This window comes from Phyllobates terribilis, unplaced genomic scaffold, assembly GCF_046119375.1.
Source record: "Phyllobates terribilis strain yellow unplaced genomic scaffold, ASM4611937v1 Scaffold_1__5_contigs__length_1240528914, whole genome shotgun sequence".
Taxonomy (NCBI): domain Eukaryota; kingdom Metazoa; phylum Chordata; class Amphibia; order Anura; family Dendrobatidae; genus Phyllobates; species Phyllobates terribilis.
The window spans coordinates 450,340,786-450,412,874 of NW_027362761.1; the positions used below are offsets into that span (position 1 = coordinate 450,340,786).

Below are 72,089 nucleotides of genomic sequence, written 5' to 3' on the forward strand. Positions count from 1 at the left end.
CTGCCAGGGAGATGCGGAAAAAATCTGCAGCATTTCTGCATCATGGGCACTTAGCCTAAACCCTCTCAGTAACCTAGTGTTACTGTTACAGCTTACATTACCATATCTGCCATCCAGGACCTTATCTCCTGCCTTCCTTCACTGTACATGTAAAAACAAAACAAACCTACCTGTATAAACAGTAAAGGGATTGTATCCCCTTATTTGCATTGATTAAGGGGTAAGATGTTCCTAGACTGAGACTGATCAAATGCTAATGTCCTAACCTTAGACTTGGGCATGAAGAGTCAGGGTTTTATTTACACATTATGACTCTCAATGTGTTGTCCTTACAATAGACAATTAACACCCATCCATAGGACACCCCCACTCCCCAGCAATTAGTATATTATCCCTTCACTGGAATGAAGAAAAATTGAAATGGACCATTGGTCAAGCATACACCCTACTGTTCTATTATATAGTGGCCGGAAACAGATAAGTGCTGTACTCTGCAGTCTCTGCCAGTCTCATAGACTTTAAATGGAGAAGCACGATGCATGCCCATTGACAGTTCCCCTTACAAAGGGGGGCTTGGGACCCCTACTAAAATGATGATTGGGGGTTCCTGTGGTGCCCCTAGTGATCAGACATCTATCTGTGGATGGGTAATAAATGTTCTTTGCAGGGCAGCTGCTTTTAGGAACTAGCTTTAGACACCTAATATCCAGTAATACACAGTGTGAGTGCATCATGTGTTCAAGTCACTTTAAAGAAGTTGTCCACTACTATCTGTAGTGTAGGGCATCAATGTATGATCGGCCAGGGTCCCGCACGCGGCACCCCCACAGATCAGCTGTTATCGGTGCCGGAGGCGGCAGCCGCCGGCCGGAAGTGCTTACCTGTGGTGCTTGGCCATCAACTTGTAGTGGCCGCCACAGGGTACTGCACATCCGCCTCCTATTCAATTGAATGGGAAGCTGATATGCAGTGACAAGTGACGGCCAAGCACCGTAGGTAAGCACTTCTGGCCGGCGGCGGCCGCCGGCGGCCGCCGGCGGTACTGGTAACAGATGATTGGCAAGGGTGCCGCATGCGGGACCCCGGCCGATCATACATTGATGCCCTATCCAATGGATAGGGCATCAATGTCAAAGTAGTGGACAACCCCTTTAATGTACACACAGCGACACTGTATTTCTACCATTTTAAATTATTTGTCGTTTGGACACAACAACATACCAATAAAATGAATGTTAAAATTGAACATCCAAACATTATTCTTCTATATCATCAAATCCCAAAAGTCCTCTAATAGATTAGGATCTGGTATCTGTGCAGATCACAGAGCTAATTTAGTATTGTGTTATTCATGGCATTGTCTTTCTGCTATTAGCCAATAGAAACTGGGTAGATAAATGGCAATAACGTACACAATCAGCAAAAATATTCATTATAGAACCATCATAACTAAAGCTGGTAATACACTTATCTCCCGAAGTATAAAAGGGTAAGGCAATTAAATTCTGCTGATACCCCGCCAGGGTTGCCAGCTTGACTTTTTATTTTTTGTTGACAGCTTATCAAAAAAATCACGGAAAATATTTTTAACGGACACATTGGAAAACCATAATAAATCATTATGATCATAAGTGATCCATATCTACTGTAAAGCACATAATTCTGATATGAAGACATCAGCTGCATTCACTGTGAACTGTAAAATGATGATAATTACAATCAAAATAATCTATAAAATTTTCTACAAAAAAATCACGAATGCCCTACATTTTTTTAGACAGGTCAAAAAAGTGCCCTATTTTTACTGACACAACTCAGAATGAATCAAAATAGTTTACACAAAGCTGTGATTTTTTTGTAAGATATATAGATATGACATTCCGATTATCCTTCATTAGAACAGTGTATTCAAATCACACACAGCAGAAACACTCTGGTCATGTGGTATCACCCCAAATATTTGTGCTCTCAGGAGCATTTAATAGATTAAGACTATGTGCGCACGATCAGGAAAATTTCTGTAGTGTTTCTGCACCTCTTGGCAGCAAAAACGCTGCAGAAAATCCACAGCGTTTTTGATGCATTTTCATGCGTTTTTTGATGCGTTTTTGCCTGCGGATTTGCCATGCATTTTTTCCAATGCATTGTATAGAAGAAACGCAGACAAAAACACACAAAAAATGGACATGCGGCTTCTTTTTCTGCGCATGAAATTCAGTCAGGAAAAATCCTGATCATGTGCACAGAACTTGCAAAATGTCATAGGAAACCATGGGATAAGGTTTGCAATGCGTTTTTAACCCATTTCTGTGCGTGGAAAACGCACAAAAAAAGCACCAAAAACGTACTGTGTGAAAACAGCCTAACAATTCACAGAAGGCACTGCAGTAACGCTCTTTGTGAACAAAGTCCTCTTTTACTCTGTAAAGCATCAAAGGCGTTAGAAATAAATCATGCATTTTTAACAAAAAATTGTTTGTTTTTGGGGTTCATTAAACATTTTGCACTGTTTGCCTTCTTTAACCTCTGTGCTGCACTGTGTCTATAGCTGGATGCAAAATGGGTTAACTGAGAATCCATCAGTGAGCTTAGTCTTTTTTTTAGTTTTTCCCAGCTGATTTATGACCACAGACCACATCAAAGTTGAATGTGCTGGCAAACAGTGCTACATTTTAATAAAACTGAATTGCCAAAGTTTAGACCAAAATAAACGCAAAAAAACCCCCATGGCCAATCCCTTACAAAATCATAGTGGCAATAAATATTTACATTCACCCGCAGTGTGTTGATTCACAGATTGCTTGTATTCATATATTGTTTTTGTGCATATTTAATCATTTTATAGAAATGCATAAAAGAGGTGCATTTTTATGTTGCTATTTAAGTCCTGATTGCGATTTACCACGCATGCTTGATGCATGGGCAGTTACCTCGAAACGTCCAGGTGTGTTTATGCCACATCCAACCTGAGCAGCGTCTCATGAGCTCGTGTATTATGGAGACTATTTGAAATCTTGGACGAATAAGCCCATGGGAATTGACTCTCTGCGGGTGAATGTAAAGATTTATTACCTGTCTGACTTTTTATTATATGTATGGTGTTGATACAAAGTATAAAGAATATTGCAGATTTAAAAGGGTTGTCTGAAACTAATACTGATTAATTTTAAATGTCTGTACATTTAATGTAACAATCTAATTGCTTTTCTAATATTCCTTGATTCAAATTCCCAACCGTTCCCTTTCTGCTCTACTTTTTTTTTTTTTTACCAACTTCCTGTTTGATGACTACGTATCCCAGCATGACTGATCCCAGTGCATGCTGGGATACCCAAACGAGACGTCATCAGGAGGCAGAGAGCCACAGTCTGTCCCCACTCTGAAATGAAGCGTCATCATTGACCTCCATTTCAGGGGCAGAGACAGTCCATGCTCTACTGAGCATGCATCGATTGTCAATTCCAACATATGCTCAGTAGAATCTTTTCAAGGACAGTATACATTTAAAGGGGAAAGGTAAAGTATTAGGGCTTGTGCAGACGACCATGTAACTCGGATGAGTGTTACCCATAGTTTTATGAGATAGCACTCGCCTCCATGTTTTTCAATGAGGCCATGCAGTTGTCCAATTTTTTCCACAGACCGAGTGGTCCGAGGAGACAAATCGCAGCATGCACAATTTGCCTTCAATAATAATCGGATTGCACTTGGCCATAAAAGTCTATAGGTCCGTGTTAAACATCGGACTGCACTCGGATGATATCCGAGTGTTGTCTGATTTTCACAGACTGACAGAATGGAAAGAGTGGAGAAACTTTTTTTTCCCCACCTCCGAGAAAATTGGATCAAACTCTGATCCAATTTTCTTGGAGGTGGAATAAAAAAGGTTTCCCACCTTCTCCATTCAGTCTGTCCGTGAATATCGGACCAGTGTTGGAGTCTAAGTGCAGTCCAATGTTTTCCACGGACCCATAGACTTGAATGGTTGAGTGTAATCCGATCGGAGGCAAATTATGCAAATATGATCAGAGCGTGATTATCATAATCAGACCGAGTTTCTCGCATGAGAGATAAACAGTTGTGTGACCCTAGCCTTACAGATGAGCAAATCGATTTGCAAGACCCTGATCAAACGGCAATGTGAGTATTCTGTGGTCGCTACACAGGAGACCTGCAAACTGCCTCCTATCTGCTGACATCTGCGGATCCTCTTTAGACTAGACAGCCTTGCACGATATCGGCTGTTCATGCCGGTGACGCGCCTCCGGGGCAATGGGGTACTCGGCAGCCGGGCCTATGGATGCTGGGGGGGTATGTCACAGTGGCTGGCCCGGTCCGTACCCCAGGGCGGTCAACCAAAAAGGGGATTGTAACTTGGATAGAAAAATAAAGTAAATAGTTTGTGACGCCACCTGTGGTATGTAGTAAGGTTTACCTGCGCTGCTGCAGACCTCCGGGGGGTGATGGGATGGCAGCTGAGGTGCTTCTGCTCCCCACAGGTGGAGCGGGATCCCCGGGGCAGTGTGGAGTTTGATGGTGGTGATGCTGGGACTTGTAGTGCATGCGGGTGGCGCAGCAGGAGTAACTGACAGAGACAGGGGATTCGCTTCAATACCTTTACTGGTGCGGATGTCAGGTACGGTCCAGGGTACTCAGTAGGATGGGTGCACTTCAGGACTTCTCCCCAGTGAGCGGGTATAAGGCCTCCTGAACCATGTCTGCCTCTCTGTATGCTCCTGGCCAGCCTGCAACTGGGCCTAGCTTATGTGTCGTGCTGTTCCTTCACCTGTCGCTCGGTAGTAGGACCTTCTGCTGGTAACCACTCTCCCTGGACGCTGGGGCCTTGTGGTTCCTGGTCCTGTAATGGGTCTAGCTTCAGGTCGTCCAGGGACTTGTAGTCCTCCTGGAATGCCGGTGATCCCTAATGGGTATAAAGGGACCCTGTAGGCGCGGACCCGGTGTCCGGTTTGTATACTGGGGTGAGTCTATGATGCTCCTCTGCCCCCTCAACTCCTCTCTCCTTTCGCCTCTTGCCTTCGGCCACACTCGGGGCCCTCAGAACTCAGCAGCAGACGCACTGCGTCTTCGCTGCTCTCAGCATCAGGACGCTCTCAGACACTCTCAGTCTGACTAAACTCTAAAACTGACTGACTGCCTGGCTCCACCCTCCATATATATATATCCATATCAGGGCTCCCTCTGGTGGTATGAGGTGGAAGGGTGGAGGTGTTTGTATGTAATGAGGGCCTCTTGTGGAGAAGTCCGTCCATGCACCCTTGGTCCTGTGGTACCTGTGCGCAGCTGGGTGCCACACCAGCATGTAGGAGTGGCCGTGGAATACTGATGTGAATAGTGGACCAGGGTCCTGCAAATTGCTGCACTCATCTCTAAAATGTAACAATAAATCACTATAACACCCATGGCTGCATAGTACAGCTTTATTCCAAAAATAACCCCACAAACACCCACTACTTTTTATAAGAATTAATGACTTTACATTATGCATTGCAAGTGTCCTTTTATGCAGGTAGATGAACAGCCCATAAGGCAATGAGCACTCGGTAAATTTAATTTTACTGCAACAATGATAGTGAAGAGGTTGAACTTACAGCAGATAACAGCTTGTATTTATTCCATTGAAATCACATGCGGCACTTGATTCTTCTCTATTTTATGGCTGCTTGCCATACCATTTCTTTTGTAGGAATGATTGCTGATAGGACATAGACTCATAGTTCAGTATAATAGATGACACTGTTAGTTGCTAGTATACATTTAAACAGGATCAGGACATTCTTTGTCATTGAACTTTTCTTTTGAAAAGAAATCAGAGTCACATTCTATATTTATATCTGAGAGTGTTACATAAATGTTCCCATCTTTCACAATCACTTTGTGAGTCCTTTGTTTCTTTCCTTTAGAGAACCACTTTTTTGATCGTTTCGGGTCTTGAGGGTTAACTCCTTGGTAAAGGCCTTCACCAGTTTCCAGAACGATTTTATATTTGTGCCAAGGACAAACAACACATGCTTGACCATTAATATCCTGCACAAAAAAAGAACATTTATTATTATAAACTCTAATTCAACTGACATTCCACTGCATGGTTAAAAGGATCCTGTCAGGGCCGATAATGCTATTACCTTTCATATTTATCACATTCAGGGTTTGATATGATATATCTGCAGGGTAATAGCATTATAGAACATAGCAGGTTCTCTTTATATGTTTAAATAAATGGGTGACTTTTATAATCTTGCTTAAATATTAGCAGGTTGTTCTCGTATAACAGGGATGGCAAACCTCCAGCTCGCGGGCCATTTAGCAGTTCTCAGGCTGGCGGACTTGTTTAACCGCCGGCCTTTTGATTGCTCCTTACAGTACAAGCATGTGCACGTAGCATTCACTACTGAACGCTTTTGCGCATGTAATGAAGGATTATGTTGCAGGACGTACTTTGTAGGCGGAATTAGGGCTCTCTGTGCTCATGTACCACTGATGAAGACCATAACTGATACTAAAATAAATCACGTCATCGGGCTTTTCAATCTTTTCTCACTTTTTCATCCTTTTCTCCCAGGCGCTGGTCTGAGGGAGCTTATCACAATGTTGCAACTACCAATGCAACACAATACTATGTAATACCAGTTGCGTACCACGATTGGCGGCACCCTCCCAGTATTGTAATTTAAACTGTATCAGCATCCTGGATCTGGTTGCCGATATAGTTGAAAACAATGATGGGAGAGGGAGCCGTCCGTTCATGCTCCCATGATTCCCACTCTGCGTCTGAGCTCTGTGATGTCTCAGCGCAGAGGACGCGATGACATCACTACAGTGCGCCCTCTGTGCTGAGCAGTGTAGAAGGTCAGAAGACGCACTACAGAATCCGGAGCAGCAGGGGGGGAAAGGGAGAGGTGTGTATTTATTTTTAATGTGGGGCCCATATTAATGTATGGAGGACCACACGGGATCTATAATAATGTATGTAGGACTATATAGGACCCATAATAATGCATGGTGGGATGGCTTTTTTTTTTTTGATCAAAAACAGTGTTACTAAGAACTCTATGTTATTTAAATGCACTTTTGCTTTTTATTTTTTTACAGCAGGATTTTTGTTAATTTTTGCTTCTTGTAGTTTTTTTCTGAACTATGGCCAGTTTAAACCTGCATTTACATGTTGCATGTATACCAACTTAAACCAAGCTCAGTTTTTGTGTTTTTCCATAATAATGCATGGGCCCATAATACTATATGGAGGACTATATGGGACCCATAATAATAATGTGTAGGACTATATAGGGCCCATAATAATGCATATAGGACAATATGAGGCTCATAATACTGTATGGAGTACTATATGGGACCCATAATAATATATGAAAGACTATATGGGACCCATAATAATGTATGGAGGACTATATTAGGCCCATAGTAATGTATGGAGGACTATATGGGGTCCATAATACTGTATAGAGGACTACATGGGACCCATAATAATGTATGGAGGACTATATGGGGCCCATAATACTGTATAGAGGACTATATGGGACCCATAATAATGTATGGAGGACTATATGGGGCCCATAATACTGTATGGAGGTGTATATGGGGCCCATAATAATGTATATAGGACTATATGAGGCCCATAATACTGTATGGAGGACTATGCAGGGCCATTATACTGTATGGAGGACTATGCGGGGCCATTATACTGTATGGATGACTGTCCCATTATACTATTTGGAGGGCTATGTGGTTGCCATTCTACTATATGGCTAGCTATGTTGCGGCTATTATATTATTTGGAGGGCTATATGGGGTCATTATACTGTTTGGAGGGCTATATGGGGGCCATTATACTACACTGCTCAAAAAAATAAAGGGAACACTTAAACAACAGAATATAACTCCAAGTAGATTAAACTTCTGTGAAATCAAACTGTCCACTTAGGAAGCAACACTGATTGACAATCAATTTCACATGCTGTTGTGCAAATGGAATAGACAATAGTGCCAATGCTTTCTGGCTGATGTTTTGGTCACTTTTGAATGTTGGTTGTGCTTTCACACTCGTGGTAGCATAAGGCTGTGTGCCCACAATGCGTTTTTTAAGCGTTTCCGCAGCGGCAAAAACGCATGGTAGAAGGCCTGCCATGTCCCCCAATCATAATCCGCACGTGCTGTGCACATGCTGCGGAAATTTCCGCTGTGGATTATCATTGCGGAAAAAAACGCAGCACTACCAATTATTTTGCGGAAGTGCTGCGTTTTCGTCGCCATTGACTTGCATTAGAATGCGCCAATTCCGCAAGACTGCATCTGTACTTGCGTAATTGGCGCGTTCTAATGTGCGGATGGTACCCAGGTGTAGAGAAGAGGAGAGTCTCATCCACACCCAGGTACCATTAAAAAAGCAGTAAAAAAAGAATAAAATAAAAAATAAATGTATACTTACCTTCTGGCGGCCCGCGGTGCGCTCCTCCTTGCTTCCCGGCAATTTGCGATGGAATGAAGGACCTGCGCTGACGTCAGAGTCATGTGACGGGTCACGCGACGCTGACGTTGGCAGGTCCTTGACTCTACCGCTGCCGGCAGCCGGGATGGAGGAAATCAAGACAGCGCGGGCCATCAGAGGGTAAGTATATTTTTATTTTTTTATTTTTTGACATTCTCTCGGGTCACACTATATAAATCTATGCTGTTTGCATGGATTTATATAGTGTGACCAAGTTGACAAGCACTTTCCAAGTGATGCTAAAATCGCTTGGAAAGTGCTTGTCAACCCACATGCGGAAATGCAAGTGAAGAACGCTTCACATCCGCATGTCCCTGGCAGGAAAACGCATGTACAATCCGCATGTACAATCCGCATGTACAATCCGCATGCGTTTTTTTCTGCCAGGAAGATGCAGAAACGCTCAGGAAAAAATCCTGAGCATTTCTGCATCGTGGGCACATAGCCTAAGACGGACTCTACAACCCACAGAAATTGCTCAGGTAGTGCAGCTCATCCAGGATGGCACATCAATGCGAGCTGTGGCAAGAATGTTTGCTGTGTCTGTCAGCGTAGTGTCCAGAGGCTGGAGGAGCTACCAGGAGACAGGCCAGTACACCAGGAGACGTGGAGGGGGCAGTAGGAGGGAAACAACCCAGCAGCAGGACTGCTACCTCCGCCTTTGTGCAAGGAGGAACAGGAGGAGCACTGCCAGAGCCCTGCAAAATGACCTCCAGCAGGCCACAAATGTGCATGTGTCTGCACAAACGGTTAGAAACCGACTCCATGAGGGTGGTATGAGGGCCCGATGTCCACAGATGGGGGTTGTGCTCACAGCCCAACACCGTGCAGGACGCTTTGCATTGCCACAGAACACCAGGATTGGGAAAGTCGCCCATGGCGCCCAGTGCTCTTCACAGATGAAAGCAGGTTCACACTGAGCACATGTGACAGACGTGACAGAGTCTGGAGATGTCGTGGAGAGCGATCTGCTGCATGCAACATCCTTCAGCATGACCGATTTGGCAGTGGGTCAGTAATGGTGTGAGGTGGCATTTCTTTGGAGGGCCGTACAGCCCTCCATGTGCTCGCCAGAGGTAGCCTGACTGCCATTAGGTACCGAGATGAGATACTCAGACCCCTTGTGAGACCATATGCTGGTGCGGTTGGCCCTGGGTTCCTCCTAATGCAGGACAATGCCAGACCTCATGTGGCTGGAGTGTGTCAGCAGTTCCTGCAAGATGAAGGCATTGAAGCTATGGACTGGCCCGCCCGTTCCCCAGACCTGAATCCGATTGAGCACATCTGGGACATCATGTCTCGCTCCATCCACCAACGTCACGTTGCACCACAGACTGTCCAGGAGTTGGCGGATGCTTTAGTCCAGGTCTGGGTGGAGATCCCACAGGAGACCATCCGCAACCTCATCAGGAGCATGCCCAGGCATTGTAGGGAGGTCATACAGGCACATGGAGGCCACAGACCAATACTGAGCCTCATTTTGACTTGTTTTAAGGACATTACAACAAAGTTGGATCAGCCTGTAGTGTGTTTTTCCACTTTAATTTTGGGGGTGACTTCAAATCCAGGCCTCCATTGGTTAATAAATTTGATTTCCATTGATGATTTTTGTGTGATTTTGTTGTCAGCACATTCAGCTTTGTACAGAACAAAGTATTCAATGAGAATATTTCATTCATTCAGATCTAGGATGTGTTATTTGAGTGTTCCCTTTATTTTTTTGAGCAGTGTATTTAGAGGGTTATATGCTTGGCATTATACTATTTGGAGGGCTATGTGGGGACAATTATACTATTTGGAGGGCTATATGGGGTCTATTATACTGTTTGGAGGGCTATTTGTTGACCATTAGACTGTTTGGAGGGCTGGGTGGGGGCCATTGTACTGTTTGGAGGGCTAGTGGGGGCCATTATAAAGTGTGGATGGTTATGTTTGAGCCATCATACTGAGTGGAGGAGTGTGGGGGCCATTATACTGTATGGAGGCTCATTATACGGTATGGAGGCTGTGTGGTGATAACAGTTGGGACATCATACTGTGTTGTGGTCACCATACTTTGCCGGGGAGGGGAGTAGAGTAGAGTCATCATACCGTGTGTGTGGAGGGAACTGAAAGAATTCACTGTGGGGGTATCATACTGTTTGTCGGTGGGAAAATACTATTGTTGACATCATACTTTATGAGGGCAATGAAAGGGCAATCTAGGGGCTTCAATAGGAAGAAAATTACTTTCTAAGGCTGCGTGCCCACGATGAGATTTTCAAGCATTTTCGCCGTGGAATTTCCGCAGCGAAAAACTTAAAAAATGCTTGGTAATACGTGTCCCATGGTCCCCAATGATAATCCACATGTGCCGTGCACATGCCGTGGAAATTTCCACTGCGGATTATCATTGCGGAAAAATCCGCAGCATGTCCATTAATTTTGCGGAAACGCGGCATAATTGCCGCCATTGACTTGCATTGAATCGCATAATATCCGCATGACTACATGTACACATGCGGATATTAAGCGATTCAATGTGTGGATGATACCTGGGTCTGGAGAAGAGGAGACTCTCCTCCAGACTCGGGTACCATAGTACCTGTAGTTAAAAAAGAATGAAAATTTAAAAAAAAAACATTATACTCACCTTCTGATGGCCCCCAGTCTCCTGTACGGTGTGTCCGGTATCTCTGTGGCTCGCAGTGGTATAAAAGGACCTTCCATGACGTCATTTAGTCATGTGACAGGTCATGCGACCGCTGACGTCGGCGGTCGCGTGACCTGTCACATGACTAAATGACGTCATGGAAGGTCCTTTTACACCACTATGAGCCGCCGAAGACACCAGATAAGGAACCGGGGGCCATCGGAAGGTGAGTATAATTTTTTTTTTATTTTACACCATTTTATTCTTTTTTTTACTATTGATGCTGCATTTGCAGCATCGTAACTTGGTCACACTATATAAATCCATGTCGGTTGCATGGATTTATATAGTGTGACCAAGTTGTCAAGCACTTTTCCAAGTGATGCTAAAATCGCTTGGAAAAGCGCTTGATAACCCGCATGTAGAAATGCATGCGAAAACGCTTCACAAACGCTTCTACTTGGTGGGAAAAACGCATGTAAAATCTGCGTGCGTTTTTCCTTGTAGGGAGAAGCGGAAAAAATCCAGAGCATTTCTCCATCATGGGCACTTAGCCTAAGGGCTGCATAGCTGTGAGATATGCTCTTCTGTGACCCCACCCAATATTCTTATTTTTTTTTTGGGGGGGGGGGAGGGTGGGTCTCAATTAGAACTTCTGCTATGCGGCCTCATGATTTCTAGATACGCCCCTTTGTAATACCATACATTGAATTAATACATTTGGGTTTAATTTAGGGTAATTTACAATGCAATGAAAGTAATGTCGAAAAGCAGTAAATCTTATAGTAGCTTACAAAACAAAGAAAAAAGTTATCAACTGGGCTATAAGCGCCACTAGTGCACTAATGGATTCCCAACAGGCTTTTCAATTTTATCGATATGCATTCAAGGGATGAAAAAAAACTCAAACAGTGTAATTGGGTTAAAAAAGAAATGTGACTTAAAGCAACACTCTAGCGTTTTTTTTAATTTCAGCACTGGAGTGGTGGCACTAATGTAAGTTCCCTGCCGCTAGTGATATACTTACCAGTCACTGGTCACAAGCTCTCAATGTAAGTCTATGAGAGCCTTCTAGCCTTGTTCTGGTTCTCATACACATATTGCGTAGTGACCTCTGGCTTGCCCAACAAACAATGGAGGCCACAAACTACAGAAGACAATCGGAGTGGCGCCTATAACAGAAGAAGACAGCGGCTTGTAGGTATATTACTAGGAACAGGTAACTTACCTTAGTGCTTTAAACGCAGTATCTTGCGCTATGTATGATTCCAGTCCTATCCTATTAGTATTTTATAATATGTTTAGACTGCACACACTATTATACAAGTCCATAGAGATTTGATGTCTGGATCATCAGTTCCTATAGTTGTTTAAAACATTTAAAAATAATGAAAGATTCCTACCATGACCCCACAACATGTTTTACCACACACTGCAGCATCATCAGGTGTATGGGGCTGTGAGCAATGAAACATGTTAGGGGGCATAGAAATAAAACTTTGATTGTTTTTAACGTCTAAACATTTTATGTAGACTAAATATAGGAATTGATGAACCAGACATCAAATCCCTATGGACTTTTATAATAGCCTATGCAATATAAACACATTATAAAATACTAATAGAATAGGGCTGGAATCATTCAAAGAGTGTGGCACTGTTTTTAATTCACATTTATTTTTTGAGATAATTATATTTTTTTCCTCCTTTTAATGCAAATCAATAAGAGATGAGTGAATATATTTAATTAAATTGAAATCTATTTGAATATTAAAAAAATCCTCATTTGCAAAAATGCAGATTTTTTTGTAATTCACTTCTGTGCGGAAATTTGTGACCACTATGAGCCTATTTTCTGAACCATAAGGGGCCATACATAGTCAAAAAATAAAAAAATACTTATGCTCACCTTACTGCTCATTTCACCTGCCCCTTCACTCCTCACCATCACTCATGTGGTCTTTGTTGCATCTCCTGAACAAGCGCTGAATTTCCAAGGATGGTACTATGCATGTACGTGTAAGGTCACGGTGCACATCGTGATATCATGATGTTGTGACTAGAGGTGAGCAGATTGCTTTGCGCAAAACTTGTCCACATTTTTGGCACTTTCACTTTAGTTTTATTAATGGTGGCATGGTGGAGAGTGATGCCATAGCTCATCTAATTCATAACAAGCTGGGGCATTCCCCACGTCAGTAATCTTACGCTAGTCACTGACTGGAGTAGGATTTGTGGTTAGGCGCACTTAACTTGTCAGACGCTCCTGAATCATTAAGAGGCATGTACCTCTTAATGAATCCGGAGCATCTGACTTCAACGTACCCCTTCATCGAGACTGACATGAACATCACCAGTCTTGATGAATCCGGGCCTAAATTTATGGAGAATAATTTCTCTGCAAATTGAATTTCCGGGGAAAATCCACTAAATAAGTGAATTTGATTGGGGCTTTTAGCCCTTTTGCTAACTTTACTTTCTACAGTATTTGCTGCTGTTCTCAGTCATTGTTTCTCTCCTAGGAGACATAATTAAGATTATTCGTTTTTTTAAAAAGTAAGTCTGCATAAACAAGTACATTTTTGTAGAGGGTCTCGGCAGGGCCAGCGTCAGCACCCAGCGCACCCGGGGAAGTGCCGGGGCCCTGAGCAGGCGGGGGGGCCCACTCGCCGTCGGGCACCCCGCTGAGCTACGGGACCAGTGAGCGGAGGAGAGCGGTGCCAGCGCCCGATCCCCCCTGCTTGCTCAGGGCCCCGGCACCCGGCGCAATACTTACCTCTCCCTGTGCCTCCGCAGCAGGTCCTGTCTCTTCCGCGGCTGCTGCACAGTGACGTCTCAGGTCAGAGGGCGCGGTGACGTCTTACACCGCGCTCTCTCCTGAGCCATCACAGCGCAGAGCGGGAAGACACCGGCGCTCGTGAGAAGTCCAGAGCAGTGGCAGCAGGTGAGAAGTGAGGTGAGTATTTTATTTTTATTTTTTTTTACTGTATGGAGGGGCATTATATGGTGGGGTGGGGGGTGTGACATCCTGCATGGGTCATTATATGGTGGGGTGGGAGGGTGTGACATCCTGCATGGGGCATTATTAGCGAGGGGGGTGTGGGACATCCTGCATGGGGCATTATAAGGGAGGGGGGGTATATGTGACATCCTGCATGGAGCATTATAAGGGAGGGGGGGCGTGTGTGACATCCTGCATGGAGCATTATAAGCGAGGGCAGGGTGTGACATCCTGCAAGGGGCATTATAAGGGAGGGGGGGTATGACATCCTGCATGAGGCATTATAAGGGAGGGGGGTGTGACATCCTGCATGGGGCATTATAAGCGAGGGGGGGTGACATCCTGCATGGGGCATTATAAGGAAGGGGGGGGTGACATCCTACATGGGGCATTATATGGGAGGGAACACCTGCGTGGGGCATTATGTGGGGGGGAACAGCCTGCGTGGGGCATTATGTGGGGGGAACAGCCTGCGTGGGGCATTATGTGGGGGGAACAGCCTGCATGAGGCATTATGTGGGGGGACCAACCTGCATGAGGCATTATGTGGGGGGGAACAGCCTGCATGGAGCATTATGTGGGGGCACAGCCTGCATGGAGCGTTATATGGGGGCCAGTATTCTGTATGGAGCATTATATGGGGGCCAGTATCCTGTATGGAGCGTTATATGGGGACCAGTATCCTGTATGGAGCCATTTACCAGTTTCTGAGCTATTGTAGAATTTACAATAGATATCGCTCATGTAATGTAAGAAGTGAAATCTTTGGCCTTGGACTATATATATATTTCTCTGCGGTATCTGTGCATCATGAATCGTGGTATGTGTTAAAGGGGCCCACTGAGACTCTTTCGCCCAGGGCCCACAAAGACCTGGAGCCGGCCCTGGGTCTCGGAACTGAGAATAAGTAGTGATACATAGCCTGTACTCAACAGTCACCCGCCCTGGTCCAAAATAAAATGGCTGGCAACAGTAGTTTATACAACAAGCATTGGAACTTAAAGGGTTACTGTACTTTCAAGTAACTTTACAGAATAAGTTATCATCTGTGTACATGAAAAATAACACTATTTCTGGTCACTATATGACTTATCACCTTAAATTTTCAGAAGTTTTCTCCTCTGAAGTGTATATCTATGATTCTCAATTGACTTTGAGCTAGTGGATGTATACTAGCTGAAATTATGTCTCCCATATGGTAAGCAAACAGAAAAAGGGATTCCTGCTTTTCTTCCACTTTGTGGCCCACAAACAGAAGCGGCAGAGGCAATGAGGTAATTATACATCAGTACTAAGCAGTGTTGCTGTGAATCCAGCACTGAAACAGGCTAACTAGAAACTGTACAGTGCCTCTCGCTGTGCTCCTTGATCGTCCTCCTCCCTTCTCCATAAAATATAACAGGAAATGGAACCTGATATATCACCATGCTACCAGTCTGTCTTGTCTTGAGCAAGGCAGATTTTAGCTTATTTTTCAATGTTAATACTGAGGGGAAGAAATGTCTCATAAGTGGGGAAAAAAGCTGATTTCTCTTATATGTTACAAAGTTTCCTATATTTGCTCATATTATTAACATTATGAAGCTAGTGAACTCAGATCGAATGTGTCAGTTTTAAAACAAATGTACTCAGCAATAGAGATGAGCGTTGTTCGACTCGAACTGTTCGCCAATCTCAAATTCGAGCTGTTTTGGGCGATGTTCGAGCCGTTCGGCGAACACGAACGATTTGAAAAAAATTCGGCAGTTCGAGGTTATGTTCGATAACTGTTCGTGCACCAAAATCATAACTGGATTTTTTCTCAGTAATGCTGAAAATTAATGTTAATACGCAGTTTGAGTGTACAGCGGGGCGGGGGGAGGAGCAGGGGATGGATCTCTGCAGGAATAATGAAGATCTCCATTTTTTTTTCTCTTTCCCGCATTTACAGTGGGGAGGTGCAGTCTGTCAGCCTATCAGCAGCGCACACACGGAGCGAACTGCTTTTTTTCACACAAGCAAGGGCATGTGTCATTGGCAGTGTATGTCACATGTTCTTGCCCTATAAGACCCAGCCATTTTCCCCGTCGCCACCATTTTCTCACTGCTACAGCTGTGTATTTGATGGCACCGCTGTTGCTGTGTGCGCTATACTTTGTTAATTTCAAGCCAATTTTCGCACAAATCTACAGATAGCTTAGGAGTAGGGAAGAGTTGTGATTGCAGTCCTTTTAAGGACTAGGTTACATCATTTCCTATGACTTTTATCAGGCAGGTCTGTGCTCTTAAATAGATAGGTTGTGGGAGTAAAGACTAATTGTAATTGCAGTCCTTTTAAGGACTAGGTTACATCAGTTCCTATCACTTTTATCAGGCAGGTCTGTGCTCTAAAATAGATAGGTTGGGAGTAAAGACTAATTGTAATTGCAGTCCTTTTCAGGGCTAGGTTACATCAGTTCCTATCACTTTTTGCCAGGCAGGTCTGTGCCAGTGCTGTGCAAGTTTTTTTCACAGCATTTGGCTAAATCTAGCAAATCAAATCCTTTTTGGCCTATTGCAGAGTGTGTCAGTCAGTGGAGTAGCCTATCTGTGTTGCAAGCTACACCACCTGTGTATAGAATACAATTTTTTTTACTGCACCTAATGAAGTAAAACCTTTTGGGCATAGCATCATTCTTTTAGTCCATCTATACTAACCTCCACCAGGTTGCAAATTCAATATAATTTTTTTCTGCATCGAGCTCTGAAAAAATATTTCAGCTTCTAGCAGTGTGTGGGACTTGTTCTATAAGTCCATCTATACTAACCTCCACCAGGTTGCAAATTAAAAATAATTTTTATCTGCATCTAGCTCTGAAAAAATATTTAAGCTTCTAGCAGTGTGTGGGACTTGTTCTATTAGTCCATCTATACTGACCTCCATCAGGTTGCAAATTCAATATAATTTTTTTCTGCATCTAGCTCTGAAAAAATATTTCAGCTTCTAGCAGTGTGTGGGACTTGTTCTATTAGTCCATCTATACTGACCTCCATCAGGTTGCAAATTCAATATAATATTTTTCTGCATCTAGCTCTGAAAAAATATTTCAGCTTGTAGCAGTGTGTGGGACTTGTTCTATTAGTCCCTCTATACTAACCTCCACCAGGTTGCAAATTAAAAATAATTTTTATCTGCATCTAGCTCTGAAAAAATATTTAGGCTTCTAGCAGTGTGTGGGACTTGGTCTATTAGTCCATCTATACTAACCTCCATCAGGTTGCAAATTCAATATAATTTTTTTCTGCATCTAGCTCTGAAAAAATATTTCAGCTTGTAGCAGTGTGTGGGACTTGTTCTATTAGTCCATCTATACTGTCCTCCACCAGGTTGCAAATTAAAAATAATTTTTATCTGCATCTAGCTCTGAAAAAATATTTAGGCTTCTAGCAGTGTGTGGGACTTGGTCTATTAGTCCATCTATACTAACCTCCATCAGGTTGCAAATTCAATATAATTTTTATCTGCATCTAACCCAGCCAATACTTTTGGCCTAATACCACAGTTTGGCCACTCAGCTCTGCTCGGTTCCCATCCATTGTTTTTTTGTGCAAACAACTCCAGAGTTGTGAATTAGTTAACCACCAAAATGAGTGGAAAAAGGCCTGCTGCTGGTGGAAAGGGGAATAGGCGTGTTGGGAAGGGGAAAAAAGGTTGTGTCCGTGGGGTAGGTGTTAAAGCAACAGTAACATCTGCAGAAGAAAGACCATCTTCCAGCCAAACTAAAATGTCTACTTCTTTTAGCGGACAATGTGATAAGATCCCTTTCTTACGGCCACGCCAATCGCTACAAATTCCAGATGAGGCACAAAAACAGCAGGTGCTTCAACGGATATCAAGTGCTCCTTTAAGTGGGCTCTCCTCCACCTCAACTTCAACATCACAAATACTCCAGTCCTCAGAGGTGTCACCCCAATCGCACTTGCTTCCTCACAGCTCCCAAGTCTCCAGCTGCCCGTCTGAGTATGGGGTAGAACAGATGGTTGAGTCTGCAGAGCTGCTTACTCATACTATAGCCTGGGAATCAGAGGTCAGCTCCAGAGCTTCTGTGAATCCAGACAAGGAAATGATCTGCACTGATGCCCAGAATCTTTATGAGTCGGTCCAGGACCAGACACAGAAGGTTCTGACCATAATGTAGACCCTCGTTCCCAAGCTGTAACTCCTGTTGGTGGAGACAATGAGGAAGACGATGATGAGACTCAAATACCTGATTGGAGCGACAACTTTAGTTTTTCGTCAGGGCAGGAACAGGTTGGCTCTGAGGACGACGGGTGTGAGAACACACAGGGTGATGATGATGAGGTTGGAGATCCCACTTACTGTCAACCCACAGTCAGCCAAGAGATGAGGTCAGCAGAGGAGGTGGAGGAGGATGCTAGTGACGAAGAGGTCAGGTTGCGCCTTCCTGGACAGAGACGTAGTACTGGAAGCACGTCAACAACGGCATCCTCAAACACAACTCAGCCTCTGACCACAAGTCGTGGTGGCTCTTCAGGTCGCATGGGTGCTAAGCCTTGCATAGCCTGGGCATTTTTTCAGATCGATAAAGATGACCCAACTCGTGTTATCTGTAACATTTGTCAGCAAAAGCTAAGTAGAGGCCAAAAAATACATAGTTTGAGTACTTCATGCATGAACCGGCACATGAACATGAAGCATAAGTTGCAGTGGGAAGCTCACTTTGCTACAATGCGGCCTAGCTGGCCGGGCCAACCACTGTCTGCCACATCTTGTGCATCCGCGGCCTCTTCATCCTCTGTGACTGGGGGGACAGCAGTCACACCTATTTTGGGACGCAGACCTGCCACCTCTTTACCCGCAACAGCCAGCGTGATTGGCAGGTCATCATTTTCTTTGGAGGGGGTAACACCAGCTGGTGTTGAGCGCTGTCCGACATCGATAGCACCACCTTTGGATCAAGGCAACCTAACATGTCCGCCTGCATCTTCCTCACAGACCGGCAGTTTGCCGGGAACACCCTTCTCAACCCCGTCTAGGCACAACAGCCAGCCCTCGGTCCCTCAGATGTGGACAAGTAAAAGACCATTTCCTCCTAGCCATGAGAAAGCTAAGAGGTTGAATTTCACCATCTTCAAGCTCTTGGCTACAGAAATGCTTCCTTTCCGCCTGGTGGACACAGAGGATGTTCGAGACCTTATGTCCGTCGCAGTGCCCCTGTACCAGATACCCAGTCGGCACTACTTCTCAAAGAAAGGTGTGCCTGCGCTCCACTAGCATGTTGCACACAACATCACCGCTTCTTTGAGAAACTCTGTGTGTGACAGGGTGAATTTCACCACAGACACTTGGACGAGTAGGCATGGACAGGGGCGTTACATGTCGCTGACTGGGCACTGGGTAACTATGGTGACAGAAGGACAATAGGGTGCTGTCCAAGTCTTGCCGTCCCCACGAGTTGTGCGTCAATCCTCTTTATCTCAAAGTTCCTCCACTGCTTCTGCCTCCTCAACCTCCACTCGGTCCTCCACCTGCACCCAAAGCCTGTCTGGTCATGCCACAAGCTTTCTAACTGCGCAGAAGGGATCCTGCACACCTCCTTACTATGCTGGCAGCAGGGCTCAACGTCATCAGGCAGTTTTTACTTTGAAATGTCTGGGAAATGTGAGTCACACAGCTGAGGAGTTGTGGTCAGCTCTGGAGAACCAGTTTCATGAATGGTTGTCTCCACTGGACCTGAAACCAGGGAAGGCCGTGTGCGACAATGCTGCAAACCTGGGTGCTGCCCTTCGCTGGGGCAATGTCACACACGTGCCTTGTATGGCTCACGTGTTGAACCTGGTTGTCCAGCAATTTTTAGCCCACTATTCCGGACTAGATGGCCTTCTGCAGAGGGCACGGTCGCTGTGCGCTCACTTCCGTCGTTCGCATCCCGCAGCTCAGCGACTTACATCTCTACAGAAGTCGTTGGGCCTGCCGCTTCACCGGCTAAAATGCTATGTACCTACCCGGTGGAATTCAACTTTGCACATGTTGCAGCGACTGTGGCAGCACCGACAAGCCCTGGTGCAATACGTTCTGACGTATAGCCTGGGCCAACGAGATCCAGAGGTGGGGCAAATCACGCTGGAGGAGTGGTCTCAGATCAGGGACCTATGCACCCTTCTGCACAGTTTTGAAATGGCGAAGAAGATGTTTAGTGCTGACGATGCCATTATCAGCATGACTATTCCGGTGATTTACATGCTGGAGCACATGTTAAACAGAATTCGGAGTCAGGTGGTGGCACAAGAGGAGGTGGAGGAAGTAGAGGAGGAGGAGTTGTATGCCGAAGGGCTAACATCTGCAAGGTCCAGACGGTCGGCAGCACCAAGGTGGCAGGCATGTGAGGGTGGGGGAGATGGTTTTACCAGGACGCATGGTAGCAGCCAAGCTAGTGAGGAAGGTGCAGGAGCCCAGGAAGAAGTGGAGGACGAACTGATGGAAGACTCATCAGATGAGGGAGACCTTGATCACATTTCTGTTGTGCGAGGTTGGGGGGAGAGGACAGAGGAAGGAAGCATGATTGTTACCTCGCCACCAACACAACAGGGACTTGGTGCTCCTGGATGCGCAACACATATGAGTGCCTTCTTGCTGCACTACCTGCAACATGACCCTCGAATTGTGAGAATTAGAAATAATCCTGACTACTGGGTTGCCACACTGTTAGATCCCCAATACAAATGTAAATTTGCAGAAATTATTCCTGCCATAGAAAGGGATGCACGCATGCAGGAGTATCAGCATAGACTGTTGCAGAATCTTACATGTGCTTTTCCACAAAACACCAGTGGTGCACGTAGGGAATCTCACAGTTCCAACTTGCCAACCGTGGGACCGTCGAGTGTTCAGCACTCAAACCGTAACAGAAACACAGTATCTGCTGGTAACATCAATTTTGCTGAATCATTTCACCACTTTTTTAGCCAATCCTTTGCAAGGCCACAGGAGACAAGAAGTCTGACACATAGTCAACGCCTAGAGACGATGGTACAGGAGTATCTCCAAGTAAACATTGAAGCCATGACTGTGTCACTAGACCCTTGCTCTTTTTTGGCTTCCAATCTGGATAAATGGCCGGAGCTCGCCACTTACGCCTTGGAGATCTTGTCATGCCCTGCAGCCAGCGTTCTGTCTGAACGTGTGTTCAGCGCTGCTGGTGGTGTGCTGACAGATAAGCGCACGCGGCTCTCCACTGATAATGTAGACAGACTCACGTTCATAAAGATGAGCAAATCATGGATCTGAAACGACTTTTCTAACCCTGTGTCATCCTGGGGAGAGTAAAAGCTTGATGATTTGTTAAAATCACCTCACCAACCGTTTTAAGCTTTAAAATTACTAATCATGTTTATCTGTATCTTGGCTGTAAAATAATTTGGGCTTTGTAGCAGTGTGCAGTACTGATTCTATTAGGCCATCTATACTAAGCTCCACCAGCTTTCAAATTAATAATAATTTTTAGCTGCATCTAGCCCGGAAAATAATTTTGGGTCTCCTAGATGCGCAAGACACATGAGTGCCTTCTTGCTGCACTACCTGCAACATGACCCTCAGATTGCCAGAATTCGAAGTAATCCTGAGTACTGGGTTGCCACACTCTTAGATCCCCCACACTCTTCGATCAACCTTTTCATTTTAATAAAGAACAAAAAATGGTAATTTTTGAAATTATAAGCATTAGCAGGTTATTAGAAACTGAAATCAAACAGTTTTCAACTCAAAACTTTATTCTAGGTGATGTTACATTTGCACATAGGACCCCTTGTTCGAAAGGAGCTTCTGAACTCTCTCGTCTATTGAATTTGTCAGGTTTTGGATGGTTTCTGCTTCAATTGTTTTGCATGAGGACAGAATACCCTCCCAGAGCTGTTGCTTAGATGTGAACTGCCTCCCGCCATCATAGACACTCCTTTTGATGATGCTCCAGAGGTTCTGAATGGGGTTGAGGTCAGGGGAGCATGGGGGTCACACCATAAGTTTGTCCCCTTTTATGCCCATATCAGCCAGAGATGCAGATGTGTTATGTGCAGCATGAGACGGTGCATTATCATGCATGAAAATGATCTTGCTGTGGAATACACGGTTCTTCTTCTTGAACCATGGCAGGAAGTGCTGTTTGAGAAACTCCACATACATTATGGAGTTCATCTTTACCCCTTCAGGGATCCTAAAGGGGCCAACAATCTCTCTCCCCATGATTCCAGCCCAAAACATTACTCCACCTTGTAACGGGTCTGGGAGGTGGAACCACAGAGCAACTATACAAAGGGGCAGTCCTTGTAAGGAAGCGGGTGACACCCAGGGAAGGCGGGCAGGCAGTCACGGCTAGTGACGGGGACAGTCTCTGGGTAAGAGGGCAGGAGATCACGGCAAGTGACGGGGACAGTCTCTGGGTAAGAGGGCAGGAGATCACGGCCAGTGACGGGGACAGTCTCTGGGTAAGAGGGCAGGAGGTCACGGCAAGTGACGGGGGCAGTCTCTGGGTAAGAGGGCAGGAGATCATGGCAAGTGACGGGGGCAGTCTCTTGACAGGCGGGTGGTCACGGCAAGTGATGGCTAAGCCTCCAGGTAGGCTAGCAGGCAGGTAGCGGGTGGACGCTCCCAGGTGAGCGGGCGAGAGTCTCTGGACAAGCGGGTGGTCACAGCAAGTGACGGCTGAGCCTCCAGGTAGGCAAGCAGGCAGGTAGCGGGTGGACGCTCCCAGGTGAGCGGGCGAGAGTCTCTGGACAAGCGGGTGGTCACAGCAAGTGACGGTAGAGCCTCCAGGTAGGCAAACAGGCAGGTAACAGGTGGACGCTCCCAGGTGAGCGGGCAAGAGTCTCTGGACGGGCAGATGGTCACAGCACGTGACGGCAGAGCCTCCAGGTAGGCTAGCGGGCAGGTAGCAGGTGAGCGCTCCCAGGTGAGTGGGTAAGATTCTCTGGACAGGCAGGTGGTCACAGCACGTGACGGCAGAGCCTCCAGGTAGGCTAGCAGGCAGGTAGCAGGTGAGCGCTCCCAGGTGAGCGGGCAGACGGATCCATAGACAGACTGGCAGGGCTGGTAGGCAGACTGTTGGACCACAGGAATAACAGCAGATAGACACAAGTCAGGCAGGTATCAGACAGGATACTGGCAGGAAACTGGCAGGTAACTGGTAACGGGACTCTTAGGGCTGAAGCAGAGTGATGAACTATGCTACAACATTGCTCGGGCACCTCCATTTTGGAGGAGGTGCCTTATATATGGAGAGATCCTCCGGCCATTGGCCGGGGACTCCTTAGGACGGTGCGCGCGGCCCCTTTAAGAGAGGGGGAGCGCACGCGCGCCCTAAACACAGTGGCCGGGAAGGAGCGCGCGCTGCCAGCAGAGCGGGAGGAAGACACCGGGCACGGAGCGGAGAGGTGAGGGGAACAGCGTCCCTGCCTAGCAGGAGGCAGGGACGCCGACGCTACACACCTCCTCCTTGTTGGCGCTGTAGCCGTGTTTGCGTGGGGTGTCCATCAACCAGCCATCATTCCACTCCATCCATCTGGACCATCGAGCGTTGCACGGCACTCATCGGTGAACAAAACAGTTTTGAAGTCAGTCTTCATGTATTGTTTGGCCCACTGGAGCCGTTTCTGCTTGTGTGCAGTGGATAGAGGAGGTCGACAGGATGGCTTACGCACAGCTGCAAACCTCTGAAGGACTCTGCATCTTGTTGTTCGGGGGACATTGGAGGCACCAGCAGCTTCAAAAACTTGTCTGCTGCTATGACAAGGCTTTTTTGCCGCTGCTCTTTTAACCTGACGTAATTGCCTGTAGGAAAGAGTCCTCAATTTTCCCTTATCAGCACGCACACGTGAGTACTGTGAATCAGCTACATACTTCTTGATTGTGCGATGATCAGGATGAAGTGTCTTGGCAATGTTGATTGTAGTCATGCCTTGACCTAAACACTCCACAATTTGTTGCTTCTCAGCAGCCGACACATCCTTTTTCTTTCCCATTTTGGCAGAAAATGTAGGCTGCTTAATAATGTGGGACAGCCTTCTTAAGTAGTCTTGCCTTTCATTGGACACACCTGCCAAACTAATTAGCACAGGTATCTGCAATTGCTTACAGAAATATAAAGAGCCCTGACACACATCACCATCAATGAGCTTAACTGACAAACAAACAAATTCTTCCCTTATCACTCCTAAACACTTTTTGCATAATAATTTGGAACACAGTGTACATGTGCTTTTCCACAAACACCAGTGGTTCACGTAGTGAATCTTACAGTTCTAACTTGCCAACCGTGGTCTGTATGGAGTTGTTCAATAAAGGGCCCAAAATTAAGATAACATAGACGGGAGAGGTCTCTATGAATAGGAATTCCTAAGTATTTGATACCCTGTGAGGGCCAGGCAAAGGGAAAGTTGGACTGGATGGAATCCTGTATGGATTTGGGGAGGGAGACATCGAGGGCCTCAGACTTCGCTGCATTGATTTTAAAATTTGACCATGTAACAAAGTGATCTATTTCAGCCATAACAGCAGGGATGGATATATGTGATTGAGTGATATATACTAGGTCATCATCAGCAAATGCAGAGCACTTGTACTCGGTGCCTCCCACCTCAATCCACCTAATATTGGGGTTATGGCGAATTGATGAGAGCAGGTGCTCCGTCACTAGGATGTATAAGAGAGGGGACAGAGGACATCCCTGCCTTGTCCCATTGGTGATTATGAAAGGTGATGAAAATGTTCTGACGCGCCCCCTGGGCCTTGGGACACCCGGAGCCGGACCCTTTTTGGTGGATGCTGGTGGTTGTAGTCTCCGTGGCGGCGACCCGATTCCGTGGCTCAGGGCGGTCAAACCAGTGGCGGAACTATTTATGTGGTTTTGATGTTTAAATGTCCGACTACGCCACCCGTGGATTGCGGTCAGAGTGAACCGCCGCTGCAGGGCAGACCGCTGAGGCTGGTGTTGTGAGTGCAGCAGAGCGTAGTATAACTCCCCACGGGAGGAGTATAGCCTCAGGGCAGTGTATGCGGAGGATGGGGGTGATGGTGCAGGGCAGCAGCAGTAACGACACAGAGTCAGTGATGCAGTCCAGAGCCTTTACTCACAGTTCTTATTATCCAGACCACTTCTGCAGGTAACGGCTGCCCACGTCGTACTGTGCTCACCAGGTGAGGGGCTCAGACAACTCCCAGATAACTTTGGAGTGCTTCACAGGACCCCCTTTGTGTGTCCTTTGTCTGGCCTTTCTTACCAACGCTTCTGTCTGGCTGCCTCGGGCCTCCTCTTGGTAAACTTGGCGCCAGTTTCCCTAACCCTATGTGGTGCCTTTCTAGCGGGTGTATCTAGGTGCTGCGCCACATAAAATGTCACAGCCTCCGGTTTCTAGCTGAGGGTCATTTCCCGCCTCCACTAGTTTCGGGGACCGGTCTCCCCCTTTGGCCTGACCCCTCCACGCAGGTGGATTCTGGCGTGCGGTGGCGACTCTCCCGTCCGCACCCCTGGGATCCCTTCGTTCCTCGTTCATGGAGCCTTCTCCGCTCCTCTTTCTTCCTTCTCCCTCTTCCAGGCCTGGGCCTCTGTTACTAGGCCGTCCTCCGGAGCAGAGCTCATGCAGAGCCCCTGCTCCCTGTCACTTCTGCTCAGACTTCTCTGCACTGAACTAAGATGGTGCCCACCTTTTATACTCCCTTCTCAATGCACCCAGGAACTGCTTCCTCCCTGCTCCTGCACTACAGGGTTCCCCTTCCTCGGTGTTCCCTCCCCCCACTCCAGCCAGGGACAGGAACTGTCGTGCCCATCTCAGGGGCATATTGGTCGCCCTGCCCCACTGCAATGTGGTGTAATGCATGCAGGTGTCGGGGTCCTGATCCACACTCCATCCTTACCTGAGAGTGAGATATCACACCTCTGGGTGAGGTGCAATACCTCTGTAGCACCCGAGCCCTCGGGGTGCTACAGTTCCATTTATCTTCAGCCTAGGTGACGTATTGCGATACAGGGCCGTGATTTTGGCTATAAAAGGGTCCCCTAGACCCCTACCCCAAGCTTTTTAAGAGAATAATATATGGCGTGCCAGGAGACTCTATGGAATGCTTTCTCAGCATCCAACGAGAGTATCTAATTACAAATTTTTAACTGCTTCTAGCCCAGGAAATACTGTGTGCCTGGTAGCAGTGTCTGCTAGTCAGCGGATTATCCCAGCTGTTAAGCAAGCTACACCACCTGTAGTTTGGACACTTCATTTTTTCAAAGGAAATGCTTCGGGACCCCGGGATACTCAGTGAAGAGCATCAGGAGGCACCCCAAGGCATAGGGGCTGGGACTGGCGGTAGGACGCCTTGCGGTGGACTGCCGAGCTCGATCCTTATAAAAGCTTTCTATCTGCAGCAGCTTTAGTGGACGCTACTGGAGCTGGAATTACGCGGCTGCTGGCATGAGACTTGCCCTCCAATAGATCCTTGTAAAAGGATTTAAAGTGTATTCATTCAAATTAGAGAGACAATTTAAATTAAAAAGCTTAGACCTGCCTCCACCGCAGGAGGGCTCGTTCGACCCACCAGCGGACAGGCACCAGTATTGGGAGAGGGGGGCTGGCCGTCAGGGTCTATCGCAGCTCTGGCACAAACCCAGCGACACGGAGGTCGCACGGGCAGGAACGGACTGGCCGTGTCGGCTTTGCACTTTTTTGGTTTTAGAAGGGCATGACATGCCTATATCTGTGTCTCCCCCTCCTTTTACTCCTTCACCTCTTTTCTTTTCGCATGACTATATGTACTTGTCACTTTTCCATGTGTTAGTTGTGTCTTCTGAGCAGTTTGTCAAGTTTTGGACACCTTTGAAGGTGTTTTCTATGTGTTTCTATGTGTTTTTGTTTGCCTGCCATTGGTTTTAACGGTGTTCGAAGGTGTTCGGTGAACATACTGGTGTTCGACGAAGCGAACCGAATTCAAACACTACGGGGGTGGCTCAACACTACTCAGCAATGAACAAATTTCACACACATTTACTAAGCAGAAAATCTCATGTCTAAGATTCAGATGATACATGCATATTTGGCAGAGTAAGTCAGTCTATGTCTGCTAGTAGAGATAACACCCATAAGCAAATTTTCTCAAGTGTGTATGAAGAGATAAGGCACTATCCTTATTTACTGTGAAAAACCATTACATGTCTACAAAGAACATATGTTTCCAATGTGATATTCCACTTTAGAACTTCTCGCTAATACTGGGAACATACAGTACTGCAATGAATGAGTATCTCTAAGAAATATTCAAGTCACAAATTGGGATACACAGAACATTACCAGAAGGGCAAAGTGTCCACAGAACTCTGGTAAGAATGGTAAAGCAGAAAAGCTTCTTGGTCTGACACAATTTATAGGAAACTGTTTTTGGAGCTCCTTCTATGGAATACTTTATATGAGATCATACATGTATTTATTAATGCTTCAGGATTTTTTTCTTGAAATCAAAGACAAAAATGTGAAAACCACATGCAACTTGAAAATATTTTCCATGCTTGGAAAACTATCTGCTTGTCATCCAGACTGTATGAATGAGATCTGACTTTTCCAGTAAATTTCACATCATGAGATTTTATTTAGCACTTTTGTTTTTGTTTCTTCCGATAATGAATTCATAACATTATGGGAATGCTTTTGTCTAATGTGTAGCGCCGGCGTCCCTGCCCTCTGCTAGGCAGGGACGCTGTTCCCCTCACCTCCCTGCTCCGTGCCCGGCGTCCTCCTCCCACTCTGCTGGCAGCGCGCGCTCCTTCCCGTCCACTGTGCTTAGGGCGCGCGCTCTCCCTCCCTCTTAAAGGGGCCGCGCGCGCCGTCCTAAGGAGTCCCCGGCCAATGGCCGGAGGACTTCACCATATATAAGGCACCTCCTCCAAAATGGAGGTGCCCGAGCAATGTTGTTGCACAGTTCACTACTCTGCTTCAGCCCTCAGGTCCCGTTGCCAGTTACCTGCCAGTTACCTGCCAGATTCCTGCCTGATTATCTGCTACCTGCCTGCTAGTCTGAGGTCCTACGGTCTGCCTTACTACTCCTGTCAGTCTGTCTAAGGACCAGCCTGCCCGCTCACCTGGGAGCGCACATCAGCCACCTGCCTGCTTGCCCGAGGTCCGACGGTCTGCCTTCCAACTCCTGTCAGTCTGTCTATGGACCAGCTTGCCCGCTCACCTGGGAGCACACACCTGCTACCTGCCTGCTAGTCTACCTGGAGACTCCGCCGTCACGTGCTGTGACCACCTGCCTGTCCAGTGACTCCTGCTCGTTCACCTGGGAGCGCTCATCTGCTGCCTGTCTGCTAGCCTACCTGGAGGCTCTGCCGTCACGTGCTGTGACCACCCGCCTGTCCAGAGACTTCTGCCCGCTCACCTGGGAGCGCTCATCTGCCGCCACAGGTCGTACCAACCCTTTATCTAGAGACTGCCCCGGTCACTTGCCGTGACCATCAGCCCGTTCATCCAGAGACTGCCCCGGTCACTTGCCGTGACCATCAGCCCGTTCATCCAGAGACTGCCCCGGTCACTTGCCGTGACCTCCAGCCCGTTCACTCAGAGACTGTCCCGGTCACCTGCTGTGACCTCCTGCCCATCTTCCCTGGTCGCCACCCGCTCCCTTACAAGGACTGCCCCCTTGTATAGTAGCTCAGAGGTTCCGCCTCCCAGACCCGTTACAGTTTGCTCGGGCCATGGAACCCGGTGGCACCCAAGCTCCCTCGCTCTCGGACCTGTGTCATGAACTGTCCCGTCAAAGGTCCCAACAGGAGTCCATCCTGGGTCACCTGCGGAATGTCAATACTCGCCTGGACACTCTGACTGCTCCACCAGCAACCTCCGCCAGTGCCATGTCTCGCAATCCGGCAGCCCCGCTGCCCACTAATACCATGGTATCCTACCCCGGACCCCGGCTTTCTGCACCTCCTCGCTTCGGAGGCGACTCCGCCCAGGCTCGGGGCTTCATAAATCAGTGCACCCTGCACTTTGAACTATTGTCCCACCAGTTTAACTCCGACGGGGCCAAAATTGCATTCATCATGTCCCATCTCACCGGGGAGGCCCTGGCCTGGCTAAATCCTCTATGGGAGAGAGGAGACCCCCTGGTGTCCGACTTGCCTGCCTTTCTCACGGCTTTCCGGAAAGTCTTCGACGAACCCGGACGGAGGACCTCATCCGCATCATCTCTGCTACGCCTCCGTCAGGGAAGTCTCACCGTGGGCCAATATGCCATACGGTTCCGTACCCTTGCCTCGGAGCTGGCCTGGGATAACGACGCTCTGGTATCCGTCTTCTGGGAGGGTCTGTCCGGCCGTATTAAAGATGAACTTGCCGGTCGGGACATTCCTACCACTCTCGATGACCTAATAACTCTTGCCACCCGGATTGACCTACGGTTCCAGGAGCGTGCCAAAGAGGTCACCCGTGAGAGGAGGTTTCCACGTCTAGCTCCTACTTTTCAGAAACCCGTCACTCCATCCGTCTCTCCCCAGGTACACTCTCCTGAGCCTATGCAGGTCGACCAGACCAAGATGGTCAAAACCCGTCAGGACTTACGCCGTGCCGAAGGGAGCTGCTTCTACTGTGGCAGTAAGGAGCACCGGATCCGTACCTGCCCGGAGAGGTCGGGAAACGCCTGTGTCTAGGTTCGCTCAGAGAGGTCAACCTAGACAAGAATAAATCCTCTCCATCTCTGCTACTGTCAGTCTCAATTATCTGCGGGGAGAATCGTTATTTCGAACTAGCCCAACTTGACTCTGGAGCGGCCGGGAATCTTATCTCACAGTCCCTGGTAGAAAAATACCGCATTCCCACCAAACCTCTGGCTGTACCAATATCTGTCGCTGCTGTGGATGGGGGCCTCTTACCACGACCCATCCAACTCATCACCGAATCCGTAACTCTGCAAGTGGGAATGCTGCATTCTGAGAGCATCTCCTTTCATGTTCTGCCTGGACTCTCTCACGCCCTCTTGCTAGGCCTACCTTGGCTCCAGAGACATGCACCCGTGCTTGACTGGCAGACAGGAGAAGTCCTTCGCTGGGGACAGGACTGCCATAAGACCTGTCTGGTTCCCGTCCATCCCGTCCGTCCTTCTCCTACCCCAGCTAATCTACCTGGACTTCCGATTCCTTATTGGTCTTATGCTGATGTCTTTAATAAAAAGGAAGCAGAGACACTACCTCCTCATAGACCATACGACTGCCCTATCGACCTGTTACCTGGTACTACTCCTCCCCGTGGGCGTATTTATCCTTTATCCGCTGCTGAGACCCGGTCGATGTCCGAATATATTGAGGAGAATCTGGCCAGGGGATTCATCCGGAAATCTACCTCTCCGGCGGGAGCAGGCTTCTTTTTCGTCAAAAAGAAGGACGGCCCTCTCCGTCCCTGTATAGACTATAGAGGCCTTAACCAGATCACGGTGAAGAATAAGTACCCCCTTCCGCTCATTCCGGAGTTATTTGATCGCCTGAGGGGGGCTAGAATCTTCACCAAACTGGACCTCCGTGGGGCGTACAACCTGGTTCGTATCCGTCAGGGGGATGAATGGAAGACGGCATTCAACACCCGGGACGGCCACTATGAATATCTGGTAATGCCCTTTGGTCTCTGTAACGCTCCTGCCGTCTTTCAAGAGTTGGTCAATGACATCTTCCGGGACCTTATCTACTCCTGCGTAGTGGTGTACCTGGACGACATCTTGGTCTTCTCTCCGGATCTCCAGACTCACCGGAGGGACGTTCGTCAGGTCCTGCTCAGGCTCAGGCAGAATCACCTCTTCGCTAAATACGAGAAGTGCCTCTTTGAGCAGACCTCGCTTCCGTTTTTGGGCTACATTATTTCTCAGACCGGCCTACGAATGGATCCAGAGAAACTGTCTGCCATCGAGAAATGGCCTCGACCGGAGGGGCTGAAGGCCATTCAGCGGTTCCTGGGCTTCGCCAACTACTACCGCCTCTTCATACCACACTTCTCTTCCCGGACTGCCCCAATTTCCGCGCTCACCCGTAAGGGTACTAATCCCAAAGAGTGGCCGCCCGAAGCAGAGGAGGCCTTTCTTTCCCTAAAACAGGCCTTCTCTTCCGCCCCGGTGCTGCATCGCCCGGACGGCAGCAAGCAGTTCTTCCTGGAAGTTGACGCCTCCTCCTCTGGAGCCGGAGCGGTACTTACCCAAAAATCATCTTCCGGGAGAATGGTAACTTGTGGCTTCTTCTCCAAACTCTTCTCCTCTTCTGAGCGCAACTATTCCATAGGAGACCGAGAGTTATTGGCCATCAAACTGGCATTGGAGGAGTGGCGTTACCTACTCGAGGGGGCTCTTCACCCGGTAATAATTTACACTGACCACAAGAACTTGGCTTACCTCCAGCATGCCCAGAGACTTAACCCGCGTCAAGCCCGGTGGTCCTTGTTTTTTGCTCGCTTTGATTTTGTTCTTCATTTTCGCCCGGCTGACAAAAACGTCAAAGCAGATGCCTTGTCCCGATCCTTTCTGGTGTCCGATCTCGAGGAAGAACCTAAACATATCATCGATCCCGCCAGAGTAATGCAGGTGGCTCCCGTGAGTCTAAATCGTCTCCCTCCCGGTAAGACGTTCGTATCAGTACCTGATCGGGAGAAGATCCTACACTGGGGTCACTCGTCTAAACTAGCTGGCCACGCCGGTCAGAAAAAGACCCTCCAGCTTATTGCCCGGCACTACTGGTGGCCTACCCTGCACAAGGACGTAATAGACTTTGTTTCTGCCTGTGTGTCCTGCGCCCGCAACAAAGTCCCGAGACACCTGCCAGCCGGTCGCCTTCTTCCGCTTCCTGTGCCTGCTGCCCCCTGGCAGCATATTGCTATGGACTTCATAACTGATCTCCCCGTCTCTGCCGGTTGTACGGTCATTTGGGTGGTCGCTGACCGCTTTTCCAAGATGGCTCACTTTATTCCCCTGCCTGGCCTCCCGTCTGCACCCGAGCTGGCTAAAGACTTTATCCGCCACATCTTCCGTCTTCATGGCCTGCCCCTCCACATCGTGTCGGATCGTGGGGTACAGTTCACCTCACGTTTCTGGAGAGCCACTTGTAAACTGCTAGACGTCACCCTGGACTTCTCTTCCGCTTACCACCCACAGTCTAATGGTCAAGTGGAGCGGATCAATCAGAACCTGACCAGTTACCTCCGGCACTTCGTTAATGCCCATCATTCTGACTGGGTGGATCTCCTACCATGGGCCGAGTTCTCCTATAACAATCACGAGAGCGAATCCTCCTCCAAATCCCCGTTTTTTGTAGTCTTCGGTCAGCATCCTCGGATTCCTTTTCCTGTCTCCACCTCTGTGGACAACCCGGCTGCGGAATCTCTTGTTAGCAAATTTTCCTCCATTTGGGAGAGTACCCGATCCGCACTCCTCCAGTCGTCCGAACGGATGAAAAGACACGCTGACAAAAAACGCCTGGATCCTCCACAATTTCGTCCTGGAGATAAAGTCTGGCTCTCGTCTAAATATGTCCGACTCAAGATACCTTCTTACAAGTTAGGGCCTAGGCAGGGACGCTGTTCCCCTCACCTCCCTGCTCCGTGCCCGGCGTCCTCCTCCCGCTCTGCTGGCAGCGCGCGCTCCTTCCCGTCCACTGTGCTTAGGGCGCGCGCGCGCGCTCTCCCTCCCTCTTAAAGGGGCCGCGCGCGCCGTCCTAAGGAGTCCCCGGCCAATGGCCGGAGGACTTCACCATATATAAGGCACCTCCTCCAAAATGGAGGTGCCCGAGCAATGTTGTTGCACAGTTCACTACTCTGCTTCAGCCCTCAGGTCCCGTTGCCAGTTACCTGCCAGTTACCTGCCAGATTCCTGCCTGATTATCTGCTACCTGCCTGCTAGTCTGAGGTCCGATGGTCTGCCTTACTACTCCTGTCAGTCTGTCTAAGGACCAGCCTGCCCGCTCACCTGGGAGCGCACATCAGCCACCTGCCTGCTTGCCCGAGGTCCGACGGTCTGCCTTCCAACTCCTGTCAGTCTGTCTATGGACCAGCTTGCCCGCTCACCTGGGAGCACACACCTGCTACCTGCCTGCTAGTCTACCTGGAGACTCCGCCGTCACGTGCTGTGACCACCTGCCTGTCCAGTGACTCCTGCTCGTTCACCTGGGAGCGCTCATCTGCTGCCTGTCTGCTAGCCTACCTGGAGGCTCTGCCGTCACGTGCTGTGACCACCCGCCTGTCCAGAGACTTCTGCCCGCTCACCTGGGAGCGCTCATCTGCCGCCACAGGTCGTACCAACCCTTTATCTAGAGACTGCCCCGGTCACTTGCCGTGACCATCAGCCCGTTCATCCAGAGACTGCCCCGGTCACTTGCCGTGACCATCAGCCCGTTCATCCAGAGACTGCCCCGGTCACTTGCCGTGACCTCCAGCCCGTTCACTCAGAGACTGTCCCGGTCACCTGCTGTGACCTCCTGCCCATCTTCCCTGGTCGCCACCCGCTCCCTTACAAGGACTGCCCCCTTGTATAGTAGCTCAGAGGTTCCGCCTCCCAGACCCGTTACATAATGTCTGTAGACAAAAAAAAAAAGGATTAAAAAATGGATATAGAGGCTGGAAGATCTGGCCAATTCAGGTTACTTAAAAGGTTTGAGGTTAAAATGTATTATAATAAACGTGGTCAAAGCAAAGATAAGGCATTTATTAAAGGGAACGTGTCACTTCCTATCAACCCCTTCATGCCATAGCCAATTTCCGTTTTTCGTTTTTGTTATTTCCTCCCCTTCTTCCAAGAAGCATAACTTTTTATTTTTCTGTCCACATAACCATATGAGAGCTAATGACACCATTCATTTTATCATGTGATGCACTAGAAAGTGGGAAAAAATTCCAAGTGCGTTGAAATTGACCCGACATCTGATGTAGCTGCATGTCATATGTCGGGAAAAGGTTATCCAGAAGTGAAGTCAGTAAGGCAGAGCAAAGTGCACCTACACATGCCTGCACTTCATCTGTGCAGGCATAAGAATCGCAGGGATCTGTGGATGACGTAGGGTGCGTCATCCATAGAAAGGCAGGCGGACAGAGATTCTGCTGATAGAGGAGAAGTAGACCCCACACCACCGACGGCTATTAGACCAGACTGTGCTGATTAGCACACGGCGCATAAGAATTATTTATAAAGAGAATTTTTTTTTATTATATGCCGGGGGGTGGGGGTGAGTTGGGGCACTTATGTACAGGTTTATGGGCTGTGGTAATAGACTAGATTAAGGTGGTGGCTTTAATTTATGTTGGGAAAACCTGGTGAAAGATTCCCTTTAACTCCAGGAACTGTAAAAATTAGCCCGAGACGTTCATTAGAGAAAAAGAAATTCAGATATCAATATAGGAAAGTGTTCTTTACAGTTAAAGTATAAAACTCCCTATGAAAAGATGCAGCATTGGCAGATACTATGCCAGCATTTATAAAAGTGCTGGATGCTTATCTAATGACAGTGAGGGTTATGGTTAAGCAATAAATGAAATATAATAATTCTAGGAAACGTGATGGACGTTTCTTTTTTTCACCTATATTCTTTTCTACAACTAAGCAATCTATAGTTATGTTGTAAATGAACCAACCTCAATTTCTCCCAGATGAAGAGGTCCACCGGCATCTATAACAGAAGCACATTTATGTAAGGTTAGCCAGTCTTTACCTAATCAGTCTGAATGTTACTGTACTTTCTAGGATTCACTTACGATAGCAGCGAAGGTCCAGGGCGTGGAAATTCCCCAGATGATGAAATATCACTATTTCTCTATCATTCACTGTGGTTCTGATCCGCCTGGATACTTTAAAGTCTTCCATTTTCCCCACAATGACCGCAGATTCATCCAATTCTACTGGCTCTGCGACAATAGTTTGCTTTTGGCCCATGTTCTTTATTCACTAATGAATGGCAAAAAAATCATTAAATCACACCTGTGACACCTATTTTTAAGAAACAACTGGGACACTTATCAAAGACTTAAAATTAGACACATCAACCCAAGAATATGTAATTAAAATTATTAGATTTATTAGGTAATGAGAATAAAATACAAAATATAACGACAGGGGAAAAGGGAATAAAAGACTGAATCAGAGAACACGGAGGGGTGTACATGTATGGCCGCATACATAATGGACTAGTATATATGATTAATAGCGGTGTGTATAAATATATCACATGTAAGATTTGGGGTGATCATGTAACAATTTAATTAAATATAAGTATATAAATAAAGTGCACAGTGCTATAAATAAATAAATTATTATTTAATATTAGCCACGACCAAATATCAAAGAATCATAATGATAATGCAGCTATTAATCATTTAGTAGTAATTTTTGGAAGCAGCCAAAATCACAATAAATACATACATGAATAGATAGCATGTAGAAGCCTGTATATACATGTATACTAACCCCAGAAGTGTCGTGTCTCACATCCGACGCGCGTTTCGCTGTTGCTTTGTCAAGGATATAGAGAGACCGAATGTGTGTGTGTATTTATACACACGGAGCAAAAAGTATGGGCAGGTGGTGCGGAAGGAGGAACTGCACGTACCATGCATGGTAGTTCCGGCGCGACCTTCTCCCAGGCAGACGCGTCTCAATGGAGCGTGGTCACCCAGGAGGAGGTAACGCCGGCGTGCGTGTCAGCGTGGACCGCAGGAGGGGAGAAACCGGAAGTGACGTCGACTTGAATGACGCTGTGAGTGAGAGAAGTCCCAGATGGATATGTACACAAGAGACGATGTAACGGTGAGTATAATGCGCAGAATGAGTGGTGCGTGACCTCAAAAAATAAATAAAACAAAACATGTGTGAGAGTGAAAAGCCCTCTCCAGGTGACAAAATAAAATATATGTCAAAGTATATGTGTAGCATGAAAAAAAAAATATATAAAATGTATATATATAAATGTAAATATAGAAAAAAAGAAAAATAATGAAAAAATAATAAATAAATAAATAATAAAAAAAAAAATATATATATATATATAAAATATACATAGATAATATGAATAAGAACATAGATGTAGCGCCCCGTGGGTTCGGTCGCTACAGAGGTATTGCACCTCAACCAGAGGTGTGATATCCCACTCCCGGGTAAGGATGGTGTGTGGACCGGGACTCAGCTGCATGCATCACACACACCCCATTTCCAGGGGACAGCTCAACGGTGCTCCCATTAGTACAGTAATGCAGGCACGACAGAACATGTCCCTGGCTGGAGTGGGGAGGGGGGAGGAAAACCCAGTGATGTAGGAGCAGGAGGGGACGGTTTCTGGGCATAGGTAGGAGCCCATTAGTTGCAAGTCACCTGGGCTCATACACTAGGGGAGGGTATATAAGGTGGGCACCATCTTAGTTCTGGGTGAGTTCAGACAGGAGGAGAAGAGAGAGAAGGAGTTCAGCCAGAGAGGACTGACAGGGAGCTGTGGCTCAGTCTGGGCCCAGCTCCACGAGGCAGGCCTAGGGTGAAGGCCGGAGCCAGAAGAGAGGAACAGGAACAGAAAGGAAAAGAAGGGAACAGAAACAGAAAGGAACAGCAAAGAAAGAGAAGTACCCAAAGTGTAGAAAGGCTTAGAGGCACGAAGGCAGAAGGAACCCTAAGGACCCAGGAGATTGCGGGTGACGGGTTGGCAGAACAGGGTACCGGATCCCAAGTTGGTGGAGGTGACTAATCCTTAACCAAGAACCGGAGGTCGTGATCATTTACTGGTGCGACCCCTCACTACACCTACTAGGAAGGCACACCACATAGCGTCAGGGAAGTGGACACCCAGTCCTCCCAGGAGAAGACCCGAGGCAGCTGGACAGAAGTAGTGTCACTGGTGGGGCACGGCTGACGAAAGGATAGAAGGGAGTCCTGTGCCACACTCTGGAATTGCCTGGGGGTTGATCGAGCCACCTGCCTGGCGGATGCAGCACGGCTCAGGCGGTCCTATCTGTGCACAAGTGACCTGGATGAGAACTGTGAGTAAAGAACCTGAACTGCAACACCTTGTCTCTGTGCTTTCTCACCGCGTCAGCACTAGTAGTACTGGGACGCCCCGCACCACAACCACCATCATCGCTCTACACTGCCCTGAGGCTATACTCCTCCCGTGGGGAGTTGTACTACACTCTGCTGCACCCACAACACCAGCCTCAGCGGTCTGCCCTGCAGCGGCAGTTCATCCTGACCGCAATCCACGGGTGGCGTAGTCGGACAATTAACCTAAAACCTATAAAGGACAGCCACTGGTTTGACCACCCTGAGCCATGGGACCGGGTCGCCGCCACGGAGACTACAACCCCCAGAGACCCGGCTCCGGGTAACCCACACACGTGCACACACGGCCCAGGGGGTGAGTCATAGACATAATGAAAAAATGTATAGGTGAAAAGTGCTCCAACAGCAAGACTAAACATAAAGAACGGAAGTATGCATAAATATTAGGGGTTCCTCCATCTCAAAGCTAAAACATGCAGTGGACTAGCCGTCTCCATAAAATTTTTTTCTTCATAGACCACTCAAGAAGAATTCACCGGCCACCAAAGAAAACATTCGGACAAAACAGGGAAACTAGGGAAATAAGAAAGGTGAATTAAAAACACATAAAAACAACAAAATTAAAAACAAGTGGCATAAGACAAAAGGAATGAATAAAGCGCACAGAGACCATTCAAAGAAAAGGAGCAAAACTATAAGATTCGTTTAGACCAAGGGGGGATATGGAATTTAAAATGGTGATCCATTTCACCTCCTTTTGTGCTAACAGTTTTTTCCAATTGCCAACCCGAATGCCCGGATAGACACGGTCAATGCCACTTACCTTCAATGTCGAAGGATCACAATTATGAAATTTTTTGAAATGACGAGGAATAGTCTTCAACTCTTCAAAATTATCATTTTCACTGGCTGCCCTTATGTCTAAGACATGTTCGCGTGTCCTCCTACGTAATTCCCTCGTTGTCATCCCGATGTAAATCTTATTGCATGGGCACCTGGCACTATAAATAACGCCAACTGTGTTGCAGGACACCGTGTGGGTGATCTTGAAAGTCCTAGAACTATCCCCATTCGTAAATATCTTTCAATATTAGGGCAAGCTACACACCCACCACAGGGCCGGCAGCCCCATTGTGGGCCGTTAGAATCGAACAGATATTTTTTGTTGCATGTTAGATGGCTATGGACCAACATATCTCGTAAATTTTTTGACCTTCGATAGGTAATCGTAGGACTTTTAGAAATATAGGGTGCCAATGATTGGTCGAGTTCCAAGATTCACCAGTGTTTTTTTCAATGCAGCCCAAATCTCAGAACTTCTGCCATTAAAAGTAGAGATAAATCTCACTGAATATAATGTTTCTGGCAGTCGTATCTTATATAATAGGGCATTCCTTTTGGAAAATTTGGCCCTTTGATAGCTACGTTGGATTATTTTTTCACTGTAGCCTCTATCACGAAATCTAGTTTTCAATAGTTTTGCTTGAATCTCAAATTTTGTGTCACTTGAACATATACGGCGTATTCTGAGAAATTGTCCGGTTCGAATGCTCTCCACAAGACTCCTGGGGTGTGAAGAAGCAGCACATAAAAGAGAATTCACTGAAGTCGGCTTTCGATATACATCTGTTTGGATAAAACCATCCCGATCAATGTCTAATGAGACATCCAGGAAGTCCATTTGATGTTGTCCACATTTGAAGGTAAGTCTGATGTTGAGGTCGTTATCATTGAGGGTAGTCATAAATGATGTAAGGTCCTCATTGGATCCCTGCCACAGAAAAAAGATATCATCAATGAAGTGACCCCAATATAAGACCTTGTCAATGTTGGGGACTGGATCAATCATAAATATCTCCCTCTCCCACAGCCCCAGGAACAAGTTAGCATATGAAGGGGCACAAGCTGCCCCCATAGCTGTTCCCTGGAGCTGTAGGAAGAAGTGTGCAAACAGCGGGCACATGAAAGTATAAGAGACTATGCTCTAAACCTACAAGAGGCCCTGAGAGCCATTAAACAGGCAGACCCTGACAGCGTGGAGAATGAAGACAAGCTGTTGACCGAACAATTTATTGAGGGTCTACTGTGCAATGCCCACCAAACCCAGTTGCGGGCAATGGCCTTACAGGACCCTGACCTGGACTTTGCACAGTTCAAGGACAGAGCCATCCGGGTGCTCCGAGAACCAGCACCAGGTGGCGCTGTGACCCACAGGCGCCCTGCTATCACTTATTACCAGGACGCGGCGCCCTTGTCTGCTGGGCCTGTGGGAGCTGATGCGCAGGCTTTGAACAATAACCCGGCTACAGACCTGCACCATCAGGTCCAAGAGCTGACTAAGAGCATTGCCGCGCTAACCAGAACTGTGCAGTCTTTACAGGTCTCTTCTCCAGGAAAGATCCAGCTGGTATCCAGACCGGAGGATGTCCCGTGGCGCCGACTGAGGAGGACCCCACCGGCCAGAGGAAGACCCAGCGACAGATACAACGAGGACGGACGACCCATCTGCCGCCGCTGCAATCAACCCGGACATATGGCAAGGTACTGTCATTTAAACGGGCACAACCTGGGGTAGAGGGCCAACCCCCAGGCTTAAGATCATCAGGCCCATCGAACTGGCGTGACAAATACGTAGGGGGACGTCCGGTCTTGCCTGTGGTACTGAATGGCATTCCTATGAGTGCCCTACTAGACACCGGGTCACAGGTCACCACCATCCCGTACGTGCTCTTTAAGCGGTACTGGAATGACTCGGACATAACCCGCTACCCAGATGACGACCTGAGCATTATCGCCAGCAATGGTCAGCCCGTGCCACAGATAGGATTTAAGGAAGTGACCATTAAGGTCGGTAAAGTTGAACTGCCGGCACAAGGACTGATCATTGTGGACATTGACCGTCGCGAGAGTCACCCAAAGATAACCCTAGGTACTAACGTAATTGAAAACTGTCTTGCAGAGGTGATTCTTATTTTGCAACAGGTTGCCAAGAACGCCAGTTCCAGCCAGCAGCGTGTCCTCCAAAAAGAGATCCAGGCACTGATGAAGTGGCAACAAGTGGAACTATCTGGTGGTGAGATAGGTAGCGTGAGAATGTGTGACCCGTTCCCTATTGCCATGCCCCCGAAAAGTGAGATGATGATTTGGTGCCGGGCAGCTATTGGTCTAAGAGGTAGAGACTACCAAGCAATGGTAGAACCCGTCTACTCAGACAGTAGGCCCACCATTTTGACAGCACGGGGGGTGGTCGATGTACGCCATGGGAGGGTGCCCGTCCGCATCATAAATATCGGGGAGAGAGAAGTATACCTGCCCCGGTATGCCACGCTAGCCAAATTGTTCACCATCAACCAGAACTCTGTACAGGCCGTGGAACCCTTGCCTCCATCTCAACCAGAGGAAGGTAACGGCTCTAAGAAACCAATGGAGGACTGGTGTCAGCAACTGCATTTGGGTACTGACTCCACTCCCTCACACCAAAAACAGGGAGTCTATCGGGTGGTTCAAGAGTACGAGAGAGTGTTTAGTAAACACCCGCTAGACTTCGGGCGAGTAAAGGGGGTAGAACATCACATCCCCACGGGAGACCATCCTCCCATAAAGGAGAGATACCGACCCGTACCCCCTGCACACTATCAACACGCTAAGGGGATGCTAAAAGACATGAAGGAGGCTGGGGTAATTAGGGACAGCTGTAGCCCCTGGGCAGCTCCACTAGTCTTAGTGAAAAAGAAAGACAACACCATGAGAATGTGTGTAGACTACAGGAAGGTCAACCGTATCACACACAAAGATGCGTACCCGTTACCAAGGATAGAAGAGTCCTTAGCTGCATTAAAATCTGCTAACTTCTTCTCTACTTTGGATCTCACTAGCGGGTACTGGCAGGTTCCTGTAGCAGAGGCGGACCGGGAGAAGACCGCATTCACCACCCCAATGGGACTCAGCGAATTTAACTGTATGCCGTTCGGGCTCTGCAACGCACCAGGAACCTTCCAACAGTTGATGGAATGCTGTCTGGGACACCGGAACTTCGAGACGGTCCTATTATACCTGGACGATGTCATCGTCTATTCCAAGACCTATGAGGACCATCTGGAACACCTGGCCGAAGTGTTTGAAGCCCTGGCAAACTATGGCCTAAAGGTAAAACCCTCGAAGTGTCATCTACTGAAGCCAAAGGTACAGTACCTGGGACACGTGGTGAGTGCTGACGGAGTAGCCCCGACCCTGACAAGATCACCGTGATTAAGGACTGGCCAAGACCATCCAGCATAAAGGAAGTGCGGCAGTTCCTCGGGTTGGTAGGCTACTACCGAAGATTCATTCCCGGTTTTACCAAGAAGGCAGCTCCTATGCAGGACCTCCTGATAGGCCAGTCCAGGAAGGCCAAAAAACAGAAGCCACCCTTCAAATGGGAAAAGCTGGAAGAGGAGTCCTTCCGCCAGCTGAAGATGGCCCTCATGGGGGATGAAATCCTGGCGTACCCTGATTACAGCCAGCCCTTTATCCTCCACACGGACGCAAGCAACATCGGGCTAGGGGCCGTACTGTCCCAGATCCAGCAGGGGAGAGAACGGGTAATTGCTTACGCCAGCCGAAAACTGCGACCCACGGAAAGAAACCCTGAGAATTACAGCTCGTTCAAGCTAGAGTTCCTGGCTGTGGTGTGGGCAGTAACCGAACGTTTCAAGCATTACCTTGCCTCTTCCAGGTTCACCGTGTACACGGACAACAACCCGTTGACACACCTGGACACTGCAAGACTGGGTGCCCTGGAGCAGAGATGGATGGCCCGCCTGTCCAACTATGAGTTCACAATCAAATACCGGGCAGGACGCTCCAATACCAACGTGGACGCCCTGTCCAGGATGCCAAACCTACCGGACGAAGGGGAGGATCCAGAAGAATTGGAAGAGATCGAACTTCCTGCGTTTCACCGTCATGGGATTACCCAGTATTCCCACTGTGTGAGGGGCCAGCGATCCGCTACGTTCAACCCCTTACCCCACTACAACTGGGTGGAGACGCAAGACAGTGACCCCGCAGTCCGTCTGGTGAAGGAGATGCTGACCCAGGCTGACGCCCGCCTGGACCCAGACGCTCCGGAAGAGACCAAGCAACTGTGGACGGAAAAGAGCAGACTGTTTCTCTACAAGGAGAAGTTGTGCCGCAGAATGGTCAATTCCCGGACACATGAACTGATCTGGCAGGTTGTGGTACCGAGACGGGACGCAGCTATGGTGCTGGAGGCCTACCACAATGGGGCAGGGCACTTTGGATGGAAGAAGCTGGAGTTCCTGCTGCGTGAACGGTTCTACTGGATAGGCATGAGAGGAGCCATTGAGAGGTGGTGTAGAGACTGTGGCCCGTGCAATCTAAGAAGAAGGGACCGTGCCAGCCAGAGGACTCCCCTGCAGCCCATCATCACCAGGCAGCCGCTGGAACTTGTCGCTCTGGACCATGTTAAACTGGCTCCAAGCAGAATCCGGTATGTCTACGCCCTAACCATCGTGGATCACTACTCCCGGTTCCTGGTGGTGGTCCCTGTCAAAGACCTGATGGCTCAGACAGCAGCCAGAGCCTTCCAGCTGCACTTCTGCCGCCCACACGGGTACCCGGACCAAGTGCTGACGGACCAAGGACCAGCCTTCGAAGCGGAGGTCTTCCAGGAGTTCTGCAACCGGTATGGCTGCAAGAAGATAAGAACAACGCCCTATCACCCCCAAACCAATGGACTCTGCAAGAAGATGAACCAGGTGGTGATAGATCTGCTAAAAACATTGCCCCTGGAAGAACGCAGTCTGTGGCCTGAGAAACTGCCCGATCTGGTGGACCTGTATAACCACATCCCGGTAGGTTCCACCAACTGTACCCCGGCTTACCTAATGCGAGCAAGACCTGGTAAGCTGCCTGTTGACCTGGATATGGGAGTCCTGATACCCGAGGACACCTCGCCAGAGACAGACTGGGATACAGAACGGCAGCAGCAGTACCAGAAAGTACAGGAGAGCATCGAGCGAAGTCTCTGTCAATCAAGAGAAAGGCAGGAGAGGACTTATAACCAACATGCTCCCACTGTTCCCCTGGAACCTGGAGAGCAGGTCTTGAAAAGAAAAAGGCGGCTCCATAAGTTGGACGACCAGTGGGAAAAGGACCCGTACACCGTACTGCCCTCAAGCCACAATAATCCAAAGGTGTACGTCATCAGCAAGGATGGAGGAGAGACCACAGCCACTGTCTCCAGAGACCACCTGAAAAAGTGCCCCGAGAAGTTGCAAAGCACGGATGAAGATCAGGAAGACCCTCAACCCGTAGAGGAAAGGAGGAAATGATCACCACCGTACTCGGAGACTTTCCCCGGTCCTGGACACAAGTAAACAACGCTATCGTGGTGCCCGTCCTCACCTTTCTCCAGCCAGCCCCTCAAGTGCCTAGAGAAGACCAGGTAGAGCTGGAAGAGCAGCCGGCCCAGGAGGCAGAAGAATCCACACCAGCAGCGCAGGAGGATCAACCCTCTGCTAGTAGTGAGCCTGCCGTGCCCCTAGTGAGCCAAAGAGTGCGCAGACAGCTGCCCAGCTTACCCATAACACCTCCTACACCCTGTAGTGCAGGACCAGTTAGTGAGCTCCGTAGGTCCACTAGAGTCACTAGAGGTCAGATGCCCGCTCGCTGGAAAATATAAAGTAATGCACTGTAAATTTACCTGTTTCTTGAAAATGTTTATGGTTTTTGTTGTTGCCTGTTATTAATTATGTTTCTCAGTTACCCTGCAGATTTATTTGGACTAACAGGTTATGGATGCTGGATAACCGGAACAATTTTGTAGATAGTTGCACATTGTGCCTCTTGCGAAGACGGCCGCGGAAGAGAAAACCTGTCTGGCGTGGCCTCCTTGCGGTCCAAAGTAGCTAGCTTCAGCCTTGCAGCCACGCCCAGGGCCAACGCAAGGGGTTTGCTTTGGACAGGTCCCCTACCTCGCTTAAGACTTCACCTTGGGTGACATGGACACCCGGTTACTGAAACGCCGTGACCTCTACAGACTAAAGCTTCTTGTAAATAAGTTATTGTATTATTGTTTATACCCTGCATTTATGTTTCTTTAAAAATGTGTTTAGTCCCGGAGTACTAAAGTTTACTAGGGGGGAATGTGGCACCCCAGGGGTCTGGTTGCCACAGTAATAGAAATATTATGTCTGAGAGCAAGTGGGAGGTTTCTCTGGTCAGGAGCCCTAAGCATGCAACACTGCCCGCCCAGACCTGGGAGGGAAGGAATCTGCCCTTATAAACTGGGTCTGGGGCGGGATTAGGTGAGACAGAGCCTGCAGAACAAGCAGAGCAGTCAGAGCCTGGAAAGGGAAAGTAAGAACCAGGAGCTCTGTAGGAACAGTAGCTGAATACCAGGGGCTGGAGCTGAGCAGAGTTCGCCCTGGTTGAAGACACTAATACCGGACACGGAGTCCGAGGCTGTAGGGACATCCAGGTCCAGCAGCAGAATCCAACCGGCAGGGGATTCCATGTCCTCTGGCCATAGAAACCCAAAGGCACGGTCACAAGCAAGGGACCAGCAACGCCATTGTGAAGCGGAGGCTAACAGAAGGCCCCAAGTCACCGGCCATACGGGTGAGCACCACACGGTATACTCAGGGACGTGGGCTACTTCTACCCGCATAGAGCAAGGTAGCCAGGAAAGAGTGCAGATAGACGGAGAGGCCTACAACTCCACCTGGCCAGGAGGAGATCCTGCTTGCTCACAGACTGACCAGACCCCTACTGCTAACCAGTACTCCCGGGAGGGTCTGCTTTATACCATCAATAAAGACCCTGAACTGCACCACACGTCTCTGTGTTTTATCGCCGCACCAGCACCATTAGTATTGGGACGCTCCCACCATCACTCCCATCATCCACATTAGCTGCCCTGAGGCAATACTTCTCCCGTGGGGAGTTATTCCATACTCGGCTGCGCAAATTACATCAGCCTCAGCGGTCTGCAGCGCAGCGGCGGTCCCCACTGACCGCAATCCACGGGTGGCGTAGTCGGACATTGTTATTACCTAAGACTGCCACTGGTTTGACCGCCCTGGGCACGGACCGGGTCACCGCCACACTGAGCCTACAACCCCCAGCGATCCGGCTCCGGGTATCCCCTGCACCAGCACAGGCCCAGGGGGCGCGTCAGAAGCCATCTTAGAAAGCCAGTTCAGTCTGAGGAGAGAGAGAGAGAACAGTCTACAGTGAGAGGAGTGGAGCAGGGCTCTGCAGGAGCTCTGCTCAGGCAAAGGGCCTGAGGAGAGGCCCAGGACTGAAGAAAGAGGAGAGGGAGCAGGAAGGGCTCTAGGAACGGAAGAAGGGACCCCAGGGGTATGGGTAGTGCTGGAAGCCACCCGTACGCCCGAATCTACCGGGAGGTGGAGGGGTCAGGCCACACAAAGGGGACCGGTCCCTCAACTAGCAGAGGACTCTATGTCTCAACTAGAAACCGGAGGCTGCAGTATTTCAAGTCCTGCAGACAACAGTCCATATCAGTCTCACCAAGAAGGTAGCTATAGAGGACCCAGGGGACGGAACAGACGTCGCCCGACAAGGCCCGCAGGTACCGGATTGGGACGGCCAGAGAGAGGATACAGAAGGGAGTCCTGCTAAGTACTCCGGAGATATCTGAGGGTGGACTGAACCCCTCCCTGAGTAAGCGCAGCACGACGAGGGAAGTTACTGTGGTACCTGTAACTTGGACTGCAACAACCGTGAGTAAAGACCCTGAGGACTGCACTTCATTGTCTCTGTGATTATTGATGCGCCATCAAACCCTGCACTACAACGCCCAGCACAACCTATTACAGCTACACTGCCCTGGAGCTAGCTCTTCCTGTGGAGAGCCACACCATCCCTGCTACAGTAACATCAGCTCCTGAGGACCTGCTCCGCAGCGGCGGCTCCCTTAGCCGCATACCACAGGTGGCGTCACGAACTTTGTACATAAATCCCCTGTAAATAATCCCCTATTGAATGACCGCCCTGGGTCACGGACCGGGTCACCGCCACTGTGACATCTCCCCCAGCATCTACCGGCCCGGCACCGGGTACCCCACGGCCCAGGGGGCGCGTCAATGACAACCCTGGGTCTGCAGCAGACACCAGTGGTTGTCATGAGCTGGTCGCTATGAGCGCCACCTAGTGGTCGGCGCTCATAGCACGGGACCATTTCTGCTACATACAGGTGATCTGCTGATCACCTGCATGTAGCAGAGGCGATCAGACAAGTGCTGCTTCTAGTCTCCTATAGAGACTATGGAAGCATGCAAAAAGTGAAAAAAAAATGTTTTTAAAAATATTTAAAAAATTTAAAAAATATAAAATAAAATAATAGAAGAAAGAAAACTCACATACACATATTTGGTATTTCCGCGTTCAGAATCGCCAGATCTATCAATATAAAAAAAGAATGAATCCGATCAGTAAATGGCGTAACGAGAAAAAAATTCTAAATGCCAGAATTACGTTTTTTGGTCGCTGCAACATTGCAATAAAATGCAATAACGGGCGATCAAAACATTGGATCTACCCCAAAATAGTATCAATAAAAACATCAATTCGGTGCGCAAAAAATAAGCCTTCACCTGGCCCCAGATCCCGAAAAATGGAGACGCTACGGGTCTTGGAAAATGGCGCCATTTTTTTTTTTTTTAACAAACTTTGGAAATTTTTTTCACCACTTAAATAAAAAGAACCTATACATGTTTGGTATCTACGAACTCGTAATAACCTGGAGAATAAGAATGGCAGGTCAGTTTTAGCATTCAGTGAACATGGTAAAAAAAATAAAAAAAAAACATTTGTAGTATTGCACTTTTTTTGCACTTTCACCGCACTTGGAATTTTTTTCCCGTTTTCCCGTACACGATATGGTAAAACTAGTAATGGCGTTGAAAAGTACAACTCGTCCCGCAAAAAATAAGCCCTCACACGGCCATATTAACCAAAAAATAAAAACGCTATGGCTCTGGGAACAAGGGGAGCAAAAAACGAAAATGCAAAAACGGAAAATCCCAGGGTTGCGAAAGGGTTAATAATATGTGACGAAAATGTAAAGGGTTAAATAGAAAGGGCAGTGACAGACAGGTGATAAAGCACTTTTAGACCATTCACTAAAAGAATGTTCACACGCAAGAAATGTCTTTCTTTTTTTTATCAGGTGTATGTATTTTTGCCATTCAGATGAATCATCAAAATTTCTAGAATAAATCTGCTGCATGAGACAGTGCCCTTATCAGAGCCTGAAAGCCAAGAACAAAAAATACGCAGAAGTGCTGTGTCAATCCGGGCCATCAGTTCATGTGAAATAACAGCTGGTTATTTGAGGGCAGCCTTACCAAGCTGTGTAACTGTATACTGACACTTGTGTCTTGCTCGATTGGTACCAAAGCCACATTGGATCTGACTTAAGTCCAGATTTTCACAGGGTAGTTTAATGCAGGTTTTTTTAGCCACAGCCAGGAATGGGAAAAAATGCAAAAATAGAAAGAAAGAAGACCGGAAATTAAACTGATCGAGGCGCCACTTGGACAATTTTAGCAACTGGCTCTTGGGAACAACACTAATGCCGAGTGGTCAGTCTGCCCATGACGGGTGGATCAACATCTGTGAATAACTGTAGTACTTTTGACCATAAAAGTGCCCATGCATAAGATTTACAATTTGTAAATGAATGATGACTACCTATTAAGCGTAAATGCCTGGCATACCCTGGCGATGTCTTTAATACTTCATTTCCCCATCTCTTGGCTTTACTAAACTTTATATTGGCAGGAAATTAATACTGATGCACTTTAATCCATACTTACCCAGATGATCTGCTCTTTATATGACTATGGATTAATTATTACAAAATTAAGATAAAACTCAATAACAAACAACAAGCACATGTAGAAGAATATATGAAGATTTGCTAACAATTTCTAATTGGGCTTTTTAATTAGTAAATTAAAATAAGACAGTATGCTATCACTATGTCACCCTCCTCTTATGCCTTATTATTCAGCTGATGCACTCACTATATATTTCAATAAATATGATCTATGTACAGTTTCCATCACTCACCAAAATCCAGATCAATGTCCCGTACTCCTGTTTGAATGATAGTGACAAAAGTAAATGCACTCGCTCACGTCATTCAGTCTTGTTGCAACATCCCGCCCTTCTGATAACAAGGGCAGAGCATTGAAAACTGCTTTTGGAGGGCTTTTTTTTTTTTTTGCTTATTGGACAGTTATAAAATGTTAGAAAACTACATGTTGTATCTAAAATAAGGATACAATATGGATTAATTTTAGCAACTCTGAAATAAATTAACTCAATAAGTTATGTATTCATGGGAGAAATTAGAAAATATGAGAGGCATAACATGAAACTTCTGAAATAGCAGAATTTATAGTGCAGAACACAATTTAAAAGGTTACATTAATCTAACCATATTTCTATGCATGAATTGAAAACTGTTACATAAAAGCATGTATTTTTCCAGGTGAGTCAAATCAACAGTATATATACATGTACAGTGCAGTCAGACTATTTATTACAGAAAAGTAATTTCGCTGTTTTAGTGATTTTTATGTTTTTTTATTTATATTGTTAACAAATTATTTATTACATGCTCTGCCGCTTTGTATCAGTTTATTATTCACTTCATTCCCATATTCAAGATCTTATACTAATATGTAGTAGGTGTAATAATAATAATAATATTAGCAAATACCACCAATTAGAAACGTAGTATAGTTGTCCTGATTTTATATGTTATTTACCCCATGTGCAGGGCATAGCAGTAGCTTAGGTATCCATGGTTATGACCACTCATATTGTGACAGTTAGCTGTTAGTAGTCGCAACCATGGATACCTAAGCTACTGCAATGCCCTGCACATGGGGTAAGCAACATAGCGAATCATAAGAACTATACTACATTTATAATTGGAGGTATTTGATAATATTATTTTTACACCTACTACATATTGGGGATAGGAAATTGATACAATGCAATGTTGAAGGTGATAGCTTTTTGAATATGTACCTAACTGATATTTTTCCCTACATGCTTTTTAGGAAGGGATTGAATTATGTCTGTATTTTTTTTTTTCGCCTGATCACAAATGGCTAAGAGAGGTAATTTTGGGCCTTTTTTTTCATTTAAAAAACATGCAGAATCTGTCAGTGTGCTGTGTTATTAAATGGACTGTTGGTTACCACTGGTTATCATCTGTTTCTATGGTGAGGTCACTTTCACATTACTAAGGCAGTGTTTTGTGTTAAAGAGCTTGAAAGGGATTGTTATATACATTTTTCAGGGCAATTGGATGCTGTGCAATATTGCAATTTACGGCAAATCGATTTGCTACAAATCACATTTTTGTGAAAGATTCAACAAACTTGGTGGATTTGAATTTCAAAAGATTTGATCATCTCTAATATCCACTATTTGTGCAAAGAGTGAGTATGAATAAGACATGTATCCACCAAAACGGTCCTGTATACAGCTTTGTATAATTGCTCATGCACATGACCTTATTTTCAGTTCAAGTGTGATCCGACAAAACATCGAATCGCTACATGCCCGAGTTTGATCTGATATTTAGGTCACACTCGGCCATGCAAGTCAATGAGTACGTGGAAACTTTCGGACAGCACTCAGATGACATCTAAGTTCAGTCCGATTTTCATGGACTTACAGAATGGAGAAGATGGAGAAATTTTTTCCTCCATCTTCTCATCTGAGAGAATCAGATCACACTATAATCACACTCTGATCAAGCTCTAATCAGAGTTTGATCAAAGTGTGATTAGCATAATTGACCCAATTCTTTCAGATGAGAGAATATACGGTCGCCTTTAGGCTGAGCTCACACGATGCGTTTTTAATGCGTTTCCGCGGCGTTTTTGCAGCTGCGTAAACGCCGCGGAAATGCATTAAAAACGCATGGTAGAAGGGCACCGATGTTCCCTAATTGAAATCCGCATGTGCTGTGCCCATGATGCGGATTTTTCCGCAGCGTAAACGCTGCGCTCAAAAATCCGCAGCATGTCAATTAATTTTGCGTAAACGCGGCGTTTTCGCCGCCATTGACTTGCATTAGAACGCGCCAATTCCACAAGACTGCATTTGTACTTGCGTTATTGGCGCGTTCTAATGTGCGGATGGTACCCGAGTGTGGAGAAGATGAGACTCTCCTCCACACCCAGGTACCATTTAAAAAGCTGTAAAACAAGAATAAAATAAAAAATAAAGATATATTCACCTTCTGACGGCCCCCGGTCTCCTTCCCTCTGCTCGCGTGCAAGACTGAAGGACCTTCGGTGACGTCACAGTCATGTGACTGCAGGCCCTTCAGCGCAGTGTCTCGCGATATCCCGGCAGCCAGGAACAAGCCAGGAACGAACGCGGCAGCACACACCGGGGCATCAGAGGGTAAGTATTGCTTTATTTTTTTATTTTTAAACATTCTTATACGGTCACACTATATAAATCCATGCTATTTGCATGGATTTATATAGTGTGACCTAGTTGTCAAGCACTTTCCAAGTGATCCTAAAATCGCCTGGAAAGCGCTTGGCAATCCACATGCCGAAACGCATGTGAATCCGCATGTATTCCGCAGGAAAAACGCATGTACAATCCGCATGCGTTTTTTCTGCCAGGGAGATGCAGAAATGATGCAGAAATTTTCTGCTTCATTTCTGCATCGTGTGCACATACCTTTAGGATGATTTGGGTGCATTTACACAGCACGATTATCACAAATGTGTGTTCCTGGAAACTCTCATTTCCCAATTATTGTGCAGTGTAAACAAGCTACGGATCACCCGACAAACAAACAAAATGCTAGTTCGTCAGGTGAAATGATTTTTAAGCTTATTTAAAAAATCATTGATCTTGGCAGCACATCGTACTGAAGACGGGGTACTGAGAATAATGGAAACCTATACATACAGAATGATGTTATTGATCATTCTGTGCGTGCGCTAAATATCGTCAGTCTGTCTGAACAAGCTATCACCGATTGGAACACATGTAAGTGATCGGTAGTAGTTTAATGCCACAGGTCTAATGTCACCAAGAACTTTAGTCAGTAATCTGCTACAGACAATTAGATTATCTTCTTATTTTATGCAATTCCACTGTTAGTTTTTCTCTTATTGGTTTGTCTGTCTAGCTGCAAAAACAAACAATATACGTTAGTCAGCCAGCAAGCTAAGTAACAAAGTTATCAGTTGTGAAATATACATCACTAATAGAGGTAAATAAACAGGAATTTGATCCAATAGTGTGATGTAAAGTGAACATGTGAGCAGGGCCGCCATCAGGGCATTACTGCCATTACTGCTGTATGGGGCCCGGTGAACAGAGGTAAAGAGAGGGGTTGTGAAATATACATCTCTAATGAGCGGTAAAGAAACAGGAATTTGATCCAATAGTGTGATGTTAAGTGAACATGTGAGATACATGAATTCTGACAACTGTCCTAAACATACAGTATATAGTACATTTTGATTTTAAAGGGGTTGTCTATTCTTTCATCTTCATTAGCGCACATCTCCTCTGCCTCCTGGATTCCTGCGGTGCCCTCTTGGAAGATTGTCAAATCAGACCAGCAGCATGATAGTGATGTGACCTCTGCTCTCTCCCCATCAGAGGAGCGCTTGCAGTATCAGAGCTGCAGCATCAGAGGTGCACGTACAAGCTGTATAGAAAACAGCTTGCGAGAGCTCCTTACCGAGGAATCTGGCCACTGCTGATAAACATGAAGTAAAGTATAAAATTAAAAAGTCTCCATTCTTATCCAATTTTAGAAGTTAAGACAACCCTTGTAATATTAGTGAATATCTGAATGTTTTTAATTTTTGCTTGTCAATTTTAATACACATCAAATAAAGATTACATTTAGCATTATTACACAGTGGGAATTCAGAACAGTAAAATTGCTAGTAGCTCTCCTAATAATATTTTTTTAAGACATATTTTCCAGTGAATTAAAAATAGAACATGCAATACATTAAAGCGAACAAAAATGGGGTTTTTGATACAATGATTTTTAACATAGAGGAACAACTAGAGATATCCTGCTAAAGACAGAGCATTTTCAGCCTGGGACTGAAAATGATGGCTCAAACATTTTTTGGCACCACTTTTCATGCAAAATATTATGAATACATTCATAGCCTCTAGAGGTGTAGCTAAAGGTTCAGCTCAGGCTAGGGGGCCAAACATATGAGTGGGCTTGTAACCGGTAACTGTGATTACAACTATGGTGGCGCACTATTACCACCATATGGTGACCATATAGTGGTAGATTCCAGTCCTAAGAGATTACAGTTGAGTGATAGAAAAATCTTTATTTGTAAGTCACTACCTGATGGAATTGTTCACTTTTCCTATCTGGCCCAGACCGACATGACAACTTCTTGCATCCAGGACTCGTCTGCTGAGATTACAACATAGACACATCTGACTTCTCACATTTTCAGCTCTGGCCACATCTATTCCCAACCTCCACAAACTCCTCATACTGCTGACACCCCAATACTGAGACACTACTGCCATATGTGTCCAATTACTGAACCTGCTGTTTGGCACAATAACAGCGCTCTTCTTAGTGTCCCACATAATAATGCTGACTACTGTGACCCTTATATAATAATAAAGCCCCCTTTGTGTCTTCTAGATAGTAAAATTTCCCCTAGAAAATATGAATGCATTGTGGAAGTGTTCTAGAAAAGTCTCCACATGTTGCACCTTTGACGGCCACAATACTCTGAGTGCCTTGTAGGGATTGTACTCACTCAGGTGCGAGGAGAGATAAACAGGAGGCATGTTCCTTTAAGTGTCCATAATGGTTTATTGGCTTCATAAACCGGTCAAAAAGCAAAATGCAAACAAACAACCTTTAGTGCAGGCAAAAACAAAGAAAAAACAGTCCTTTGAGCAAAGACTTTGATGAGCCAGCACTGTGGTCACACAGGATGGTAGGCATCCAGTTCACGGCTCAGTCTGGAGACAGCTACATGACGCGCCCCCTGGGCCTGTGTTGTGCAGGGGAGTACCCGGAGCTGGATCGCTGGGGGTTGTAGTCTCAGTGTGGCGGCGACCCGGTCCGTGGCTCAGGGTGGTCAAACCAGTGGCAGTCTTAGTGTAATAACAAATGTCCGACTACGCCACCCGTGGATTGCGGTCAGTGGGGACCGCCGCTGCGATGCAGACCACTGAGGCTGATGTTATATGCGCAGCCAAGTATGGGATGACTCCCCACGGGAGAAATATTGCCTCAGTGCAGCTAGTGTAGATGATGGGAGTGATGGTGCACGAGTGTCCCAGCACCAGTAGTGCTGGTGCGGTGAAGAAGCACAGAGACGTGGGGTTGCAGTTTCCAATGCTTTACTCACAGTTGTTATTCGTGTCAATCCTGCAGGCGATGACTGCCCAAGCCGTGCTGCGTCCACCAGGCAAGGGGCTCGACCAACTCCCAGGCAATTCCAGAGCGTGGCACAGGGCTCCCTTCTCTTCCCTTCTCTGGCCGTCCTCACCAGTGACCCACCTTTGTCCAGCTCCCTCGGGCCTTCTCTTGGCGAAACCTATCTCCGGTTTCCCTGACCCTATGTGGTATGCTTTCCTGGTGGATGTAGTGAGAGGTCGCACCAAGATGTGGTCACAACCTCCGGTCTTTGGCTGAGGAATCTGTTGCCTCCACCAATTTGGGTTCCGGTACCCTGCTCTGCCAACCCTTCACCCGCAATCTCCTGGGCCTATGGGGTTCCTTCTTCTCTCGTGTCTCTGGGCCTTTCTTAATGTTCTGTTCCTTGTTTCCTTTCTCTTCTGTTCCTGTTCTCTCTGCTGTTTCTGGCCTCTACTCCAGGCCCGCCTCATGGAGCTGGGCCCAGACTGAGCCACAGTTCCCTGTCAGCCCTCTCTGGCTGAACTCCTCTCTGAACTGACTCCCTGTCCTAAGATGGTGCCCACCTTTTATACCTCCTTCTAACACCCGAGCCCAGGTGACTAGCAACCAGTGGGCTCCTACATATGCCCAGAGACCCACCCCTATCTGCTCCTACACCACTGGGTTTTCCTCCCCCTCCCCACTCCAGCCAGGGACAGAAGCTGTCGTGCCTGCACTTCTGTGGGAGCATCGTTGAGCTGTCCCTCGGAAATGGTGTGTGTGTGGTGCATGCAGTCTAACGAGCCCTAGTCCACACTCCATCCTTACCCGGGAGTGGAATATCACACCTCTGGTTTGAGGTGCAATACCCCTGTAGCAGCCGAGCCATCGGGGTGCTACATTCCCCCCTGGTAAATCACAGCACGTCCTCGGGCTGGAAAAGAGCAAAACAATTTAAAACATACCAATTTTTAAAGTGCACTCGCATATAAGACATTAACTATTAACTCATCCCTTTATGGGAGGTACTCTTCTCTTTTTAACGTTACTGGTTACATTTTCATAAAACATTATAAGACTTTCTTCATACACGGAAAATACTATAGGCTCTTTTAGCAGCAAATTAAACTTTCCAATATAAGACATTTTCAAGTAAAACATTTTCTTCAAAAACACATTCTTGAGCTCTGGCCGCCGTGCAACTTGCGACCAGGTAAAGGTGCAACAGTCCAGTCAATCTTGAGGTAGACGTTGCAGTTTTTTGTATAAAACCAGTAGGGGGCGCTTTAAGAAGCGCAACTATTTACAAGGGTGGCCGCTCTCAGTCCTCGGCCAGTGGGGATAGGGGAATGGCTGCTCACAGTCCTCAGCCTGGTTAGGGATAAGGGGCACACAGATAACAGTCCACATTAGTCCCAACGGGGACCACACTCCACTCAGCAACAGTTTCAGCAACAGTTTCTATACCCTTACGGGTAACTATATACAGTTCCATTTTACCATTCACTGGTAACGGTGTCCTCCTTGCTCCTCTGGGTAGTCTTCAGGTCCGTCCGGACCCTCAGGGTACTCAGTGTCTGTGCGGTACCGCAGTTCCTCCTCCGTTAGACGGTGGACATGGAGGGCGTACAGTCCCTTTGCGCCCTTGTGCCGGGCGTAGGTGACCACGTCGCCGGGGTACAGGTCACGGCCGTGATGTCCCTCTGGCAAGTGGCTTTCAACGTCCCTTCTAGTGACGAAGACGTCGGTGTCAGCCTCCGGGTCTCTTATGAAGCCCCAGCCGTGCTCCAGCTGGAACTTTACTACGGTCCCGGTGGCTCGGGGACCGCGGATGGCTTGGGAGTCCTGACGGGCTCTCCTCTTCTGCTCCGCGCTCCGGGCTTGGAGTCGCTCCTCCCTGATGCGCCTCTGCCGCCGCTCCCTTTCAAAGGTGGCCAGCTGTTGACGGCAGCAATCCAGGTGATGAGCTGCGTCCGCCTGTGTTTCTTGTAGTGCGGGCTGAGCGACTTCCGCGGGCTCCGGAGCCGGTATCAGAGGCTCGCGCAGGGGTGGAACTCTCCAGGGCTGACCGCTGGTCAGTTCGGCCGGCCACACCAGGGGCATTCCATCTGGGCCCGTATGCTGGGCAAAGAGATCCGTGCCCAGGGGTGGTATGGCACGGGACCCCCTTTGGGGAGCAGCGCCCGGGGGCACTCGGCCTTGCGACCAGGCCGGTGGTACTTCCTCTTTTGCCGCGCCCGGGGATGACACCGCCAAGGCAGGGGGCGCTGGTGAGGCAGCGGCGCCCGGGTTCAGAGGGCACAGCGCGGAGCGGGGCGTGACGACGGTGCTTGCTGCCTGAGGCCTAGCTGATGGCCGTGGAGGCGTGGTCTCAGGTACGGTCCCCGGGGCTTCGGGTCCCACAACGGAGGGTGGGGTCAGGCTTGCGGCCTCAGGGCTTGGGGTGGTGTCGTCCAAGTTACCTGCCTTGGTCTTGACGGCCTCCTCAGCGGCGTCGTCTGCCACCGCCGATCCTTCTTCTCCGCGCCCAGCGGCAAGCGCGCTACTCGGTCCTCGCGGGGTCCTCTGCTGGCTATCTTCGTGCTGCCGGGCCAACTCCTCTCTCCACCCGGCAAACACATCCCGCTGCGCCCGGACCATCCTTCTGTTCAGGTCTTCCAGTGCCGCACGCGCGCAGTCCGGGTCTCTAGGCAGCTGGGCCAGCAACTCTGTCAGGCTGCAGGGTGGCTCAGCTTGCAGCAGGCTGCGGGCCAGGGTGCTGGTGGGGTTCGCTGCTCCCTCCATCTCCGGGTGCAGCAGGTCCAGACTGATCCAGGCCATGCCCGGCCCCACAGTTTTCTTTCCTATCCGCCCCCATGGGGGGTGGTCTTGGGGGCATCTGCTGACAATCACCCTTAGGGGCAGCCCCCCCACGTTGATGGACATTTCCACTGCTGCACTCATAGTTGCTGGAGGCAGGCCCCTTCTTTGGCGCCACTCTGGGACCTGGCCCACGATGGGAGGCTGCTTCCTGCTGTCTTTTGGTGCGCACATAATGGCGTCCGCTCTGCCAGGGCGGGAAAAAAAACGGATGAAGATGGCGGGAAACGGTCCAAGATGGCGTCTGATGGCGGGAATCGGCTCCGGATGGCGGGAAACGACTCCGGACGGCGGGAAACTTCTGGAAATGGCAGGAGACTTCTTTTCAAGGTACATGTACAATCTTCTTCAGGCACGCAATACCCTCTTGTGGCGGGTTGGTAAAGATCCTGCCGACTATGCCAAAAGTTGACGCGCCCCCTGGGCCTGTGTTGTGCAGGGGAGTACCCGGAGCCGGATCGCTGGGGGTTGTAGTCTCAGTGTGGCGGCGACCCGGTCCGTGGCTCAGGGTGGTCAAACCAGTAGCAGTCTTAGTGTAATAGCAAATGTCCGACTACGCCACCCGTGGATTGCGGTCAGTGGGGACCGCCACTGCGATGCAGACCACTGAGGCTGATGTTATATGCGCAGCCAAGTATGGGATGACTCCCCACGGGAGAAGTATTGCCTCAGGGCAGCTAGTGTAGATGATGGGAGTGATGGTGCGCGAGTGTCCCAGCACCAGTAGTGCTGGTGCAGTGAAGAAGCACAGAGACGTGGGGTTGCAGTTTCCAATGCTTTACTCACAGTTGTTATTCGTGTCAATCCTGCAGGCGATGACTGCCCCAGTTGTGCTGCGTCCACCAGGCAAGGGGCTCGACCAACTCCCAGGCAATTCCAGAGCGTGGCTCAGGGCTCCCTTCTCTTCCCTTCTCTGGCCGTCCTCACCAGTGACCCACCTTTGTCCAGCTCCCTCGGGCCTTCTCTTGGCGAAACCTATCTCCGGTTTTCCTGACCCTATGTGGTATGCTTTCCTGGTGGATGTAGTGAGGGGTCGCACCAAGATGTGGTCACAACCTCCGGTCTTTGGCTGAGGAATCTGTTGCCTCCACCAATTTGGGTTCCGGTACCCTGCTCTGCCAACCCTTCACCCGCAATCTCCTGGGCCTATGGGGTTCCTTCTTCTCTCGTGTCTCTGGGCCTTTCTTAATGTTCTGTTCCTTGTTTCCTTTCTCTTCTGTTCCTGTTCTCTCTGCTGTTTCTGGTCTCTACTCCAGGCTCGCCTCATGGAGCTGGGCCCAGACTGAGCCACAGCTCCCTGTCAGCCCTCTCTGGCTGAACTGACTCCCTGTCCTAAGATGGTGCCCACCTTTTATACCTCCTTCTAACACCCGAGCCCAGGTGACTAGCAACCAGTGGGCTCCTACCTATGCCCAGAGACCCACCCCTATCTGCTCCTACACCACTGGGTTTTCCTCACCCTCCCCACTCCAGCGAGGGACAGAAGCTGTCATGCCTGCACTTCTGTGGGAGCACCGTTGAGCTGTCCCTCGGAAATGGGGTGTGTGTGGTGCATGCAACCTAACGAGCCCTAGTCCACACTCCATCCTTACCCGGGAGTGGAATATCACACCTCTGGTTTGAGGTGCAATACCCCTGTAGCAGCCGAGCCCTCGGGGTGCTGCACACACACAGGAGGCCTTCTCCCCCCAGACACACAGACCATGTGCCAAACAATAGCCTTCATTATATAGGCTGGTAACCACACCCAGAGGTGAGGTATCTGGGTAGCTAGACCCACCCATCTCTCTAAACTACCCATAACCCGGCTCCCAGGTGCATGAAACGATCCTCTTAGTGATTATTTGCACTAGAGAAAACACTCCAGGTTACATCACAGAGACCAGCCATCTCTGTGATTCATATTTCCTATCGACTACGAGACCATTAGCCACCTTACTGCCCCTATAACAATAATGCTTCTTAAGTGCCCATCTAACATTTAATAATGTACACTGAGTCACCCAATGTACAGCTCCTCTATACACAGTATGGTGGGCCCTTTACACAGAGTATGATACCCCCACAGCTCCTCTATACATAGTATGGTGGGCCCTTTACACAGAGTATGATACCCCCACAGCTCCTCTATACATAGTATTGATGTTTCCACTGCACACACAAAACACAGTATACAGACCTCCACACTGTATAATGGCCCCTACAGTAGAACCCACACTATCTATTGACCCCCACAGTGAGTACAAACTGTACAATAGCCCTGACATTAGCCCCCAAACTGGATAACTGCCCCCACATTAGCCCTCAAACTGTATTATGGCCCCCTACATTAGCTTCCACATTGTATAATGAATGGCCCCTGCATTAGCCTCAAAATGGCCCTCATATTAGCTCCCAAACTGTATAACTGCTCCAGCATTAGCCTCCAAACTGTATAATGGCCACTGCATTAAAGAGAAGCTCCCATCAGGCTTACAAATATTAAACTTAAGGCATTGCCATAATGGTGCTGATTTAATACATACTTTCAGTGAAAAAATATTCATTAGAAGTTTTGGTTTCCATGCATCAAGGCAGGCCTGTGGGGCGGGATTGTGGGTAGGGTCTTATGCTCTGGCATGGCCCCTCTGCTGTCTATCTTTTTCCTTATTATTAAATCAGTATACCAGCACCATTATGGCAATGCCTTTGGTTTAATATGCATAACCCTGATAACAGGTTCTCTTTAACCCCCAAACTGTATAATGGCCCCCACATTAGCTTTCATTCTGTATAATGGGCACACATTATCTCCTATACTGTATAATGGGCCCCACATTAGCCCCCAAACTGTATAGTGTGCCCCACTTTAGCTCAAATACTGTATAACGGGCCCCACGTTAGCCCTCAATCTAAATAATAGGGCCCACAATTTATAAGAGCCCCCACAGTACTCCCTATAATATATGAGTGCTCCCCACTGTTTCAGGGTCCCTCATTGTTTATTATACCCCCACAAGTTTTAATTAAAATAAAAAAAACATAATATACTCACCTAATCCAGGAACCTGAGGACTCCACCGGCAAGACTCGGGAGGACCAACACACTGTCATCGTACAGCAGCAACGCACGTACAGGACATCAGAGACCGCGCTGGGACTTTGACGTTCTGCTTACGTTGGCGCCTCGGCCGTTTTGTAGACCGCAAGTTGAAAGTAACCTACAGTCTACAGATCAGAGAGCGGTAGTGCAGCGAGATCCTATCTCTCTGCACTACCAAAGCTGCATGGTACAGTTAAGGGTAGAGTAGCTCCAGACGGGCCCTTCTGAGCTCGGGGCGTGGGGTGACCGCACTTTCTCTCTCTGCCCCCTGGTAGCTACGCTACTGATAGCCTCCAAATATTATTACTGATCCTTGAAAATATACTGTGATAAATGGTTATGGCTGTGTTATGTGGTGATTTGATGCTGGGTCAAGACATGCCTTTGGATGGATCACAGTATCTCAATTAGTAATTAAGTAGTACAAGATATGAACCTATACAATATTACTTATAATCTATGGTAGCAATATCTAAGCAAGATAAGACATGATTGCAGCAGTCATTCAGGGAACATCTACAAGATATCACAGCTTTGATTTACAGTAGTATTTTTCAGCAAGTATCAATGGTAATACTTGCTCCCCTCGTTACTCACAGAATAAAAATATAGATTTAGATATCTTCCCTGCCAGCAACTATTTGCTATACTCTTGGCAATCACCATTTCTAATCATCATTCATTACCTAAAATATTAGTAATTTAAAACAATTTTGGCATAGGAGAAATTACACTGAATAAGAAATCTTTTTTTTACAGCCATAAAAGCCTAAAAATTATTTAATTTTTTCAATTTAATCAGAAATGCACTTTATCAAATTACTGATTTAGAATAATTTATAAAGTTTTGAAAAAAGGATAAAGCTTTTTACCTGACAAGACGGGATCTAGAGACTCCAAATTTCTTGTGCAAGTCCTGTATTTGGAGGTTCGTGCGCAATGTGAGCGTCAAAACCAGCTGATGCAGGTGATTAATGTGATGGCAACTCAGCTAGAGGATTTGTCCACCTCTGAGTTCCGTGCCTCTGACTCGCCCTCTGGGCCGTGGGGCACCCGGAACCGGGCTTCGGTGCAATGTTGGGGGTAGTAGTGGCAACCTGATCCCGTAGCTCAGGGTGGTCAGACCAAATGCTGTGGCAGTCTATTTGTAGGGTTTTGAAGGTCCGACTTCGCCACCCGTGGATTGCGGTCAGGGATGACCGCCGCTGCAAGGCAGACCGCTGAGGCTGATGTTGGTATGCAGCACAGGGATAGGATAACTCCCCACGTGAAGAGTGTAGCCTCAGGGCAGTGTAATAGGATGCTGGGGGTGATGGTGCAAGCCGCAAGAATAAGGGTTCAGAGTCTGCTTCAAACAGTCCAGGGTCTTTATTGTAGTTAGGACTAATGACCCACCAGGAGTACAGGGTAGGAATGGGTCTGGGTGTCTGAGAGCATTCGGGCGAGCCCCACTGGTCAGGGTGAGTAGGTAGGCCTACCGTTCTCTCTCTGCCCTTGCTGACTATCCCCCTTTTCGTGGTGTGATAGCCCACGTCCCTGAGCTGGCCGTGTACTACGCCTGTATGGCTTGCGACTCGGGCCTTAGGTACCTGTTGCTTCTCCGTGCTGTACCGGTCCCTCTGTGTGGCGGAGCCTCCAGGCTTCTCAGGCCAAGGGACCTGAAATCCCTCGCAGGTCGGTTATCTGCTGCCGGGCTTGCAACCCTGACAGCCTCGGACCCCAGTGTCCGGTTGTGTAGTTCTCTCTCAGCCAGGACTGGCTCTCGTCGCCTCTGTCCCTGGCTTGCTGTTCCTCCTCTGCCTCCCTGACTCCTCAGCAGCTGCTGACCTGTCCCTTTCCTCTGGGAACCCTTCTGGATGCTTCAGAAGTGGGTCCTGGTCTCACTAACCCTGCCTTCAGTTCCAGCTTTTATAGGGGCAGCCTGCTCCCCCTACTGGCCTGGGACAGGGGGTGCTGCATGCTAATGGTCCCTGACCAGGGAACCTCCTTCCTGCTCTCAGACACAGCCTTTAATATTTGTGGCATCCAGGCCTGGGGTGACACATTCCCCCCTCGTAAAATTTAGTACTCCGAGACTAAACAAGAAACACAAATACAGGGTAAAAATGTATGACCATAAACACAACAGGGAAGGAAATAACAAACAACATCACATATTGAGTTCTTTAGGTCACAGTGTGGTCTGTGACCGGGTGTCCATATTACCAACAAAAGGAGAGGGTCACAGTATGATCCGTGACCGGGTGTCCATTTCACCAACACAACGGGAGCCTTAACCAGGTGGGGGTCTGTCCTTGCCCCGAGTCCTGGACAGTCTTTTTCATTCCTTTGGTTAGGCTCCGAACATATTTACAAGGAAGTCCCGGTTACTCAAAGTTCATAACCTGTTAGTCCATATATCTAGAAAAACTGGGAAAACAGTATTAATAACCAGGGTACAAACATAAAACATTAAATAGATACATTATACATTTAGATCTTCCAGCGAGCTGGTATTTGACCCCTTGTGCTCTGGGTTGACCTCCGTAGCCCACTGTCTGGTGGCCGTCTAACCTGGGTTTCCCCACTAGTATTAAGGGTACAGCTACTAGCTGGATTGACAGGCAGGGCAGGCAGCTGTCTGTGGGTTCTTTGCCTTACCGCAGGCATGGCAGGCTCACTGTCAGCAGAGGGTTGACTCTCCTGGGCTGCTGGCATGGGTTCTTCTGCCTCTGGGGCTGCTTGTTCTTCTTGTTCTTCCTGCTCTCCTGTAGGCTCTTGCTGGGTAGGCTGAAGGAAGTGTAGGACGGGTACCACTATGGCATCGTTTATTCGAGTCCAGGTGTGGGGGAACTCCCCGAGAACTGTGCTGATCATTTCTTCCTTGTCCTCTGCGGGTTCAAGGTCATCTTGATCTTCACATGGACTCTGTAGTTGCTCGGGGCACCGTTTTAGGTGGTCTCTGGAGACGGTGCTAGTGGTTTCTCCTCCATCCTTGGTAATCACACATACCTTCGGGTTGTTGTGGTCGGACTGCAGTACTGTGTACGGGTCTTCTCTTCCGCTTCAGGACCTGCTCACCAGGCTCCAGGGGACCAGCAGGGGCGTGTTGGTTGAAGAGCCTCTCTTGCTTTTCTCTCGCTTGAGCCAGACTCCTCTCCACACTCTCCTGTACCTTCTTGTACTGTAGCCGCCGTTCCGTATCCCAGTCCGCGTCTGGGGAGGTGTCCTCAGGTGTCAGGACTCCCATCTCCAGGTCTATAGGCAGCTTACCTGGTCTTGCCCGCATCAGGTAAGCCGGGGTGCAGTTGGTAGCATTTACCGGGATATGGTTGTACAAGTCAATCAGGTCTGGCAGCTTCTCCGGCCACAGGCTGCGTTCTTCCAGGGGCAACGTCTTGAGGAGATCAATGACGATATTGTTCATTTTCTCACACAGCCCGTTGGTTTGCGGGTGGTAAGGCGTTGTCCGAATCTTCCTACAGCAGTAGAGGTTGCAGAACTCCTGGAAGGCTTCCGCCTCAAACGCTGGACCTTGATCTGTCAAGACCTGTTCCGGATACCCGTGTGGACGGCAGAAGTGTTGCTGGAAGGCTCTGGCCGCTGTTTGGGCTGTCAGGTCTTTAACAGGAACCACCACCAGGAACCGGGAGTAATGGTCCACAATCGTGGGGGCATAGATGTAGCCGGACCGGCTTGTAGCCAACTTCACATGGTCCAGAGCTACCAGCTCAAGAGGCTGCCTGGTGACGATGGGCCTCAAGGGTGTCTTCTGGCTGGTACGGTCCTTCCTTCTGAGGTGGCATGGGCTGCAGTCCCTGCTCCACTTCTCTATGGCCCCTCTCATACCGTTCCAGTAGAACCGCTCTCTCAGTAGGAACTCCAGTTTCTTCCACCCAAAGTGTCCCGCTCTGTCATGGTAGGCCTCCAGGACCATTGCTGCATCTCGTCTTGGGACCACTACCTGCCAGGTCAGCTTGTGCGTCCGGTGGTTGACAAGCCTTCTGCACAGCTTACCTTCGTAGAGGAATAGCCTGCTTTTCTCCTTCCATAACTGCTTGGCTTCCTCTGGAGCGTCCGGCCAGGGCTAGGGTCTGCCTGGGTTAACAGGTCTTTCACCAGGCGAACTGCAGGGTCACTATCTTGCGTTTCAGCCCAGCCGTGGTGGGGTAAGGGGTTGAACATGACTGTGGTTAGGTCTTTGTCTCTTACCTGGTGTGAATACTGAGTGGCCCCATACCGGTGGAACACAGGGAGCTCTACTTCCTCCAGCTCTTCCGAGTCTTCTTCTCCTTCAAGTAGGTGGGGCATTCTTGATAGGGCGTCTGCATTGGCGTTGGTCCTGCCTGCCTGGTACTTGATTGTGAAGTCATAATTGGATAGCCAGGCCATCCACCGCTGTTCTAGGGCACCTAGTCTTGCATTGTCCAGGTGTGTCAGCGGGTTGTTGTCCGTGTACACAGTGAACTTTGCGGAGGCCAGGTGATGCTTAAACCGTTCTGTGACGGCCCACACCACTGCCAAGAATTCTAGCTTGAAGGAGCTGTAATTCTCCGGGTTTCTCTCGGTGGGCCTCAGCTTCCGGCTGGCGTACGCGATCACCCTTTCTCTGCCTGTTGGTTTTGTGACAGTGCGGCTCCCAGCCCCACATTACTGGCGTCGGTGTGGAGGATAAAAGGCTGGCCATAATCGGGGTAGGCCAGGATCTCATCCCCCGTGAGGGCCATCTTCAACTGGCGGAAGGACTCCTCTTCCGGCTTGTCCCACTTGAAGGGTGGCTTTTGGCTTCTGGTCTTGGATTGACCTATCAGGAGGTCCTGCATTGGAGCTGCCATCTTTGTGAACCCGGGGATGAACCTTCGGTAGTAGCCTACCAACCCGAGGAACTGCCTCACTTCTTTGATGTTTGAGGGGCTTGGCCAGCTCTTGATTACTGTGACCTTGTCGGGGTCGGGGGCTACTCCCTCTGCACTCACCACGTGTCCTAGGTACTGGACCTTCGGTTTAAACAGGTGACACTTTGAGGGTTTCACCTTTAGGCCATAGCCTGCCAGGGCTTCGAACACCTCGGCCAGGTGCTTTAGATGATCCTCGTAAGACTTCGAATAGACAATCACGTCGTCCAGGTAAAGTAGGACAGTCTCGAAGTTTCAGTGCCCTAGACAGCATTCCATCAGCCTCTGGAAGGTCCCGGGTGCGTTGCAGAGCCCGAATGTCATACAGTTGAATTTGCTCAATCCCATCGGGGTGGTGAAGGCGGTCTTCTCCTTGTCAGCCTCTGCCACAGGAACCTGCCAGTACCCGCTAGTAAGATCCAAAGTAGAGAAGAAATTAGCTGATTTTAGAGCTGCTAAAGACTCCTCTATCCTAGGTAACGGGTACGCGTCTTTATGGGTGATACGATTGATTTGTCTATAGTCCACGCACATTCTCATGGTACCGTCTTTCTTTTTTACCAAAACTAAGGGAGCTGCCCAGGGGCTACAGCTATCTCTAATGACCCCAGCTTCCTTCATTTCTCTCAGCATGCCCTTTGCGTTCTGATAATGTGCAGTGGGTACAGGTCTGTGTCTCTCTTTTATTGGTGGGTGGCTCCCCGTGGGGATGTGGTGCTCTACTCCCTTTACTCAGCCGAAGTCTAGCGGGTGCTTACTAAAAATTCTCTCGTACTCCTGAACCACCCGGTAGACTCCTTGTTTTTGATGCAGGGGAGTGGAGTCAGCACCCACATGGAATTTCTGGCACTAGTCCTCCTTGTGTTTCTGGGAGCCATTACCCTCCACCGGGGGAGATGGAGGCAAGGGTTTCACGACCCTGATAGCATTATGTTCGATGGCAAACAATTTGGCTAGTGTAGCGTACCGGGGCAAGTGTACTTCCCTTTCCCCGATGTTTAAAATCCGGACGGGCACCCTTCCATGGCGGACATCAACCACCCCCCTGGCTGTCAAAATGGTGGGCCTGCTGTCTGAGTACACGGGTTCTACCATGGCTTGGTAGTCTCTCCCTCTTAACCTGATTGCAGTCCGACACCAGATCATCATTTCGCTTTTGGGAGGCATGGCAATGGGGAACGGGTCGCTCATCCTCACGCTACCGATCTCACCACCAGACAGTTCTACCTGTTGCCGTCTCATCAGGACTCTTATCTCTTTCTGGAGGACCCTCTGTTGGCTGGAGCTCGCATTCATCGCCACCTGCTGCAAAATCACAATTACTTCTGAAAGACAGTTTTCAAACACATTAGTACCCAAGGTTATTTTACGGTTACTTTCACGACGGTCAATGTCCACAATGATCACTCCCTGTGCCGGCAGTTCGACCTTACCAATCTTGATAGTCATCTCTCTGAACCCCACCTGCGGCACGGGTTGGCCATTGCTGGCGATGATGCTTAAGTCATCGTCTGGATAGCTTGTTATGTCAGCGTCACTCCAGTACCGCTTGAAAAGTACGTAGGGGATGGTAGTCACTTGAGACCCGGTGTCCAGTAGTGCACTCATGGGGAAACCGTCCAGCACTACGGGTAAGACCGGGCGTCCCCCCACGTACTTATCACGCCAATTAGACGGGCCTGATGACCTTATGCCTGGGGGTTGGCCCTCTGCCCCAGGTCGGACCCATTTAAAGTACAGTACCTTGCTATGTGTCCTGGCTGACTGCAATGGCAGCAAATTGGCTGTCCATCCTCAGTGTAACGGTCGGCGGGCCTCCCTCTGAACGACGGGATCCTCCTCTGTCGACGCCACTGGACATCCTCCGGACTGGAAGCCAGCTTGATTGGTCTTGATGGTTCCACCTGCAATGACTGTACGGTCCTGGTCAGTGCAGCCACACTCTTTGTTAGCTCTTGGACCTGATGGTGCAGGTTTGCAGGCTGGGATCCTGTGCATCAGCCTCCACAAGGTCTGCGGGTTGGGCGCTGCCCCCTGGTGGTAAGTGATGGCAGGGCGCCGGGAAGCTACAGCGCCACCTGGTGCGGGTTCTCGGAGCACCCGGATAGCCCTATCTTTAAACTGTGCAAAAGTCAAATCGGGGTTCTGTAGGGCCATGAGGCGCAGCTGGGTTCTGTGGGCGCTGGACAGCAGACCTTCTATGAACTGGTCAGTCAAAAGTTTATCGGTGTCCTGTATGCTGCCAGGGTCAGATTGTTTGATTGCTCCCAGAGCTTCTTGTAAATTTAGGGCATAGTCTCTGATACTATCTTGGGCTCGCTGCTTACAGCCATAGAACCGCATTTTGATTTCTGCTGAGGTACAGGTTTCAAAGGTACTCCGCAGCCGGGTCAGAATGTCCTTTACAGTCTTTTTCTCTTCATCTGACCAGGATTTCACTTCCCGCTGGGCTGCACCGGTTAGCTGCCCCGTCAGAATGCTCACTTTCTGTTCTTCTGTCAGGCGATAAACTTTAAATAAACTGTGCAGTCTTTCCTTAAAGTCAGTTAAGGTATGGGATTCCCCTGAGTATTGTGGCAGCCAGGCTGCTCCGGGGATGTAGGGCATGGAGAACGGCATCACCGCTGCTGCAGCCAAGCTGGTGGTAGAAAGTCCCTCCGCGTCCGTCATCTTTCTCCCCCCTAGTTAACCGTGGCCTACCTTCCGACGATCCTCTTCTGTAGGCCGCGGCTCCGCTGGTGCTGCTCCGGGTGAGGACCTTGCGTCGCGTCCTGGTGACGTCAGCGTCGCTCTCTCTCCTTCCAGGACCTTGCGCAGCGTCGGGGCTTCAGGTCTCGCGCGGTTTGGACGTCCACGCCCCTCTTCTTCCCGCGCGGCATCCTGAAGATGGCGTCCGATGGCGGGAAAACGTCTGAAGATGGCGGGAAACGACTGAAGATCGCGGGAGATGACTGAAGATGGCGAGAAACGGCTCAGAATGGCGGGAGACTTCCTTTTGAGGTACGTGCACAGTCTTTTTCAGGCACGCAATACCCGTTTGTGGCGGGTTGATCACAATCCTGCTGACTACGCCAAAGCTGACTCGCCCCCTGGGCCGTGGGGCACCCGGAACCGGGCTTCGGTGCAATGTTGGGGGTAGTAGTGGCAACCCGATCCCGTAGCTCAGGGTGGTCAGACCAAATGCTGTGGCAGTCTATTTGTAGGGTTTTGAAGGTCCGACTTCGCCACCCGTGGATTGCGGTCAGGGAGGACCGCCGCTGTAAGCAGACCGCTGAGGCTGATGTTGGTATGCAGCACAGGGATAGGATAACTCCCCACGTGAAGAGTGTAGCCTCAGGGCAGTGTAATAGGATGCTGGGGGTGATGGTGCAAGCCGCAAGAATAAGGGTTCAGAGTCTGCTTCAAACAGTCCAGGGTCTTTATTGTAGTTAGTACTAATGACCCACCAGGAGTACAGGGTAGGAATGGGCCTGGGTGTGTGAGAGCATTCGGGTGAGCCCCACTGGTCAGGGTGAGTAGGTAGGCCTACCGTTCTCTCTCTGCCCTTGCTGACTATCCCCCTTTTCGTGGTGTGATAGCCCACGTTCCTGAGCTGGCCGTGTACTACGCCTGTATGACTTGTGACTCGGGCCTAGGTACCTGTTGCTTCTCCGTGCTGTACCGGTCCCTCTGTGTGGTGGAGCCTCCAGGCTTCTCAGGCCAAGGGACCTGAAATCCCTCGCAGGTCGGTTATCTGCTGCCGGGCTTGCAACCCTGACAGCCTCGGACCCCAGTGTCCGGTTGTGTAGTTCTCTCTCATCCAGGACCGACTCTCGTCGCCTCTGTCCCTGGCTTGCTGTTCCTCCTCTGCCTCCCTGACTCCTCAGCAGCTGCTGACCTGTCCCTTTCCTCTGGGAACCCTTCTGGATGCTTCAGAAGTGGGTCCTGGTCTCACTAACCCTGCCTTCAGTTCCAGCTTTTATAGGGGCAGCCTGCTCCCCCTACTGGCCTGGGACAGGAGGTGCTGCATGCTAATGGTCCCTGACCAGGGAACCTCCCTCCTGCTCTCAGACACAGCCTTTAATATTTGTGGCATCCAGGCCTGGGGTGACACACCTCAACTGCAACAAGTCCTCCTTCCTCAGCATCGACATCGTCTCCAGGGGAGCCACCTGGAGTTCTAGTCTCTGGAGGAGAAGCTAAGCTTCCGCTTCCACTTCTGTCCCACTTTGATGGAGACCCCAAGGAAATCCAGCGGCTTCATAATCCAGCGCCAGATCCACTTCACTCTCCACCCTCATCTTTTACCTTTGGACCAGACCAAGATTGTGTTCATGGTCTCTCTGCTGTCTGGACGAGCCGTGGCTTGTTCAAACCCCATTTGGGGCTTGGTGGTCCCGAGACTCACGATGCTGGGAGATTCTTGGAGATGTTCCCGGGAGTATTCGAAGAAGCGGGCCACAACTCGTCTTTCACATTGTCCCTGCTGACTCTTAAGACAAGGCACAGATACCGTGGCTTAGTATGCTTTACGCTTCCGCACCCTGGCAACCGTCTGGCAGGATCTGTCCGGTCGAATTAAGGATGAGTTGGCAGGCAGAGATCTATCATGCTCTCTGGATTCCCTTATACACCTCACTACTAGGATTGATCACCATTTCCATGAGCAAGCTCTGGAACAGGCACAAGTGTCTTCTCTTTTCAGGGAACTTCCCAGCTCGGTTCCAATCTTTCAGTACCCCTTGCTGCAGCAAGCTCCACCTCCTGCTATAGAGCCTATGCAGGTAGAGCAAGGCAAGCTCTCTGTACAAAAGCGATAGCAAAGGTATCTTGACAACATGAGCATGTACTGTGGTGGCAAAGGCCATTATGTTTGTTAGTGCCCAGTAAAGTCCGGAGAACCCCCGCTTCTAGGGTTGGTCAGAGAGGTGACCTTAAGTAAGAGAGATGGTCACCAGTTTTGGAGAGCAAAGGTTACCATGTTCTGGCAAAAGAGGTCTCTCTCCATGTCTGCCTATCTAGATTCCAGCTCCATGGGCAACTTCATTCATCTGGATCTGGATACAGCTGGATCACCCCCTGTCTATTGCCTCCATTGAGGGACAACTCCTGGCATAACCTATTCGTTATATAACACTCAGCATTCCCCAAAAAATCTTTCTACTTGCTACCTAAGTCAGTAAACTCAGTTGTTCTAGGTCTCCCATGGTTGGGTCGATATTTGCTGGTTATTGACTGTTCCACCGGCCAAGTGCTTCAATGGGGATCGTATTGTGCTACCAACATCTTGCTCAAGATTATGCCTTCCTTGCCTTCGCAACTTTCCTCTCCACCCTGTGACCGGGTGTTTCCTCTATCCGTGCCTGAAACTCAGGTCTTGTCTAAATTCTTCAATATGATTAATTCGAAGAGGGAACCTCAACACATGCCTTACCCGACTAGACTTGGGGAAGAGGCTCTTGTCCTTCTAAGGGACATTCCTCCTGGTAAAACCTTTGTTCCTTCGGCTAGGAGAAGGATAAGTCTGTCCAGTGGATATAAATCCAAGCTGGTTGGCCATGTGGGCATACTCAAGTCCTCCATAAACAAACCAGGTCCCTTCTGACTCTGTGGGTTCCTCCTGTCCCTGTGGTTCTCTCGGATGTGTTTGAAGTGAAGGACTTTGGCTCTGACGCGCTCTGGTGAGTCGTGACAAGAACATCTATGCCCCTGCCATTCTTGAGAAAAGTCTGCCAGTCTGTCTAAAAAAGGATGGCGCACAAGGGTCAATACTGTTACACCAGACACTCTCACGCCTTCTAAGCGCTGCCACACTCACCACATGTTTCGCTCTGCTCCACCCCGTAACTGAGCATTGTTCTGAGCTGCCTTGTACTTCACTTCTAGCTCTGCTGTTTGTGAGTCATAGTGGGGCGCGGCCGAACTCTGAAAGAATTTGTATCCATTCTGTCCTGCAGAGCTCTGCTTCCCCGGCTCATCACCTGCCAGCAGGTGATATACAGTACAGACAAAAAGTTTGGACACACCTTCTCATTTAAAGATTTTTCTGTATTTTCATGACTATGAAAATTGTACATTCACACTGAAGGCATCAAAACTATGAATTAACACATGTGGAATTATATACTTAACAAAAAAGTGTGAAACAACTGAAAATATGTCTTATATTATAGGTTCTTCAAAGTAGCCACCTTTTGCTTTGATGACTGCTTTGCACACTCTTGGCATTCTCATGATGAGTTTCAAGAGGTAGTCACCGGAAATGGTTTTCACTTCACAGGTGTGCCCTGTCAGGTTTAATAAGTGGGATTTCTTGCCTTATAAATGGGGTTGGGACCATCAGTTGTGTTGTGCAGAAGTCAGGTGGATACACAGCTGATAGTCCTACTGAATAGACTGTTAGAATTTGTATTATGGCAAGAAAAAAGCAGCTAAGTAAAGAAAAACGAGTGGCCATCATTACTTTAAGAAATGAAGGTCAGTCAGTCCGAAAAATTGGGCAAACTTTGAAAGTGTCCCCAAGTGCAGTTGCAAAAACCATCAAGCGCTACAAAGAAACTGGCTCACATGAGAACCGCCCCAGGAAAGGAAGTCCAAGAGTCACCTCTGCTTCTGAGGATAAGTTTATCCGAGTCACCAGCCTCAGAAATCGCAGGTTAACAGCAGCTGAGATTAGAGACCACGTCAATGCCACAAAGAGTTCTAGCAGCAGACACATCTCTACAACAACTGTTAAGAGGAGACTTTGTGCAGCAGGCCTTCATGGTAAAATAGCTGCTAGGTAACCTCTGCTAAGGACAGGCAACAAGCAGAAGAGACTTGTTTGGGCTAAAGAACACAAGGAATGGACATTAGACCAGTGGAAATCTGTGCTTTGGTCTGATGAGTCCAAATTTGAGATCTTTAGTTCCAACCACCGTGTCTTTGTGCGACGCAGAAAAGGTGAACGGATGGACTCTACATGCTTGGTTCCCACCGTGAAGCTTGGAGGAGGAGGTGTGATGGTGTGGGGTGCTTTGCTGGTGACACTTTTGGGGATTTATTCAAAATTGAAGGCATACTGAACCAGCATGGCTACCACAGCATCTTGCAGCGGCATGCTTTTCCATCCAGTTTGCGTTTAGTTGGACCATCATTTATTTTTCAACAGGACAATGACCCCAAACACACCTCCAGGCTGTGTAAGGGCTATTTGTCCAAGAATGAGAGTGATGGGGTGCTACGCCAGATGACCTGGCCTCCACAGTCACCAGACAAGAACCCAATCGAGATGGTTTGGGGTGAGCTGGACCACAGAGTGAAGGCAAAAGGGCCAACAAGTGCTAAGCATCTCTGGGAACTCCTTTAAGATTGTTGGAAGACCATTTCTGTTGACTACCTCTTGAAGCTTATCAAGAGATTGCCAAGAGTGTGCAAAGCAGTCATCAAAGCAAAAGGTGACTACTTTGAAGAACCTAGAATATAAGACATATTTTCAGTTGTTTCACACTTTTTTTTTGCTAAGTATATAATTCCACATGTGTTAATTCATAGTTTTGATGCCTTCAGTGTGAATGTACTATTTTCATAGTCATGAAAATACAGAAAAATCTTTAAATAAGAAGGTGTGTCCAAACTTTTGGTCTGTATTGTATCAGACGACTCCACCCTCCATTCATGGCCTGAACTTAGGTTCTAATAGCTCTGTCTCAAGCGTTCTGTATTGGCGTATTTCTG

The 72,089-nt window shown here is 48.3% G+C and overlaps 1 protein-coding gene across 2 annotated transcripts; it reads right to left on the bottom strand.

Annotated features, from left to right (window-relative positions):
* Positions 1-5,476: 5,476 nt before the first annotated feature.
* RFESD (Rieske Fe-S domain containing) lies at positions 5,477-48,308 on the bottom strand. Of its 2 annotated transcripts, none has more exons than XM_073655018.1 (4): positions 48,257-48,308; positions 34,873-35,062; positions 34,753-34,787; positions 5,477-6,045 (listed from the first exon to the last, which is right to left on the bottom strand). In XM_073655018.1, the coding sequence occupies exons 2-4, from the start codon at positions 35,048-35,050 to the stop codon at positions 5,776-5,778; spliced, it is 483 nt and encodes a 160-aa protein (XP_073511119.1). In that variant the 5' UTR covers positions 35,051-35,062; positions 48,257-48,308; the 3' UTR covers positions 5,477-5,775. The 2 variants fall into 2 exon arrangements, with proteins under 2 accessions (XP_073511119.1, XP_073511120.1); XM_073655019.1 differs by lacking the exon at positions 48,257-48,308 and adding an exon at positions 37,980-38,910.
* Positions 48,309-72,089: the final 23,781 nt, after the last annotated feature.

What these genes read in the sequence shown, in the direction of transcription:
- RFESD (XM_073655018.1), bottom strand. Translation starts at nt 35,050, where the DNA reads ATGGGCCAAAAGCAAACTATTGTCGCAGAGCCAGTAGAATTGGATGAA. An exon ending in CCTGGACCTTCGCTGCTATC is followed by an intron (nt 34,788 to 34,872) that starts GTAAGTGAATCC and finishes CTTCTGTTATAG; the next exon opens with ATGCCGGTGGACCTCTTCAT. An exon ending in TTCATCTGGGAGAAATTGAG is followed by an intron (nt 6,046 to 34,752) that starts GTTGGTTCATTT and finishes TTTTTTGTGCAG; the next exon opens with GATATTAATGGTCAAGCATG.